This window comes from Opisthorchis viverrini (genome assembly GCF_000715545.1).
Source record: "Opisthorchis viverrini unplaced genomic scaffold opera_v5_318, whole genome shotgun sequence".
In the NCBI taxonomy this organism is placed as follows: Eukaryota; Metazoa; Platyhelminthes; class Trematoda; order Opisthorchiida; family Opisthorchiidae; genus Opisthorchis; species Opisthorchis viverrini.
This window is the reverse complement of record NW_008751974.1, coordinates 495,307-564,873: the sequence shown is the minus strand read 5'-3', so window position 1 is coordinate 564,873 and position 69,567 is coordinate 495,307. Positions and strand designations below refer to the sequence as shown.

The 69,567-nt window shown below is 41.7% G+C and overlaps 2 protein-coding genes across 2 annotated transcripts; one reads left to right on the top strand and one right to left on the bottom strand.

The window, feature by feature from the left end:
• Positions 1-11,989: 11,989 nt before the first annotated feature.
• T265_14997 (hypothetical protein) lies at positions 11,990-12,706 on the top strand (the record flags this gene model as incomplete). The annotated part of the gene is made up of 2 exons (XM_009176144.1): positions 11,990-12,071; positions 12,468-12,706. Coding segments are annotated over 2 exons (321 nt in total), but the record flags the coding sequence as incomplete, so codon positions are not given.
• Positions 12,707-20,706: 8,000 nt separating this feature from the next.
• On the bottom strand, positions 20,707-36,034 carry T265_14996 (hypothetical protein; the record flags this gene model as incomplete). The annotated part of the gene is made up of 2 exons (XM_009176143.1): positions 20,707-20,806; positions 35,955-36,034. Coding segments are annotated over 2 exons (180 nt in total), but the record flags the coding sequence as incomplete, so codon positions are not given.
• Between the last annotated feature and the right edge of the window lie 33,533 nt (positions 36,035-69,567).

Here is a 69,567-nt window from a genome sequence, read left to right as displayed (position 1 = left end):
ACTGGGTTCGGTTTGCCTTTACGTAGGTCCCAGTGCGTGTGTGTGGGCGCGTCGGCACATGAGTGGTTGCTACGCTGACTAGGCGGTGCAGACAATCGATGTCCGATGTGTCAGCTTAATGCGACCTGTTTGTGCGTATGAGAAAATAGGCAAACCTCGCGATCCAGTGAGCGATTGAGTTGAACAGTCAAGTATATGGGTGACTGGGTCGCTACAGAATCACCGTTGAGACCTCGCTGTAGGCGATGTTTCCTCATTCCAGAAATTTTTATTTAGATCCATCTGGTTAATCACAACTTACTTCACACCCTCCTTCATCACTGAAGGATCCAAACTGCCTGATCAGGTGGTTTGTTGTGCTGAAATAGCGAACTTGCACGCTTGATCTCCGCTGCTGATCGCAGAATTCCATGTGATTTCTACGTGTCTTTATTCGTTTTTTTTCAGAAGTGAGTTAACGGGGCATATCTGCACAGTTCTTCATATTGCTAAGCTCATCATCGAAGACTATGTTTCTGTACATTTCGGAGATAGGTCTACTAACACCCACGCAAGTAGAACTAGCTGGAACAGATTACGATTGTTCCCCGATGCAAAAGCTTTCTTCCTTTTCCGGTTTTGTGATCTACCAGTGCTCTCTGCCATACCCCAGGCTCTTCATTATTTGGTTTTCGAGGCAGCTGCGCATATTTTTCTAGGACTCAACCAGAATGTCTGACCATAAAGTGATTTCCGTTCATCGGAGGTTTCAAAACTTGTAGCCACGATTACCCTTATCTTTCTCCAATAGTTATCCAAACCGCCATCACAACCACTGCATTCATTGGGTTCTGAAAGTTCCTCAGTCAGCCCAATATTGTTGAGCTAATGAGACGCTTTGCAAATAGTGGATTGAATGGCTTTGCATTTACTTATATGCTCCAGAAGGAAAGAGAATAGAGCCGGTTGATCGCACAGTGCTGTGGTCGAATTCCACTGGTGTACCCAAAATGAACGATAACCTTTTATGTGAGCTCTTCACACGATCCGATCCAGGATCGTGCAGTTGGCAGCCTCCAAGTCACACAATGTAAGCGTTTGTGCTGGAAATTTGTGCTGTCTAGGAACCAATGATGATTAGCACATCATTGAGGAAGTCGTTCATTATTGTATCTGTGATGATCGTCAACCTTAAATCGGACAACAAGTTGAGCCTTATCAGGATTCACTCGACATCCACATTGCCTGTGTGAACCAGGAAACTGCACTTCTCACCGACTAGATCAATCGTGAAAACAACTGCAGAATCTGTCTTTCTCAGCTTCAGAGCCTGCGTCCGTCACAACGTGTGCTGACACAAAAAACAGTATTCGCTCCATTAATTCGATCAACATAAGACTGCAGAGACTACATCCTACTGAAATACATTCCAGAAGGCGCACTTAGCCCTGGATCTAAGCATAACTCCCACGCCGTAGTTACCACAAACCGTTGCATGAAGATCATTCGACACCCACATAGTTAACAAAGGAAAATCTTGGCTCGTCCCTAGCCGATTGAGGAGTGTGACTGAACTAGGATCCTGTATGCATGTTTTGAAAACACAGGAGACATCGAATGAGAGAGATCAGTTTCTGAGCAACAGCTACCTGCTCTACAATTTGACACACAATACACACATTGAAAGCAGCAATGTGCAACGGATCTTTTGAATTTAATCAGCATTTTTCAATCAATTGGAAAAGGTTTGAAACCGATTGGGAAATCGTTTAAGAAGAGCTTGGAACTCAAATAGGAACTACCGATTGTTTACCGGGCACTTCTGAAGCATCTTTTTTATTACATTTACTAAGCGGAATCTTAAATATGGAGTAATATTAAGGGGACTGGAAGTTAAATAGATCAGAAGGACTCGCTTGAGAGGTATGTGGAGTGGAGCCGGTGAGTGAAGGCCTCTAAGGGCTCCAGTTTCTCCGAGACAAAGAAGTCTTCGACTCAAAAGTCTGACAATGCAAGGATCTACATGGTTGTTTGGGGAGCCTTATTCCAGCCTCTGACTTAACCATGAGACGGCGGTTGACGCGGTCTTCATGAGAGACACTTTCTGGAGCCGATGACCCACCTGACTACATAGATTGGCCTACCTGAAGGTGCAGCGGATGCGCGCAGCGGTAACCTTCTGTAGAGCACCACAGTGTTCCTATTTTAGGGGCAGTTTGACCCTACCAATTGACGCTCTGGCAATCATGGCCAATCACAGAATGACCGAAATGTGCGGCCTTTGGACTCGACCCTTTCTAACTGCTATTTCCTCGGGGAAGGCAACATCAACGCCTCCACAAATATGGACATGCTGATTGCCTGTGAGAAACACCTGACTCCTTTCACACCCCTATCACAGATAACTTTACGTCATAGTGTTATTCATCGCAGTTTGGGGACTCACTGTGCTCTGTCGGGCTGCTCTTCGTTGGCTATTCAGGTATGGCTAGGTCTTAGGGAAATGAGTTCCATCCAGTGTTGCCCGCGGGATCTTTGCAGCACTGAAGCGCGACTACCAGTCAAGATGACAGATTTAGGTTGAAGTTTGGCCGCAGGCTGATGTGAAATATTTATTCAGCTAGTTAAATTTAGTGCCGCACTTTTGAAACCTCCTTGAATTAAAATACGGGACAAAGGTTGTCATTCAGCTGGCGAACTGGTTCCTTTATGATGCTTCAAACAACCAATTTCATGGTCTATCCTTCCGGACATCTGAGACAGGGCAACTTGATTTCCAGTGCTAAACTATTAAATGGCAAAATGTAGCTGCGACGGCGCTGCGATAAATCGCCCAATAATCTTGGTTAGAAGGAATGAATTGAGTACGTAATCAAGCTGTTCTTTGTGTGACGAGTTTCAAAATTTAAGGTGACAGTGTGCCCGGTGCGTCAAGATTGCTGTAAACATTGAACGCAATGGCTACTTAAACTGCACAGCCTGAGGGTGTCTCAAATGCCTGTCAGCTTGCATTCTTTTGCATTCCGTTGTTAACGACTGCCACTTTATGTTAATCATCTTATGCATGCCACCCATCAACTGCATCAGTAAGATTCATTCACTGTCTACCGGATCCTGCTGCTGACAAAATCTCTAATGTTTTCCATCCAAACAATGGAATTCCTCCGTAGTTGTGCGCACCTTGATGAATGGTGAATTCCAGTTACCTTTGAAAAGCATTATCGCCCACAAACTTGTTAAATACCTTTGAAGTAGAGTGCGTTGATCACAGATGATGTGATGTTACTGCCCTCCAATAAAATATGCTATTTCAGTATTTTGAAGTACGCTGAAGCTGAGATCCGTTAATGAATTGGGCTTGTAATAACCCGTTCTTCTATGCCGTTCTGGTAAGTTAGTTGTACAAAAAGTCAATTCGAACTTGAATAGATAGCCGGTGTCAAAAGTGAATGTAATAGGTTGGCTGGCATCAGCAACTCAGAAGAATTTTCTGCACTCTTGTGGAGCTCAGCAAGACGACTTTTAGTTCAGAAAACACTGTAAATCCACCGTATTATTGATTATCAACCGCATGAACTGCCAACTCTGTAAGTCGAGTGTTCTGTAGATTTCGATAGGTGTAATCAGTCTTATTGATCGAGGTTTGTCAATGGCACAAGGTTAACCTGCTACATGTTCATATAACTCGTCTAGTCTATGCTCATTCCACCAAGAAGTGCACGCGGAATTGCTGACTGGCAATGCACAACAAACCCTGGACTCAGCACTCGATTTGAGTTTTTTGTAAATGGTTAGTAGAGAAGTAGACACAGAGCACCTTGCAGTGGACCACGTGACCTGAGCAATGCCATCTGTTGTTTTGTTAGAACTAATGAAAGATGAGCAAGAAAGTTCAGACATAATCAACACTAGCTCCGCTAAACCACTTGATAGGGGTGGCAAGCGATATGTAAATAAAAAGAATATGTATGTACGTGAAGGCCCTTAGCAAAAAGTAATTCAGTACTCGAAAATAGTATGGTTCAATGACTGTTTGGTAGAATATTTTAAAAGACTATTTTTGACGTTTACAATGCCAGTTCTTGACGTCCGCGTAGTCCTTTATAGGACTGAAATCGTTTCCTGAGCGCCGAGTAGTGAACTGAAGCATCTAGTCAAAGCTATAAATATGTGGTTCCATGTGGCAGCCTTACGCCCCGTCCAGTATTCTTTCTTGTTGAGAAAAGTTCATGCGACACTGGTGAACCAAAAACCGTTCAATCAGTCCAAATGAACCGGCGCTGGTCGATTTAGTTTACCGGCTAGAGCATTCACAGGAGCTTTTCAACGGTTATGAACTGTCATTCAGAAAACTTTAGCGAAGAGACACTGAAAAGAAGTGCAAAACCTGTGATAGATCTTATATAAGAGTTACAATATGCAATAAACCTGTATTCCAAGGTCCCGCAGGCAGTGTGCCAATCGCAGCGGTAGTGAATATTCAAAGTTCGTTTGGAGAAGCATTTTTTATCATCAGGCAACGCACGCTGAGCCATTGAATGTGTCTGTGATGATTTCCAGCCATTCTATCCGCGAGTTGGGGGTGAAGCGTGACCGTGAAAATTAAGTCGGTCGGTTGTGTGTCACATCACTATGTCCCAAAACAAGCTAAGAGCAGTTTTTCTGACCTTGTTTATCATTTGATCCTGATTTTCATTTACCTGTCTGAATCACTCAATTCCGCACCTGACGCTTTCCATATTCTATCGTTGTTTCGCACTAAAGTAGGCGCGTCTTGCATAGGATAGAACTAAGCTCCTAACAGTGTAGTTTGTCACGGTTACTTCCCGCAGCCCAGTCAGGAATTCGCTCATTGTCGAATACTAGTTTTATGAACACTTGACGCATGCCATTTTCGGGTGGCCAGTTGGCTCGGATTTCACAATAAACCTACATTTTTGTAAAACATGTTCGCCTTGTGCAAACCTGAATTTACATGCAAACTGGGAGGTTGGGGTAAGGTTACATGATTTATTTGGGTTATTGCTCATTCCCACGCCTTTACTTGCTACAGGAATGGCACAAGCGCAACCGTTGAGTAATTTTTGTGAGGAAGTATCCAATTGTTTCAAAGAAAAGAATGCTGTTTGAAAGACACATTACCGAGGGGCGTACAAATGGGGATTGACTACTACTGCAAAAACTTCAAGTAAAATGGAACAATTGAATTGAACAGAGTTGCTCTTCTGCAAAAAGTGACTTTGTCAAGCAGGTCACTTATGCTTTTAAGGTCCTTACTGATGGATGTCGGATAAGAATGGCATGCACGCGCAATTCTTGAAGAAAATTAACTTATCTGCCTGTAGTTTCTAATGGTTAATAAGTATCCGCGGCCGTCTTCAGTAGAGCCCCCCGCAGCAGATGATAACTATGGAGTATTCTTATATCCTAGAATGCCAAATTTTCATAGCATCTACAGATGGACTTGATCACGTGACTGCGGGCTGATCGCTTAACGTCACGTGACAACACATTGATTATGCCCAAGACAACCTACAACTAGATTGCGGACCAAACAAAATGCGGCTGACTGAAGAGATAATGAGAATATTTTTTACGGGGGCCTCAGCCGAAATCAACTGAAAAATTTGTAATATCTTCTGACTGGATATGCCCCACAAAGTCCAAGTCACAGTTTGGCTGAAGTGATATTCGAGGGATTGAATTAAGTTCCAGTATTATTAACGTGGTCAACACAACCGTTAGAAGTTTTTAAATGCAAAATACGAATAACTAAACGTAGCTACCTAAACAGGACACTCTGAATGGCATGAGAACATTATGTAAAATGCAGAAATTTTGGGGGAATTTAAGAGTTCTTTCACCAGTAGGATTTCGCACAGTCTTACTACTCCAAATATAACAACCTCCTGTGCTCATTAACAAATCAGTCAGCCGTAATACATGAGTCATTCTTTCATGGGTTAACATTACAAGCGGTGCTGCGGCATGTGTATAGAAACATATGTGTCTTTTAAAACTAAGCCCTGGGGAAAAGCTCCATACTCCTTGTGGGAAATTCCTTATCTCCTTTGTTTTCTTCTAAAAAGGGTCAGTTATTTTCACGACCATTTACTAGTGGCCCCCAGAATTACATGTACACGGAACTTCAGTAAAGACTCTTGTTGATGCTATTCCACGAAACCGGTTCTCATTGATTCATAGCTAATTATCACGGTAGAACATTCCGGCTTGCACAACGGGTGCCCACCGGGTGAATCGCTTAGTGCGATGCCATATCAAGTAGTTGACGGACTTCCATTTAGTAGTCCTACAGAGTTACCTTTATGTAACTTCACCCAAAAGACCCCACCTATCAATAAGTCAACGAATGATGAGCATGTTTAAATTACAAACTTATATCCAATGTCCCGTGATAGCTCTGTGCTTGAGGCACGAATTTACTTGCTGGCAATTTTCTAGTTCTGCACCCAGCTCGGAGCATCTCAGTTTCTCCCATCACGGCTGCAACAAACTGGCTTCATTCTAGTGGTATGACAAGTTTGCATGTATCATTAGGGGTGTCCCGTTAGTTTCGGAGCTAGTTGAGTAAAGAATTATGCATGTCCATAGCCTTTTTTCCGGCTCCTGTTTGGTCATAACTTTTATTGCATTGTATTTTGCTAAATATTCCAACATTCAAAGAAATAAAACTGCAAGGCCATAAAAATTTCGGCAGAGTCGAACGTCGTCCTTGAAAGACTAGTTGACTAGTGAAGCCCAGTCATCTGCGCAACGTGCAATAGTATTTCGTTGGATTTATTCTGCATAAAACAAGGTAAAACACAATTTTCAACGTAATGCCTTTTGAAAAATAATTTCAGCTGATTTGTGTGGTATCTGGCGCATCTTTTGACTTTCCAGTTAAACAAGTTCTCTGCATTTGCCGAACGGATCTTCATTTAATGATGACATGTAAACCCCTAATCACACGTAGTCTAGTTATTCATATGCCAAGAGTGAGCGTTGTGGTTTTGTGTCCTAAGTGGGCGCTGTCCTCCACAATGGTGAAAATTAAATTAACATCAAATGAGCACCTGCAAATAAGAGTTGTTGCTAAATAGTATCTGCAACAAAACTGTTGTTATGTTTCTCATTCTAATTAGATGTCAGGGGGCTGTGCACTACTCGTTTGCAATGTAAGGAAGGTTTTTGGAAGTGGTGATTCACTAAGTTCTAGCTCCATCAAATCCGTCGTGAATCTTGATAGCAAAAGCAAACCCATCATTGCGGAATATTTTGGATTATAGGGTCTTGTGATTGTGACACGCTGAACTATCATAGGTAACGTCACGAGACGATTAGTACAGAAAGTCTACCTGCTATTCGGTTCTCGTATTATTTACGTAGCTGGAAATCTGTGGGTGATAAAGTAAATCTTCCTAGTCTTGCAATCAACTCATCGGATTTTCTTTCAAAATTGGAGCTCCGGTCAGGTAACTGCTAACAGTTGACGGGAATGTTGCGTGCCATGCAGTGGATTCGTTGGGTAGGCCACTGAGATTTCAAGAACACTAGTTCTCCACAAAACTTCAGGAGCAATGTTTTTCAAAAATTGCGAAAATCCTTAAATTCCGACTTGGTACAGTCATGGCAAGGTGGATCTTGCGGTCTTTTGAAGTCGTTCACGGTAGGATTTTCAACAAAGTGCACCACGAATTGAGTTGAAGGGACAGAAATCCAGGGTTAACTTTCTCAGCGCATTTTTCTCCATGGAAGTAAGCCCAGTCCTAAGAAAGTCTTAAGCGAACATAGTTGTGCAGAATGTGTTTGGAATTTGTATTTATGCAACCTTAGAAGCATAGTATGCGTACACCGAAATCAGTAGTTAAGTTGAGGAAATGTACCATTTTATTATTCAAATTGTACCTCTCTAGTGAGATGGAACTTGTCCTTTGGGTGATTTAATTGACAAATGTTTCATTTAGTGACCAAGTTATTGGCCGATAATGCCCCGGGCCCCCATCACGTGCGCAAAGACAACCAGTTTTGGTGAAAATTTTACTGGTTTAATGAACTTTATATAATTTGCACCTTTGTGGAAGGGAATAAAACCAAATACAGTAAAGAATACAATACTCAGAATTTATAGAATTCTACAGAATGTTGCTATCATATATGAGCTTGGATCCTAAAATGCTCAGCCTTTTTTTCCCCTGATTCGTCGGACAGATAAATCACGGGGCTGAGGAACCTGAAAACGCCAACAATAAGAGCCTATATCCTTTCAGCTCCAAATAAGGCACAATGGAAGGCTAGGTATCTTAGAACCCAGCAAGATATTCATCATAAACATGCGCCAAAGTTCTCAGTCTGCTTTGGTGATTAGATGGCCATAAGTATAGCTTGATGGCTTTCCAGAGGAAATGAACAGATTCACAACCATTGATCACATTGTATGAATAAGGCGGAATTTGATTGAGCCAAAATTTCAGACTAGCCTAGCAAATCTCATGAGAACCGCAAAATTATTGGACGAAATTTGGATATCATGTTCCTTGGTATAATCCAAAAACTGGGAACAGCTTCAGCCTTAAAATGTTTTGCGTACAAGATTGGTATTGTTTGCATATAACCCTATGCAAACTCAAGAAGAGAGCGGAACGTCTATTGCGATGCCTCAAAATACTGATCTTAGTGGTAGTCTGTGGCCTTTATAAGGCAAGTGCGTCAACGCAATCAGTACTGATTGCCTGATCATATATTTTAGGGCTTGTGAAGATGGGAATTTCTGCGCTGGTCTGACGTCAATGACAATCTGCACCCAAATGACTTTTTTTGGGTGTCGGAAATGGTCAAAAGTTGTGGACCGCACAAAACGTTGTCTGTTGATGGTTTCCCAACAATCAGTCTCTCGAGTTACCTTATGTGTTCGAGTGTCATCTCACTGCTGAAAGCGGGGATGGAAGATAGTTGGTCTTTTTGATGCAGTGCCAGGTGGTCTAAAAGTAGTTATATGTTTGAAGTAGGAGAGCTATTTGTTCGGCTGCTGTCGCGGGTGTATGAAGGTTTTCTCAAGCTACATGCGACTGTGTCAGTGAAAATGTACAAATCTAATTTCCAGATTTCTGGATTAGACCATGCTGCACGTTCAGACAGCGAACAGAGGATTATAATGACTGACTGATACAAATACACTGTACAAATACATCCATACGTGCCCTTCCTCAGCCATCCCATGTCTTTTTATTCAGAGCATGTAAGATGACCACGCAGAGCGATTAAAGCCAATAAGATTTTCCAACAATCTTGAAGAAACCATTTTTCAAACGGCTGGGATCTTTAGACTATTTTACACAGTTGCATATTTGCCAGCGAATCTGAATCATAAAATCACTTTAAAGTGCCGTGAAACCACATATTTGGCAAGAACAAGGCCGTTGGTAAGTGGGAGACAATAACTGCCGTCTGATGGTTTACATCGTTGTTTTCACGGGAAACTGACTGACATTCGAAAAATCAGAAAAATCGTGTAGGCCGCAGCTTCTTTCTGCTCAGCTGATTCAACCAACCCGCCGACAGGGCTTCTTACCGGTTCAACCACCTGTCACTCATTTCTTTGAGAAATAAACAGTTGGTTGTGTCCTATACTTTTGTGCATCGCTTGCAGAGGCAACTCGCCTAAAACTACCGCATGTTCAATAATACTTCGTAAACAGTTCGCTTAGGAGGACTAGATCATATCCACGATCCTTATAGGGACAACATTTTTGGTGAGTCCTTCACTCACACTGACTTTTGAAATCTATTCATTGCAATAAGGGTTCAAAATTACCTGGTACTGCTATGCATTTTGGTTCAAACCTCTTTGTGTATAAGCAAGAAGATGCATTTCAAAGTACACTTTCTTGCAGATGTACTTACAACATAGAGTGTCCTTGCGGATTTGATCAAGTGGCTAGTGCATGGCTCCGCTGATTCCATTTCTGGCTTGATGGAGAATTTTATCACGAAGACTAGGAAATAAATGTTATGGAGACTTTAGATTGACAATTTTTGTGCAGAAGAAAATGTATTAGATGGGAAAATGGTTGTAGCAAAAGGAAATAGGGAGCTCTGAATGTCGTCTTCACCAAAATTCACATGATACCCTATTCCTAATTTTGATAAAGTCAGTTTGAAAATCCACTGTCGTTTTTATTCTTCTTATGGCTCACCAGTTGGGCATATTCCGAGTGAAATCATGTATCCCGGTGACCTGGACAGTCGTTTCGGGTGCAAAAGTACAATGGGCTGCCAAACCCGGATTACCGAAACAGATACTTGTTTCTCAATTAGATTTGGAAATTTCGTCAGAAACTTTGCACCGTCATTCAACAACACTAGTTGAAGCTTTATTGGTACTCTGACTACACAGTGACTAAAGAGAGGATGTCATACGAGTACATACAAGTACTTAAGAGACCAGCGGACGGTCTAACCTTATAGACCATAATTAGACTTGACAAGATCGGATGAAAGACAGGTGCACCGGCCAGATGGCCAGCTAATTCTTGTCGAGAAATTTCCGAGGTTAATCTTGAGAACACTAGCGCAGCCGGCTTTTCCGGTAGCCTTTTGTGTAAACACTATAAAGTTTCAGGACGTTCTCAGTTGGACTAGCTTCCTTCAATTCCAGCGGTCCATCCTCCCATCAGCTTTCCCTATCAACACAAAGACCGCGTACGAGCTGACATCTATGAGCCTTCTTTCATAAATTGTGCTCAGAGTTAGAAAGGATACGATGTCTCGATTTCAGAAGCAATAATTATTGTTCTGAGTTGTCTGTTAGCTTGTTCACCGACTGTGGGAATCCTTTTGCAATTTCGCTGTGACTTTCTAGGCTGAAGATCTGAGAGCCGCCGCACAACTTTTCGACCTTGTTGGAAGCAATGCTAGTGAGCGTCTCAAGAAACCCCGGAGAGTCCTAAGCTCACAAAATGAAAGCATCTGGCTTGAATTCTTCACTAAAATTCCAAAATTTGCTTACTCCAGCAACCATTTTTCACAACATACATACATATCTCTGCAGCATGGCGTTAAAATTCACCATCCAAAACGGTATGACTGAGTGGCTTAAGCAACCCCCTTTGACTCCATCGGATAGTGGTATAATTTCACTTATTGCTTAACTATCCCCATGGTTTGAAAAAGAACCCACTGACAAACATTATTGTTTTCAGGATCTCGTTATCAGGTCAGTACATATCTAATGGTTAAATTAAGAGCGAAAAGTGAAGTACGCTGCAAAGATTGGTTAGTGAAATGCAAAACATGGAGACGCGAACTTTCACTTAAGTTTTAGCGACGCAAAGGTCACCTGACCAACACAGTTGATTAATTACCTCTACAACGAACTAATGTTGTTTGTGAGTAACGTGTAGCCTGTTCTGGGGTCATCACCGTTGTTGTACAGAACCGCGATATGCACAAAAAATGCCAAGGAAGAAAACATCAGCAAACTTTTCATAAAATACGAACACTGAGGACTGTTGCTGGCAAGAAAATGTTCTGTTTCTGCTTCTTAATATTGTCCTATCAAATAGAGTTGTATTTAAATAATGATATGAGGTGGCTGGTTTAGCTGATTCACTGTGAGAACCTTATGCTTATTAAACTGATGATACAGCAAACAGTGAAACGTAGTCGCAACTGACTGTCAGCATTACTTAGCGCCTGTCTGCGTGGCTCAAAAGAAGGACCAGACCACAGCGAACTGTTGGTTGCTCTGGATGACCCTCCTTGAGCATTGATTATACCAAAATAATCATTAGGATTAATTTCGGCATGATTGACGAAAATAAGAATAAAATAAGAAAATAAGAATAAATAATAAGTAAACAACAAGAATAAAACATGATAAAATAAAAATTAACTATGATAACTGTGTTGAAGCCTATGTGCATCTCTCTTTTCTCTTTTTTCTATCACTGAATGCAGTGGTTTTCATTCTCTTATGAAATTTTGATGTTCCATTCTTTTTAGTCTGCAGATCTATAAGGTGATCGTGGACGCCCGGCAATCTATTGACTTATGGACCAGTGAATTCAAGAAATATTTAGATATACTCACGAGTCAGTATGAAAGTGCACCAAAGAGTTTGCATCTGCTGTCATTAACAGACTAGACATCATAGTTTTTGGGTCTGCGGTTTCGTGTGTTTGGCATGCACAATCAAAGCTTAGAGGACAACGAGAGGACACCTGTAAAAGTGCAAGCAAGAATCGATAGCAGATTTTACCTGACAAGTTAGATTATGTGTTTCACGGCAGGGCCGTGGCCTAGGCCTAAGCCGGCTGGACACAACCGACCGTAGTAAATGACTATGAAATGTTATCTGGCCATCAGTGGCGGATAATTAGGACCCAGTTATGCAGTTTCCCCAATCACATAGCAAGCAACAAACATCTTTGTCTTCGCGGTTCGATTGCTTATCGTGATACTAGGTGCTTAATACTCTTTCATATCAGACATAGAAGCAAAGACAGATCGAATTGCATGTATAGTTAATGCTTACGAGCATTCTAAGCTGCTAACTGGTGCACATTTCGAGATTCCACTTGATTGCTTCTCCAGAGCGAGTAGTGATGACAGTCTTCTTGGTGCTGCGGATACATTATCAGGTTCACCAAATAAAGGCGCGCAGTTGCCCTTGCTTCCTGAGGAAATCGGGAGACGGATGGTTACATACACAGCACCAGCAGGCTGACATAAATATTGTGGCTGACAGAGAGTCAGAACATGTTTGTCATAATGAGCTAGAGAGTTTGATTTTTGTTTGATACACTCAGTGTACGCTAACTCAAGCACGTACCTAGGGACCCTACAGGGGAAAATGCTTGTAGCGCGAGTAGTGTGGTATCCGCGCAAAAGTCCCACAGCCAACCTAAGGAAACTAATCTCTAGTCCGAAAGACAACCGAAACAAAACCAAGAGGAACAATGTGTTATACTAAACCAACTTCAACAACTGCAACAAATTCTACGTTGGACAAACTGGGAGGAATAAAGGAATACTGGGCGGCCGTCAGGAGACGTGACCCCCTATCCTTCGTATCCATACAAGAAGACCCAAAAAGTCACAAATTCAATTCGGAAAACACAAAACTTTTGGCAAACGGAAACACGAAAGACGGAGTGGATTTTCTTGAAGCGCGGTACTTCACGGCGGATTCCATCAACCGGTGCATCGAACACGATGAAATTTACGCAGCTCTACGTGTAAAACACTAAGATCTCAGCCGGACCACTCAAAGAGGACCGAATATTCGTTTCTCAGACAAATAAACAAGGAACACTTTGGGTCAAATCAATAAAGTTTACAAGCCGGAACTCACAAGGCTCAAGGACAAGGGTCACTCCGGCATAGACCAGAGTACAGGGCACGGGATGCTCAGGTCAAAGTTTACGTCGGTTTCGACGAATGAGGACGCAGGATAGCAGAGCAACCAGTGGAACCACTCGACCGAACAACTAGTCGCGATCAAAGGTCAGCCCGGGCTAGCTGCACATTTAATAACACACACGTAACACTACTCAGGGCACAACCATCAACTCACCGTCACGCACCACTATGCTTCATAGTAACGCACTGATAATGTCACCTCGATTAGTGATGAAACGGTTGCAATCTAATTGCCCGGCTCAGCGAAAAAGCCAAAGACCATACATAGCGAATCTTACTTACTCCTAAATATTCCTCTGCGCATTACATACGTGCATGTATTATTTGTTTGACATAAATCATCCATCTTATGTAGGGCAAAACAAGGATTTGAAATTACTGTAGTATTACGCCTGTTGTATTTTGTTACGCCATCACAAGATTGCCTCTCCTAAAACCAAAGCATTGAAGTCCCCGTTTTCCCCCCCAGTACGGTGAAGGCAAATAGTATCTCTGATGTGGTTGATCAAATCCACTCCGTTTTCCAAGGATTCATTTCGTGGAACGAGTTCAGTGGAAAGAAGGGGGGAAAAACGTAAAGTTCTAGTGATCCACGCCTCACGGTGTGAACTACTATTGGGTTCCCTAACCTCACAGTGGAGGTTTTCATTGTAACTGTCAACCGTCACACAATTGGCGTACTTCAAGTCAAGAATCACCTCAATCGCTCCAACAAGTTAAGTAAATTGGTGTTAGCCCAGATAACGATAAAAGCAGCTATTATAGAGTTCCAAAATATTGATTATTTCCCTCGTTTGTTTTTTTCATGTTTGCTTCTCAGAAGATGTGGCAGTTAATCTGTACCGAAGCAGTGTAGAGAAGCATTGTAGAACATCCCGTTGGCTTGGAGATTAGCGTCCTGATATTGATTCAAAAAACGAAGGTCTTGGTAGTCTTTCAGTTGCAAAGTTTATGTTGTGGAATATAACATCACTGAGACTACTAAATCTGTTGCTCTCCGCTGGTGCTTATGTCTTCATCGGTAGACTCGCACTAAAATAAAAAATTAGAGATCAAGACCAGCGGGATTTGAGATGGTAACATGTCCAACTTCTATGATGGCAGCATTACACTTGATCAGTCGTCAAGGAAAGTTGTCAAAGCATAGTCAGTAGTTAATTCGCAGGGATTGGAGGAGTAATTTGTGGGAAGCGATCAATATCTGAGATGTTCCACGCCGTAAAACTTCGTTAAAATACCGACTACTTAATGAGTTTTAAGTAGCCAACTGAAACCGCTTTTCCATCGGACTATGGAAATGGAGTTAGTGACGTTTCACGTATGATTCGTTACTGCACAGCTCTCAACTCAGATGTAATGTGGAGTACAGGGGACACGAACATACAGTATTTAGTTTGTTCTGTACGGGACGACGGTTAAAGTATCATAACGTGGCACCATTAAAGTGAGACTTTCACTCGCGTCTTAAAATATTTGGAGAATACAAGGAGGAATAATGTAGCTGGCATTCGTGAGCTCCATTAAGAAAAGGAAATAAGCCCAACTATCCTGTTACTAGTGCATGAGTCACTTAGTGAGAATGATATTTGTGAAAAAATACGAAGTTCGCGGCTGAATTTCTATGGGAAGGAGACAGACCACAACATCACGGAAGAGTGCTTGTGACCGTCATGAAAATGAAGAAATGTTGCATCTCGACAGGGGAATACTGATTCTGGTTCAATAACCATAAAGTGTGCAGGAGTGAGATAAGTGAATTAAACTGCGAATGACGGGTGTCGAAAGTGAAGCCAACTACTTAAAAGAAAGCAATAAATAAAGGTAGCGCGAAATCGGGTGGACGAAGAATTTATCCGCTTGTGCTAAACATTCATCGATTGCCATTTGTGGTCCTTACGACATACTCGGTCGAATAACTTAAAGTGATTGCATAATGATTATTCGGCCCCACTTAGCGGCAAAACAGCTGTGAGTTCAGTTGCGTCTGCATGCGGAGTACCCGGGCGACATTTATACCAGGTATCCTTCAGGTGAGCAGTGACTGACAGAGATACTACTTTAAAATAGGGACCGCACTCGATTTTATTCGGGAGATGGGAACGAAATACGTTTGAGAACACATAAATAGTTGCTGCGTAAATGTTCTGAGTTTTTTAATAGAATGGGTATGACGCAATACCTATCAGATTTTTCTGAAGCGGTTAATTCTGTATATCGTTTGGGAGCCACAGAGAGAAGCGAACTTAAACGAGCTAGTTTCGGTGCATCGGTCCTGAGAAAGAAATGAGATATGATGCATTGTAAGACGAAGAATTCTCACAGCTTGTTGGCAGGCGATCCAAATCCTTGTCAACCACGTGGGAGCAGATCCCCATCAGATGACTCCAAAAAACAGATTTGCACAATTGTGCAATTGTGCCGTGTATGGTCCACGGCAGAACATCGGTACAAAGGGCCGCAGCTGATCGAATAATATCAAACTATGATCGATTAAATGCAGAGATTCGAAGTGGGTGAGCGAGTTAGAAAATGCTTGCGCAGATGAGTGCTTGCGGGTTTCCAGGGGGAGGTGGTTCAGGCGGCCTTGGGAGTATTTTCCTTAAATCAGTCGAGATTCCGTTATCTAGAAGGCATTCTTCACACAGAAAAACCGTCATGCTCTGTAAGTATGTCACTTCTGATAAGTGAGCAACTGATACATCAAGCAGACTTTTGCACTTTCGCGTACAAAATGATACTAACAAACGATGCTACAAAAGTCCCACGATACTGAGGTGATACAGAAAATGGCTCCAAAATAAGCCCATTACCCTTACCGTCGCCTTCCCGTGTTCTACGACTTTTAGCGTATGAGGACGTTGTAGTGCGCACTAGAAAGACATTAAATTGGGTACGCGTCGTCCGTCAGTTTCTTTTCACTTAAGGCATAATACCACACGTGCGTATAATTAAACAGGTCGTACCCCCACTAAAGTCCAAAATGGACCATTATGTGAATCATGAATAAACAGGCAATGCATGAGTGGCAAGGATGCAGAAATGTTCTCAAAAACTGTAGCAAATCCCCCGCAATTTTTACATCGATGCTTTGCTAATAAAAATGGTGGTTTTTCACGCGTCTCATTTCGCTCATCCAAACGTGTTCGCCGACTGCTCAACTGTACTTTTTTTCGTGCGAGTGGTGGAGCTTTCATAGTGCTAAGCACTGATGAACGGATCATTTATCAAGCTTCGAAAATCAGGTGAATGGATAGCATTAACTAAATACCTGCAGGCAAGTGAAACGAGGTGAACACATCATGCAGCGTGCTTAAAACCGCGCTCACAAATAGTTTTTTTGGAAATCCAGATGACGGTCTAGAGTACAACGTCATCATCATCATCATCGACAGCATGACATCAAGTCAAGGCATGCCAAGTCAAGGGTTGGCCACCTCTCTGTTTACACCACTTTGAATTGGGCATGGAAATCAACACTATCTTGAGCAACCCACTATTCAGTTAGCTCAATATATACCCAAAACATTGCAGTTGTAGCTGTTTGACATACCTGTCCTCAATACTGATCTGCTGAAGTCAAGTCTGAAAGAAGAGGGTTTCAGTCATCATAACTGTAGGCGTCACTAAGGCGCACCGGTATGATCGACACTTCAGGACACGATCTTTGAGTTGTATATACCCCCCACTACGAGGGACCGCCGAAAGAGGCCACTCTCTATCGAAGTTTGCTGCAAGCTCCGACGATCGGGCTCAGTGGTCCAATAATTAAATGTAACGTAAAATTAGGTTAACTTCATGTTTAAGCAAAATATGAGATGCCGTAACAGTTACCGTAACAGTTGGGCTGTACTTAGCTATGCTAAACTTGCGCTAGAAGAATTACGAGAGACAAGACGCGAAGGTTGGATCTGTAATCACTAGTTTCTTATCAATTACAAGCGCACTGCGTCTAAAGGAATATAAGCGCAGCAAAAATCTAATTGTGTGCTAAAATGCAAAAAATAGGTCCGGATTACAAAGTCGGAGATCATGGTGGTAGTCAGTAGTATGACCGGACGTAGGGAGCGGGCTTTGTCAACAGGCGGACGAAATGGAGGCTACGAACCGGCGCAAACATGGAGGGGACGATGGGAAGTAATGTCTGGGTTGGCTGTGTGGAACCACAATTTCATGGCATTAGCGCAAACGGACCATGATATTTAGCCAAGAATATCATTTCTGAAGAGTTGCCTAAAACTTGCGTTGTGAATTAATGACTGGGTGACAAATACACCCGGTCACATATCAGTTCGGGTTTCACGGGAGAATCAACTGAACTCCCCATTTAAAAATTAGGCCATTTGGAATGAATTAGGCGGCGGTTAAAGTTAATTACCAAGTGACAGCATTTTTAAAGGGTGACGCTCAAAGGTATTTAAGGAATGTGACACTGACTTCCACCAGTTTGAGGAGAGGACGCGTGCTGCATCGGTTCAAGTATCATTTCAAAACCCTGAAACGAGAAATGACGTTATCATAGACCGCTCCAGCCACCCAGTAATTCATTCAGCTTTCTCCGGAGTGACTAACGAAATTCAATTGCGAAACTATGGCTATTAAGTGTGGGTTGTATCATATACATACCAAGATATAAGCGTAGTCAGTGACGGCTGTTGAAGTTGGTTTTCCGAGAATTCGCTTCACTTACGACTTACCGAAAAGCCTACGCTAGTTGGCTTTACCGCTGAAGCTCACTGGCGTATTCAAACGTACGTTTACTGTAGACCGTCTTCAACACAACTTCATATCCGATCCCCAGGATGACATGAAGAAAGGAAAACCCTATGCCTACCAATATACTTGCTAGTGTGGGTAACATCAAACCGGCTTAACGATGAGAATTACCTACGTGTATGCCTGATCACATCTTCCTCTGTGTTTAGGTATCGGTACATAATGTGGGCCAAGTAAACCAAGTTGAAAAAGTTGATTATACAAGGTTACTCTGAGGTTAGTGAGCGGAACCACATTTAGGATTGGTAAATTACTGAATGATTTCATTTTACACACAGCAGACTCACCAATTGAAAAAATAGGCTGACATCCTGAGTCTGGTAGGCCATCCGGAATTTCCGTCGACCTTGTAAGCGGTATTAGAATACAGTAAACACCTCAGTGGATTTTCCGACCTTCCAAAATTGCGGGAAAGCTCTGCTGGATCGTTGTTGTTTACGACGACTGGGAAATGGGTTTCCGTACGCATCAGTGAAGAAAGCCCTAATCAGTTGAAAAAAGTATTTGCGCCAAATCACTGCAAATGCTAACAAAATCCATTTTAATAGCATGCTGAGCCTATTTGCCTATGTAGGCACCGACCGTGTCATTCATAACCGATGCGTTACGCATTAGAAGTTAGCATCATTTCGGAATCAAGTGCTCCTACACTTTTGGCGATCGGGTAATATTTCTTTCGTGATTACCAATCAGAGTAAAATCAGAGAGTAAAGATGGCAAATGGTTCCATGTTTAGCACAACGAAGGCCCGTCCAGTGTTTCCTAGAAAATGATTCGTTCAGTACGCACGTCCACATTCTTCGAAACGTCTGTGAGGCTGACCGAAAAGGACATTTTGCTTGGGTTTTCATAACATTTTGACTTAATTTTTGGAGGATATCAACCATCTTTATTAAGGATGATTCCTTTCTGGTCAAAGGGATATTTTGAACGACAGTTTTAATTTTGATATGGTACACGTCGTTTGGTTACACATTATCGGAGGCGCTTTCTCGTTCGCAGTGCAAGACGAGGCGGCTGTGGTTGCTGTTCACTCATTAGGCATTTGGCACGTGCAGCCTTGAATCCAAAGGGAAACAAGAGATTTGGTACCAACACCGGTCGCTACGGTACATGCTGTATTAATTATCCCAACTAACGTCAGTCAACCCCCTGCCGGTGGGAGTAATTATCCCAGAATGTGGGCCGTGTACAACCGAGGATTACTGAAGTTCTCAGACAAAATGAACTTACCCGAACATCGTTATGTTCCAAACCAATTCTGTTCTGGTTCGTTCTAAGCAAGAACAAATGATCTATCCTAGCAACATGATAAACATGCATTCACCATGCCTACGACTTATGTGAGAGTCACATATTACTGATTCCAACAGCCAGTAGTACACTGTTTAAAACTAAAGGTACCAACCATCGCATTACGGCATACCGATTGTTTCCGACTCACCTGATTGCACTCTTTTGCAGGCACCAGAAAGATTGCGGAAACGTCTTACAATGCATCTGACTGAGCTGTATCACTCTCAGTACATTTTGAGGAGTCTTATCCACCCAAAGTCTCATCGACCGAACTGACATCATCCAAATAATACGAAAATTGATCTCATAGAGTGCTCAAAAAATAACCGGCAAATGGCAATTTATTTATGTTTTACTGCTACGCTCCGAAGAAAAACAATGTATTTTTATTCTACTCGCAAGAAAAATCAATCACGTGAAAGGTTGTGTTGGATTGCTAACTGGATACCGAAATCGTGAAGATATACCGATATATCACTTGTCAATGTAAATTCGCAATGACTTTGTTTGAATTTAAAATCCTGAGTGACAAAATACGTCCATAAAGATTCAAACAAATTGATTTTAAGTGAAGTGGTCCATCATGACATAGGTAACACGGACAACAAAGTGCAGAGGGGGACCATAGAATCAAGCAAACCTTAGCTTTACGTTTGGTCCCAAGTTTCACTAACATACCGTCCAGTACTGCGGCTCTATGGTTGGAACACTTTGGGGGTAGGGAAACGAATAAGCTTACACCGCAGTTCGATCTTTCAGTGGTCAGCTGATTCTTGAGACAAACGCAACATCCAATTGGATTACGGAGCTAAGTGATCGGAAAACATACACCAGGAATGCGTCAGTGAGGATTGCTAACTGGGTGAGAATTCCGCCTGTATTCAAACGGATTAGTCCGTTGCTTGTTTGACCAATCGTAACCAGGTTTCAGGGTTTCGCACTGTCTTCTCAGTACAATCCAACAACATCTGCTAGTTAGTGGCGATAAGTGCATACAGCGGCTACATGCTTCAGGGCAAAGATCAAACGGAGGCCAATTTTTTCCAATGGTTATCTTACAGATCCAAAAGATGTTATCACACAAAATATCCGGTTGGGAGAATAATAGATATAATGGACGACAGATGCTTTCTTACACCCAAAATAGCAAGAACAGCTTTACTACCTAATATAGTTAGCTCTAGTAAACAGCACAACGGGGACTTAAATCATAAGGGATGGAAATTTGACGCACCATTCCTCATTGGGTGCGGAAAATGACAGCCGAATCAACTCCATGGCAATCCAAACAGTGATCTTATCCAGATTTGCACTATGACCGAAGGTCGCACCAGGGCTGATATGTGAAATATTAAGAAAGCTTTCCAGGCACATTGGTTGCTTGTTCCCCATATCTCTCGCTCTATCGTTTGACCCCTCTTTTTATTAAATGCAATCCAGTAGTGTATGCAAACAGCCTTCAGACTGATTGTTCGGAACTCGTCTTTAGGAAATCCAAATAAGGACTCAACCCATCGTAATTTAGGATAACTTCGTTCATGAATCAGTGTTACCATCAGTGTTTACCATAAACGACTTGGAAAAGTGAGCCAATATTCATCTCAAAATAATCTCGGACAGTATAAAAGGAGTTGTAGGAAAGTTATCACCCTGTCACCTACCACCCTTGGTAGAAACAAGGCATTTTAACGCCAAACCCAAAACCAAATACTGATTCAGGGTCTAAATTTCTGCCTACTGGCCACATAATACACTGAAGCTATCACACAAATGTCGTATCCTTTCCTTATGAAGTTCGCAATATAACAATTTCTTCGGTACAGAGACCACCTTGGAGAGTCATAGACTTCCATTTGCTTAGTGTACATAAAATAGGGATATCGTCCACTATATGCTAAGGGATTATAAGGCAAAACGTTTTAAAATCACTGGAATTTCTTTACAAGTAAAACAAATGTGTTACCTTGCTGATTCTTGGCTATTTCCGTGTTTCTGTGGTTTCTAAAGCTTGACTTCTCGTTAAAACGCACATTTTCTAGTTTCCTCGTCCCAAAATGTTCGTCATAATCTTTGGAAGTTTTAACCAACTGGAAAAGTAGATTATCCTGTATAAGAGAGTCTAAGGCTGGTTTACAACGAAATCCCGTGAGGAAATCCTTCAAGTGTTTGACTTAGAAAACCGATCAGTAGTTTGTACAATTCAAAGAGAAACCTTAGAAGTTCATGAGCGAAATAGCAAATAATGTCTGAGGTTCTATCAGTCGTAAAAGTTATCGGTGAGGGGGAAATCCTAATGCAATTAACTAACCTGTCTTTCGGGGGGGGGGTGGGAGAATTCCGCTAGTAAGTTTTATGACACAGAAATAATGTACACAGTGTTGTGTAGTTCTCATCATTGTTGCCATCAGTTCAATTCAGTTTCTGTTCTGTAGATCAGTTATAAACCAAGAGCCTCAGGTGGTTGGTCCCAGCTCCTACAAATTTGGTCACCAAAATAGGAGTTTTGGGAGATAAAACCAAGCACTGGAGGCAAGAGCGGCATGGGTGAATGCACAGTAACTTGGTCTAGTTGTTTGAAGTTATGGGATACCAGCAGCTACCCTTTCAGATCGATCGCGTTGATGTCGGGTCACCACTGACTATGTGATTGTGTTATGTCTGACAATGTCATCAAGCGTCGATAAGTTGATTTCCGGAGTTCTCATCCTGAGAGGTAGCAGTTTTTTACTCAAATGAATTGCAACGTCATTGACCAGTCGTTTTCACACCTCTCAAAACTGAACAAATGAGCTCCCCAAGACGGATGTCCCTTTTTGGCATGCGCAGTTCATGTTCTAACCAGCGTAACCCACAAAGTGTGAGTAACTCACGCATTGCTGGTAAGTACATTCTTTCTCAACTCATCCAACCTACCTGAGCATTGAAAATCCGGTGTTCAGCCTCAACAAATACTTTGGAGATACCGAGGGTCAAAAGCAGAGATACTTCGTACATCATCTGCGTTTATACGTCAAGTTCCTTACCCACAAACTGCATGAATAGTTTTGCCACATTGTATACGCTGCCCCCCCCCGTGGTCTACAGAGTCGGAAGCAGTTTTTGTCAAGAAAAATGACTAACGTTGGCAAGATAAAAAAATAGGGCCAAACCCAGCTTGGTTCTCTGAAACAAACGGTCAACCCACTCAAATTGATGTCATACGCTAGCTTTGCGTAACGTTCCTGCACCTTTTCTGAAAATAGTGATCACATCTGAAGCGCTTCAGTTTAGCGTCTAATTCTTCCTTTGGAACTTTCATTGGGGTTTCACCACCCAACCAGGCTTTGTCGGGCAGAAGCTGTGATATTTGCTCTGATGGTAAACTGATATTGCTTATTCATTCATACTCGTTGGATGCGTAAAGGCTTTATGTTTAACAAGGTCAGCTGAATGTTGTTTAAAAAGGTGAAACAAAAACTCAAGAAAAATCTTCCGAGATCTTATTGCTGTTGCATCGCTTTTTTAATTTTTTGGCTGATACCTATCATCATTTAGCCGACTGTTCAACTCAGCTGAAGTAGAAGTTAACTGCTGCGTGTGGTGAAGGCTTTCAGTGAACTTTTGCAGTTCACCAGCGTTTTCTGTCATTCTTCATTATCTGTCGTTTGAGAGGTATGCGTGTGTCGTCGTGAAGGTTAGTTGCTGTGATTATTTGCAGTAAAATCAGTAGATCATCACAGTATCCGTGTTCAGTTGTTCTATAGCTTTCAATTTGTTTCCAGTCGGATGACTTGGACGACAGACGTAAGAGCTGAAAACATAACACTTTTCACTTTCTTCCATTAGTCTTTTAAGGAGCCTTTGTCATCAGCGCGACCGTACGGTTCCAAGAGTTTTCTAGCCTGACCTCGATATCCTGGAGCTACAAATGCTAGTCTAAGTTGATGAAGGCAGTTCTTCCGTGCAATACTTCTGGGTGCAAACAAACTGAAATCTAAGTCCAAACCATGGCTTGATAGAAGACGATTTGCTTGCCCCAAAAGGAATGGCATTGTTAAACTGCGACTCTCTATCGGCGATCAGTAGACTCCAAGTGACTCAATGTGAGTGCTTGCACTAAAAGTTTGTACTGGTTAGGGACCGGTGAATTGCAGCACATACCTTAAGGAATGGCACTTTATTTTCTGTAAGCTGAGCACCGACTTAGGACCCAAAACTCAACTGTGCCTTTTCCATAGTGTAGTCGTTCAAATTAAGCAGTCATACCATACGTCAGGTTGAAGTTATCCTCTCTTGGTGGATACTACTGATGAGGCATTCTGCCTCGCATCTAATGGTAGGCGAGGTTTATTACGGAACTTGTGAAAACCGCTTTGCAGCGCTCGTTTACCATTGCTTGATAGCTAATGAACATCATGAATGTTCAAGGAGACGCGTGAGAAGGTTCGGTTTTTAAAAACTGTGTGCATATGAGACCTTTGATTTCCTGTCCAGTCGTTTGTAATTGATTGATGCTTTCTGATGCGGCTTCACGCCGAAAAACTTTCTTCATTCAGTAGTATCCGTCCTCATCACTGAAAGTATGCAGCGATGAGGTTGAAGCCATCAGGAATGACATCATATAGTCCTAATGGGTCCGTCTGATGACACCCGAGAAGGTTGAAACTAGTTAAAGTAAGATGACCTTTGTTTCTGAGTTATTTATTTGAAAATGCCTACTGAACAGTTACGGACTACTGGACAGGAAAGCAAAACTCTTATATACACCTCGTTTTTAAAAACATAATATCCGTCTTATTCTTGGGCCTGGATGTTCTTTGACTATCACGTGACTGTCACATGTTAACGAATGCTACAAGGCAATTTCACAAATTCCTTAACAAATTTTACCCTCCATTAGATCAACGCGGATTTATCAGAAACGCATACTACCCACACGCTTCGTCAGTAGTATTCACCGTTACGTTGTTAGTGAACCAGCAAAGGTTTTGAGCAAAGTTATGTGAGCTGTATTGGATCGTAAAAATGTTGTGATGTCTAAGATGTCACCCTAATCGAAACAAAAGATATCCATCGCGGAGAACATTCAGTTGAAATTATTATGGACGGAGGATATGCTCGACATGACACACCACTTCTGAGCCTGCTGAAACTGCTCGAAGCCCGGCATTCGTTTCATCCTTTTTGAGGCTCTTCACATAGGTCAAGTCCTCATGCTTCTACAAATATTTTGTTTCACATCAATACTACATTTTGAGCGTTTGGAAGAATCCACTTATGTGAAGCGCGTTATGTCACGATAATATATTTGATAATTTAAATAACATGTCAACTGAAGCACCAGGAGCATTTGGTGCAGCACATTCAGTCGAAGAACACAAATGCCGTATTCAGATGCATCTGTCGTTCAAATCCTTTTAATTTACAGATGAAGTCATTTTACAACTGGAACACAATTCAGTTTTTAGTTGAAACGTAAGACTGGTGAAAACTGAAAGATCATGCCTACCTGATGAGTTTAAGAAGGGCGAAAATTTTATTGAGCTGCTGGAGACCTGTCAAAAGACTTATTTGGCCTGCTCAAGTCAGCTCAAGTCATGTATTGTCGGTAATGTGATAATTCGGAAACCTGAAAGCAAGAGGAGTAATGTCTTGTTTCACAAAATTTGACCAGTGTTCCTGGGGGTATCCTAACAACGGTAGACGCGGGCTTACTGAAATGGGTTAATTTTAAGGACAAAGCAAAATAAATAAGCCGACTTCAAATCATTTAGCTTTATTCATCAGAAACTCAATATTTGGCGAAGTATAGTGTGTTTAAGTGCAGAGTTTAGATTGGCAGCAAAGAGTTATTTGGGATTACTAGTATACTAGTTATCTACAGGATGCATATCTTTTAAAAATGCACTAGTTAATTTCTGGGGCACACACGAGCGTTTTCATCTTCAGTATCGAGCCATGAGTTATGCTTAACAAGTTTAACAATCCCTTCGGGGACTTCTAAGCCAGACTTACCTCCACTACGTATGACTCATGAGTTGTATGTCAGCTCATCGACTAGTTAGTCACGTTCAATGTCACGTTCTGGCCACGTATATGCCTACCCCATTCACATAAATGCCATATGCTTGTAAAAAACGATCAAGAAGATATTGTACGTGTTATACAGGCTTTGCAGAACAGCTATGAACCATCAAGAAACAATCGACCAACCAGTCAGTGCTAGAGGACTAAAATAAACGCCCAGTGATTTTGTGAGCTATTCCAAAACTTGTTGAATAACAATCGATCTGTCGCTGACACGATTCTACTAATAATATTCGATATCCCACAGGTTCTGTCTTAGGACGCTGTATTTTCTCCACTTTGAATGCTAAACTGAACGCAAACAAGGTTGAACACGCTGACGAGACTCAAATGATGGCTTCTCAGTGGGTTGGAGTATCGAACAGAAGGAAGGTGCTTTGGTATCTAGAATATTGAAACTGCTAGAACATGGGCAAGCTGTGTGGAGTTCACTCCGCTGTAGGATCATTTCATCGGAATCTGACGAAAGTTCTAAGATTGACGTTCGATTCAACAACTGTCCGGTGCCAGTCTCCTAGCGTCACAACAAGCTAATGGAGTTTCAAAAGGTGAGAACAGTTATACAACTGGCAACATGGTATCAAGGATCAGACTTCAATTATGAAACATATTTCGACTTATGGTTGTTAAGCTGAAACTCTAGGCACCATTTTGCAACCAAATCACTGGAGGTATAAAATAAACAAGTCTGGCTTGTTTTTATTTGGGTAGTTTACACTACAATATGCCTACTGGTTTTAAACTCCACATCTTTGGCTCAACTGTGAATATCTGTTAAGCCACTTTTTGTATCAACTTCAATGGCGGAAAAGTGAAATAAGTTTTCAGCAAAGTAGCACTCCAAAATTCTGCTAATTGTTCAATTTACACTACCAGTGAAAGGAAGAAGGCCTTCGCTGCGGAGTTGTTTATTTAGAAATGCCAAATTAACCGGTTACAGACCACTGAACAGGGCAGCAAAACTCTAATCTGCATCTTAATTACAAAAACTGGACAAAGATCTTCTCCCGAACGAGTCTTCCTAGGGATTCATTGCCACTACTCATTCGTCGGGCAAATCAAAGCAACTGTTACAAAATGGCCCTGCGAATTCCGCAACAGAATTCCCTTTTTCAATTGACGCAAAGCGAAATTCTACGAACAACACATACTATTCGCGTGCCTCTCGATCAGTAGTATTACCGTTACACACCTCCACCTCTTAAAGCTCGTTCGCATGCCATCTATTTTCATTTACCTCCGTCAGGTCGGCTTCGGCAGCGGGTCTATTCGGCCGCACTTCGGGTGTATCATGCCACTTGGGAAGCTGCGTCCCATTCACTAGTTTTGATCCCCGACCATCCTGAATGGTATAGACGTTCCCCCGGCGGTCGGTGACGACAAACGGCTCTTTCAGTGAGATAATGAGTGGTAATGCGGGTAGGCTGTAAACCTCGTGGTTGATTCCGTGCAGAACAAATTAGACCAGATCAAGTAACCAAAACTCAGTAAAAACTTGATTTTGTCTATTAAACAGGACCCCCTTTGGTTTCTAGTCCCAATAAGTTCGCACAAAGGATGGTGGTAAAGAAAGTGAGGCAAGGCTAGACAACTTCCAGGTCGTCTGAGGGTGTGTGCACTCTAGGACAGATGCTGTTTTATTTGTCGTGATTCTGAATCTGATGGAACAGCTAAATCATTGCGCATTAGCTTTTCGTTTTCTATTGGGAAACCTTTTTCAAAGTGAATGCCGTAACGTTATCGTAGAAATCCAACAAAGGCGAATTAGTACTCAGAATGAGTTAAACTTTTATTATGCTCCACTAGCCACTATACTCCCCACTTAACTTTCTCTCTCTGCAGATAGCTATTCTCTCTGATATTCTGCTTGTCCATTATCCCACCTTTGGGAAATTGCACACATGCTGACGCTATCACCATTCGTCAACATAATTCGGATACTCAGTTCCCTAGTGATCTGTTGTGAAGTACCCACACATTTCCTCCGGTTCTATTCGTCAACGTCGTTGCCAGTTCCCCGAGGAGCCTTTCTAGCATTGCGGCTCGCACATCCGGAAATCTCCTTTTATCAAATAGAGAGTTGCTGTTCCTCAGTAAACTCCCTTCATCAATTCACGCTAGGTAAAAGTAACTTTCGTCCAACATTTGCCAGCCTAAAAAAACCCCTTCGTTGTTATGCTGAATTACCAGGCTACAATTCAACGTTGTAGGCAGACTCCAAATCCAGCTAGATTTCTGTACACATGGCTTATCAGCGCACGTCCTATTGACACGCACTGCGTTTATGTGATAACGCGCCCGAAAAATGAGCCTTTCTAGAAACATAGCTCAAATTCAGCTACTCCTCCTCATTTCTTTACTGCTTTGTTACCCTTGCTTCCAGTTTGAACGCTGTAGTTGCACATCTCACGACCGCGTACGATTTGGACCAGATTTTTTCTGAAAATATACTGTTGCACAACGTTTTTTCCTCTGGCGTCACTCAGTGATGCAAGGCCTTAATCCCACTTCATTTACGTCTCCCTTCCTGACCTGAATAAACAAGTGCTTGTTAGCCTTACACCACCATCATTAGGAGTCCCTCCCTGAATATGACTTGCACGGTTCATGGTGACTGACAGGTGTAAGCCAAAATAAAATGAAATGAAAAATACGTTCAAAATTCGACGCAACGGTTACTACGTGGAGTCATAACAAAACCATACGACGATTTCTAGGCGGGGCTATAAAGCCCGGACAGAACAGTGTCCACCCTGCTACGGATAGAAAGACAAGACAAGACAGATCAATCAATCAAGCACAATTTTGTCAGCTCCATCTTATCTCCCTCTGTCTCTCTTGGAAAATGGACACGCCACTCTGAAGTTGGTATGCATACGACTGACGTTTCCTTTTCGTGTGCGTGTGTGTGTATGTGCGTGAGTCTCAAGAAAGCCAACATCCCGCTCCAGAATTCTGCAAGGATTAGGTCCTATCGTCTGCTACACCCTGGTGGACCATAGTTAACACAACTGTCGACGCATTCCTTGTGTGTGCATGTGCGTGTGTCGTTCGTCTCACTGCACTTGCTCATGCTTCAGCAACCATCGAGGTGGGCGTTGCACTGCTGCCTCTGGCCACTGTTTTTGATACAATCTCAAATGGGAGATTAGAACCACCCCTAAACCTGGTAAATCTGACTTGGTCACGCTTTTTGCGTCTATATTCACTGTCACAAAACACACGTATGTACTGGCATGTCAATCATACCATTTGTATAAAAAGACAGCCTATTTGGAATTATCAATTAAGGGTAGGGCTCACTAATAATACGGATCAGCTCAACTTCACCATATCAGGTAGTAGCTGTGTGACAGGTATACCTGGTGATGATCACCAATATCTTTTTCATCTTTCATCGTAAGCAACGCCTTGGCCATTTCTCCCCTTCATCGACATCGCCATTGTTTGCTAGTTGAACGACATCAGATACGAGTTACATTACTCAGTACGATAAAGTAGGTTGGTCAAAGTCTCAGTTGGAACCAGTTTCAGTTGAACAGAGTTAGGATGCAACTCACTAAAGTAAAAGAAACCTATGTTCTCGTGAAATTTTTCCGGCCACGTAAAAAAGAAAGCTCTCCTTAAGCTACACGTACAAGATTCTCTTTGAGACCCTGCGACTACTCCCAACCTCAGCTAACACATCACAAGAATAGTACAAAGGTTCTGTTGACATAACATCGGTCATAGGGTCGGTGGAAAATCCTACTATCAAATTCTCGCTTGTTGGGGCTTATTTGGAGATCCCGGTCGGCAAAATCCCATTAAACTTATTTCCTAATTGAGTAAACACCAGCCTGCACGTTGGGATGACATTAACGGGAAAACTTAATTGAATCACAAGTGGATATTTCTTATTGTCATACAACCGAAGGTTCAGTTAAATTTTACTTTGGCGGTCTTATATATATATATATATCAGGAGAAGTACTTTGAACTCTTGAACGTAGTTTCAACGGAAACAAAGATCTGTCTTTATGTAGCGCCTTATGGAAGAATATGAAAAGTGATGATTTCAGCTGCATCAACATCATCATCGACAGCATGACGTCAGTGTTCAACACCGATGATTCACTGCCGCACAACCATGACTTATTTGAAAGCCTTATTGTAAAGAAAAGAATAAATGTGGACGGGGAAGGGACTTAGTGCTAGCCTATTGAATCTGATGGAACAGCTAAATCATTGCGCATTAGCTTTTCGTTTTCTATTGGGAAACCTTTTTCAAAGTGAATGCCGTAACGTTATCGTAGAAATCCAACAAAGGCGAATTAGTACTCAGAATGAGTTAAACTTTTATTATGCTCCACTAGCCACTATACTCCCCACTTAACTTTCTCTCTCTGCAGATAGCTATTCTCTCTGATATTCTGCTTGTCCATTATCTCACCTTTGGGAAATTGCACACATGCTGACGCTATCACCATTCGTCAACATAATTCGGATACTCAGTTCCCTAGTGATCTGTTGTGAAGTACCCACACATTTCCTCCGGTTCTATTCGTCAACGTCGTTGCCAGTTCCCCGAGTGGCCTTTCTAGCATTGCGGCTCGCACATCCGGAAATCTCCTTTTATCAAATAGAGAGTTGCTGTTCCTCAGTAAACTCCCTTCATCAATTCACGCTAGGTAAAAGTAACTTTCGTCCAACATTTGCCAGCCTAAAAAAACCCCTTCGTTGTTATGCTGAATTACCAGGCTACAATTCAACGTTGTAGGCAGACTCCAAATCCAGCTAGATTTCTGTACACATGGCTTATCAGCGCACGTCCTATTGACACGCACTGCGTTTATGTGATAACGCGCCCGAAAAATGAGCCTTTCTAGAAACATAGCTCAAATTCAGCTACTCCTCCTCATTTCTTTACTGCTTTGTTACCCTTGCTTCCAGTTTGAACGCTGTAGTTGCAATCTCACGACCGCGTACGATTTGGACCAGATTTTTTCTGAAAATATACTGTTGCACAACGTTTTTTCCTCTGGCGTCACTCAGTGATGCAAGGCCTTAATCCCACCTCATTTACGTCTCCCTTCCTGACCTGAATAAACAAGTGCTTGTTAGCCTTACACCACCATCATTAGGAGTCCCTCCCTGAATATGACTTGCACGGTTCATGGTGACTGACAGGTGTAAGCCAAAATAAAATGAAATGAAAAATACGTTCAAAATTCGACGCAACGGTTACTACGTGGAGTCATAACAAAACCATACGACGATTTCTAGGCGGGGCTATAAAGCCCGGACAGAACAGTGTCCACCCTGCTACGGATAGAAAGACAAGACAAGACAGATCAATCAATCAAGCACAATTTTGTCAGCTCCATCTTATCTCCCTCTGTCTCTCTTGGAAAATGGACACGCCACTCTGAAGTTGGTATGCATACGACTGACGTTTCCTTTTCGTGTGTGTGTGTGTATGTGCGTGAGTCTCAAGAAAGCCAACATCCCGCTCCAGAATTCTGCAAGGATTAGGTCCTATCGTCTGCTACACCCTGGTGGACCATAGTTAACACAACTGTCGACGCATTCCTTGTGTGTGCATGTGCGTGTGTCGTTCGTCTCACTGCACTTGCTCATGCTTCAGCAACCATCGAGGTGGGCGTTGCACTGCTGCCTCTGGCCACTGTTTTTGATACAATCTCAAATGGGAGATTAGAACCACCCCTAAACCTGGTAAATCTGACTTGGTCACGCTTTTTGCGTCTATATTCACTGTCACAAAACACACGTATGTACTGGCATGTCAATCATACCATTTGTATAAAAAGACAGCCTATTTGGAATTATCAATTAAGGGTAGGGCTCACTAATAATACGGATCAGCTCAACTTCACCATATCAGGTAGTAGCTGTGTGACAGGTATACCTGGTGATGATCACCAATATCTTTTTCATCTTTCATCGTAAGCAACGCCTTGGCCATTTCTCCCCTTCATCGACATCGCCATTGTTTGCTAGTTGAACGACATCAGATACGAGTTACATTACTCAGTACGATAAAGTAGGTTGGTCAAAGTCTCAGTTGGAACCAGTTTCAGTTGAACAGAGTTAGGATGCAACTCACTAAAGTAAAAGAAACCTATGTTCTCGTGAAATTTTTCCGGCCACGTAAAAAAGAAAGCTCTCCTTAAGCTACACGTACAAGATTCTCTTTGAGACCCTGCGACTACTCCCAACCTCAGCTAACACATCACAAGAATAGTACAAAGGTTCTGTTGACATAACATCGGTCATAGGGTCGGTGGAAAATCCTACTATCAAATTCTCGCTTGTTGGGGCTTATTTGGAGATCCCGGTCGGCAAAATCCCATTAAACTTATTTCCTAATTGAGTAAACACCAGCCTGCACGTTGGGATGACATTAACGGGAAAACTTAATTGAATCACAAGTGGATATTTCTTATTGTCATACAACCGAAGGTTCAGTTAAATTTTACTTTGGCGGTCTTATATATATATATATATATCTCACAGCCATACAACAAAACAGCCCGTACTGTAGCGTGATACACACAACCCTTCAGATTCAAGGATAAACAATTCTGACGCCATGGGTTTCTCGAGTTAGCAAATGCGGCCCCGGCCTTGCAGATTAGTGCATTCATCTCAGCTGTCACACTACAGTCAGAACTAATACAACTTCCGAGATACGTAAAGCGCTCCACAACTTCCAGTACCTCTCCCTGGATTGTAAGTGGCTGTTCAGTAACTGCACGTCCACAAGCATGACCTTACACTTTGTAGGTGCAAAGTGCATACCAAAGGATGCCTATTAATCTACCCGACAAAAGCTTGTTCCTTGTGGTTGTCTTTTGCAGTTTCTTTTCATTGATAAACTCCCGCAATCAGGCGATGATTAGCCATATTGCAGGGTTGGTGATACTCTCGACAACATATCGGTCTCATTGTGACAATTTTCCACCGTTCTTGCATGCGTTTCCTTGTGAGCAAGGTGGAAATACGTTACATTGTATATTGGCATGGTCTTTCATACCCCTAACGGGGATAGTCTTCATATAGAGTACTCTTGGCAATATATCAGAATACTAGCAGTTGGGGTGTCGTCCGACAAGCAACCAACAAACCACTAGATTTGAGACGTTTCGTATCGGGCACCGTTTACTCTTCGACTACCACGAGAGTGAAACGGCTGTTCACGAAAATCTCGATATCGTATTTTCACGTTGGTTAGCTTTAGGTAAAATTTGTGAACAAGAGCATTCTAGCTAAAATGAGTGTTTGGTGTGCTACGAGTGGCTTCTGTCCACCAGAAAGGAGACTGTGATCCCATGCAATTTATCCTGAAATGTAGAAGGTCACGCTGACTTCAATAAAAAGATTTAGTTGAAAACTTGACATATCAAGTTTCAGTGAATATTCACAGTAGGGTTTGACTCTGGCATGTCTGATTCTTGAGGCCAAGGTTCTGCTGCAACATTTGGCTTGTCGGCCTGCAACTATACATATTGTCAACGCACACCATTGTTTTGATGATAAATTCAGGCTAGTTTTCATCCTAACGTGATACAGAACGATTGTAACTGCTCCATTAAGGATTCTTTTAGGTAGACAAACCGAAGGAAGCGGAGAAAACACTGAGCTAAAATACCATCTTTTTCTATTCCGCTTGTGTCAGTACTGTAACTCTATTCTGTGAAACGCCGCATAACTTCCTCCCTCCTGTTGCGGCTCTCCATGGAAGTGCGCCAGATACACACCAATGACGAGTCCTGGAAGTGTTGAAAAACTGCTCGGCGTTTATTTACTTTTCCGCTGAGACCGGCTTCAGTTTAAGGACTAAATCTTGGCCGAAACCTGCAAAACCACTCACTACATACAAACCGTAAAATGCCCACTGAAAAAACGGACTAATCTAATAACAGCAAAAGCCTGTAAACAACCGATGGGTTGTTTCAGGGGCGAGCACATTTCGCTACCTGTTGTATGCACGAATGCTGTGTCTTGGATGGTCATGGAGGAAAAATGGATTCAGCAATGTGAGGAACAAAACAACCGTTGCCAAGTGAACAAAATAACACCCCTGATGGGCAAACGTCTATCATGCCCAATCGCTTGGTCTCGGCGAGCAATAGTGTAGGCCATCCACAGCTTCCCATGGCCTCCTCGAGAAACACGGATCTCCTAATATAGCCACATAATGTAAACTATCCTAGTCATCTACGTCAATGGTCTAGGGGTATTTTACTTACCAACCGTTGTGCGATTTCGGCCTATAGTAAGGATGGGGCGAAAGTGTAAATTTAAAACTCTCCCACGTGACACGAACAACTTTGACTGATCCTGTCAAATCCTCGGTCAGAACACGAAAGAAGTGGTTTTCACCTTTTCAGGTTATTCAGCTTGCACACAGCCACAGTCTTTTCCCCAAAACTTTCAAAATTACTCCATAGTCTCAGGTTTACGTCTGATAAAATTTATGTAAAAGCGCTCAACCACCATGGAGTTCCGAGCCTCAACGCGCCAGAAGTATCTTTCTTCTGCTAGAGTAGTGTATGCTTTGCTTCTGCGGCTGTAAAATTCTTACAAAATTTTGTGGCAGCGAAAAAATCAAACTGAATCACGATCAGGCAGAGGGGAGAAACCGTTTTCCACTAATATTTTTTTCAAAATGGTGGCACTAAATGAAATCAAGAACATCGACGGATTTTGTTGCAGTCGAATCGAATATCTTCTGCAAATTTGTCTTGATGTAAGGGTGCGCTTAACGTGTTACAAACGTGCTTCCATCAGGCGCAGTTATTCTGCCTTCATTAGTTGGTTCAAACGACGCTATAGTTCGTCAAATTTTCTCCCACTTACTTAAAGATGAACTCACGGTTATTGTCATTTCCTTGTCGCGCTCGTTCGGCATAAGTCATAGTGAATTCGTTAAGGTACCAGTGTTTAGATGACTGACTGTTCATCCTATGAACAGCTATCACCAAATACCAAAACCACCCAGAGTAAACACGTGAGCTACGCAGTTCAGCCACATGATAAAAATCAATCGACCAGTAAGGACGTGCAATTATCTCTATACTGTCCGAGTCGTGATTTGCCTGTCACGTGAGTGAATTAATCCCTTTTCCCGAAAAATGAAATTTCAATACCCCAAATAGCGAATGAGTGTACAATATGTCGATTCAAACGACTTGATATCTACTGTGGCTCTGAACGACGTGCAATATCTCTATACTGTCCGAGTCGTGATTTGCCTGTCACGTGAGTGAATTAATCCCTTTTCCCGAAAAATGAAATTTCAATACCCCAAATAGCGAATGAGTGTACAATATGTCGATTCAAACGACTTGATATCTACTGTGGCTCTGAACTAATCCATCAAGTTGGAGAAAGTTGCATCAGCAATTATTCGCTTTATTTTTGGACGGTTTCACTTCATTTCAAGTTATGCACCGCGCAGATAATGATTAAGTTCTCCTCGTCGATTCATATAACTGTTCACTTATGATATAGGAGACCAATCACACTAGGCAAGGTGTTTTATATCTGCTTGAGTAATGCTAACGAAAAGGAAGGCTTCCCTTTTAAGGGCATGGGAGAACTACACAATATAATTTAATAGAAAACTGAGATCAATCAGTCTGGAACTCTTGGCCTCCTTATATTCCAACAACCGTAACATCAATGGACAGAATTTCATTATATTCGGCCACAGCTCAACCCGTAAGATATCAGCTGTCGTACGGACTTATGTTTGGCTAGAAAAGCGCACTTACCTTCTTTCAACTAAACGATTTTTCTTTACCCGTACACTACTGGCAGAGAAAATTTCATAGATTATTCACGGAGCTAGCCTTAATTCACCTAAGTGCTTCTGTTGGATTGGTACGAAATTCGACTGTCATTTAATATTGAGAATTTCGCACTCAGATTAACATGGTCTTTCAATCCATCCATTAGGATTACCTATTTGGAACCATCCGTCACACTTTTTATATCTGGGAACCTCTTGTTGATCTGTACTGGAACATGAAGGCTCATTGTACAGCAACTTCATTACCCCTCTGGATGATACTCTTATTAGAAGCATGACACGGTTGTTAAAAACGGATGTCTCAATAGTGTATAACGATAATTTATTTGGAAGCCTTACTTTGAAAAGACGAGTAGGAGAGTGAAGAAGGGACTCGTTTCCACCACACTTAGTGCCGTCACAATTATCCGGAGGTGACTTCACCTCCAGAAACTCAATCAGACAACCTGGGTGAAAATTAAAAAACAATTGATATCGATTAGCAGCCACATCTTGTGGCGTCTTCAACCTGGCACGGCGGGGACTACGTGGCCCCGCGTGATAAAAGGCGAGTCATATCCACCTCATCTAGATTTTTATGATGAGGCACAGCGGGAATTACGTGGCACCGCGTGATAAAAGGCGAGTCATATCCACCTCATCTAGATTTTTATGATGCTCTCTTTCATTCTCCTCTTCCATCTCTCTGTTTGTGCCACTCAGAACTGAGCATGGCAACTATGATTCGGCATGCGTAATGCACATCCTATTAGCCATAGCTTTCGTTGCTGCATACATTTTTCAATACAAGACTCTGTTACACAACAGAACACTTGCTTTGTAAATTTCTAGTTAACGCTTTGCTGACAACAGCCTACACTAGCTGCGTTTCCGAGACAACTGTGTTCTAAGACCTGATGACATCTCATTTCCGTTGCCTGAAGAGGATACCTTTTACAGCCATACCACATGTTCATTAAATAGATGCTCAGAAGCACGACCTTGCACTTTGTAGGTGCGTGCCAAAGGACAGGTTGACTCTGGTCAGCTCATCGGGAAACACCCGTAACAGAACTTGGTGACAGCTCTGAAGAGAAAATATGCAGTCATAAAAGTCCGAGGTTGAAGGGGGTTCCAGATTCACCCTCCAGGGTTCTACTCCAGACGCAGTATCCAAATGAATGGTATTAGTTGTCCACATGATTGTTTGTTCAAGGTGTTTGGCTCACCTGTCGAGGCTTCCTCCTTTATTGAAAATGTTCGTGCTACGTTTACTTCTGATGATTATGCTCACAGACGGTTTCCAGGGGCCATTTGCATAGATCAAATAAAATGATCGTTGGGTATTCCTGCATTCTGGACCACTTCCATTTTCTAGACATCCCATGTCCACCACTCTTCCAAGTCTGTGCGCGCGCTTACTTTCACAAGATGTCCGACAATTCTTCAGGCCAATTTATGTTTAGTACTGACAGACAAGATTCAAGCAGTGTCGCTGTTCTCTTTGGTATCCAGTGTTCAAGCGGTCCTCGTAGAGCAATGCCGCGGACAAAACTGCAGGAACTGTTCAAGGAAGTGGTGACGTTGCTCCAGCACAAATTCACACCCAGTGGTGGAGCAGCTGGAAGGGCATCCACAAGACGATTCTGGTAATTTCGTGTAACTCCCTGATCTGCCTGCCTGTCAGTTGTCCGCACCTTATGCGACCCTGAAAGGCAAACGAGAAGGTACACGAAACAAACGCGTTGTTGGCAACCACAATCTTTAACAAAAATAGCTGTATTCGGTTACTGATCCGCGCTGTTGATAAATGAGGCCGATATGATCATTTCGAATTCGCGATTTGTAGACTTTTCAAAGACACCGTTTGCCAGACGACATCTTTTATTCGGAAGATATTGATGCAAAAAAGCCAGCTGTCTGAATAAAGCTGAAACATTGTTGGCTGTTGCCGGTGTTGACTGCCTAAGTGAGTTTCGGATGCACCAACTCTGCCCATTTGCGCACTCAGATTACCTGCGACCAAAATGACATCTGAGTTTTATTTTCAACATAACAGGGCATTCAAGGTCTAATAAAATTTGTCTTCTATGGTATCACAGTTATAGTTTGTTGGAACGTAAGCAATCACAACAAACTGACAGTGCTCAACTTCTCGCTTGTGAGACTAATTCACAGATGTTGCCTGACGTACCACTATCAACGAGAATCAACGGGTATCCAGTTAAGGTCGGACCTATGCCTGCATATCCTGCTGCAATGAACTCTGAATCATCAGAGGTGCGCAGCTGGTAGCAGCTGGAGAGTGATTCGACGGCTAGATCATCCACTGCGCTTGCATCTTGAACTCTCTCTCCTGATACACGGTGCACATCACCGTCAAGAGATTCCAGTGTGAGAAGGAGAGCAGGTTGTTGATCAGCTGTGGACATTGAAGGTGGCCAGATAAACTAGGTGTGGAGATACAGAGATTTATTTCAAGGTGGTTGAGTCAGCGGCGATGATGGAGGCGCAGATGTTGCGTCTAAAACCGTTGCAAGACGGACGCGCTTGTAAGTACTAAACAAATGGGATTACAAGAAGACTACAAGAACGTGCTGGGTTGGGGGAAGAGAAAGAAATTTTATGTAAAACAGAAAGAACGGAAACGTTAGCAGTAACGTATTTTCCTTTAGCCGCCATTTCATGCAGCAAGTGAAGCAACCAGGCTGATGACACCACTTGATGATCGACGTTTCATTATTTTATTTGTAAGTGTACAGTGCATGGTTTTATTTTGAGCTGAAAAACTTCTAGGGGATCCAGATCCAGACGGGAGAACGATTAGGATCCTCAGACAAAGCCATTCGCTCAACAGCTTGACCGTAAAACCGCGGCGTAGAATGAGAAACGCAAGTGAAACAATATTTTTAAAGAAAAGTTTGCTCAATCTGGATGGCCAGACCTCCAACCAATAACCAACATTGTATGAAAAATTCTGAAAGCGTCTCATGGACAGCTCCTTTCCAGTATAGTTCATTGGGTCATGGGTGGCACATACGCCACACCGCACCACTGTACAGTCCGGTCTGCTTTTGATGAACAATGCACTGTAGGTTGCTGTGTTACATCTCAATAGTACATTCGCCCGTTAAATCATTCTGCATTCGTTCACTGTCCCTTAATTATCATCCCCTGAAAAAACTCTTTTCTTATTACATACGTCCATCTTTGTGGTAAGCTGCACCATCACCAAACACACAATTGAACCCAAACCAAAAACGGTCCTCTGTGCGTGAATGACTGCATCAGTTCACCTGATGTTTACACAACCGTTAAATTGGAAGACACTGGTTCCCTTATTACATCTCATGCGATCCCCTGAGCAACCTTGTTCGCCGGTCTCACAAGTGGGTGTAGGCCTAGAAAAATGTCTTGTGTCAGAATGAACCTATTTATTTTTCTCTGACCTCAAAGCCATTCTGTCGTCTGACCGTCATCTTTGCTAAGCTGTACAGCTCAAAAGACAAAATAACTGTTCTATTTGCTTTAGTCGAATGACTCACCTGTCGAGAATTCCCGACCAAATGACGGTCATCAATCGAAGAGTATTTGATAGCTTCGTTTGTGAGCCGTTGCCAGATTTGTCGACTTCTGTTACCACATCCCATGCTCTTGAAATGTAATTTTGTGGTCCATATTGGATCAACCCGCCCAATTCATCTCATCCAAACACTAATGACTATTTTATCTACAAAACCTCTATTCGCGTAATAGAGACCAATTTTATTAACGTTGTCTACAGCTCCGTCTATCTCATTGAGAATCAGTTATCAGCGAGTATTGCAGGAACACGTATTTTTACGGGGAAAATTGATTTGACTTACTTTCGCACATTCCCCTCAAACCAGTATCCTCCTGGGAACACAGTGTCACCTTTTTTGGCAGGTGAGCAAGACAAGTGGGGTAATGAACCATCGAAATTAATAACACACTAGATGCTAATTTGCATGTCAATTTTTAAAGACAGGTCGATATAAACTGTCAGTGTTTAGTTGCTTTTGCTCTTCGGTCTTTGACTTTGTCTATGTTCGGCTCTCTCTTTGAGTGGCATGAAGATGTACAGTAATCCTGATTGAATTTGATCAGTCGTTAAGATGGTACAAACAAGCATTAAATAAAATTTATAGAAGCTGTTCAGTGGTAACACTGTTTTGGTGTCTATCTGCCATGCAACCTGTAGGAAGAACGAGGGCTGAAATACTTTCAGTCGAGAGGCTAGGGTTGTGCTTCGACCACGGACCTTCCTGGCAATAAGTTCACTGCTTAACTCTTGAGCCACCTCGAGACCGTGAGTATTCTGGTAAGTAATCAGCCCCCCCTGAATTAAACTTTATACACTGAAAGATGCTTATGGATTGATCTGAGCCCAGACGGGATGGTCCGAAAATAACTCTGAGAGATGGTAGTCCCATTGATGGAAATTTATCACAGGTAAAATTTTACACCAGTACAGAATAAGATGAACAAAACTCAAACATTTGTTTACACGAGTAGCCAGTTTTTGTTAGTGAATATCAAGTTGTTGAGGCGTCCATATCCATACAAATATGATCCATTCCGAAATCCCGACGTTTTCATTCGTATTGAAAAGTATTTGGTAACAAAGAGGAATGGAATACGTTGCTTACCTTAAATTGCAGACTACATGTCTGTCTACTAGTTTGTGTTATCAATAAATTTCATTTGGGAGTGAGGTTTGATCCTAATAAAATGTTGGCCTATCCAAAGCAGATTAGTCAAACTCAAATTGTCGATTGGCGTGTCCTCTGCGGGGTTGGGTGCCTTTTCAGATGAGCGCCAAGAGTGAAAATGATGATTAGCCGTCCAATATTTTCGTCGACCTTATGAACGGCATGAGGAACTGCCATTTACTTTTTGTAATCAAACCGGATAGAAGAAATGGCTTTCGATCTACTGACACAGCAGTGGAAAAATACTTGAGGTCTTGGATAAAGTGAGATTCGAGTTTGTCTTCTATATGGAAGACTGACATTCATAAGAATGCATCGAAAGCCCACTACCAATTCCGATCTGTTTCCGGCCTTATTCTACATCATAATCAGCAGCAGCAGCATCTGTACGAATCGCGTACTTGTCATACAGTGGTAGTGCCACAATTTCGTTCATCGATGACTTGGTGCGTAAACACAGGATTATCAGTAGTAGTTAAATGAGACTACTAGGGGTGCCATGCATTAAAGCCAATAACTTGGATCACGAGCAAAAGTAATGGCACGACTGGGCAATGTTCCACAATGTTTCTAACTATTGATGTGTCCCGTCTCAAGGTCCCCATCCAGAAGGCCGACAACGACCAGTGCATCTGGGTTTGCTGATAATGGCTTTCATACTTTGCGGACAAGTCAATCTTTGGCCTCCCTGATTCGGTTCAACCCTTCGCGTAGCGTTAAAAACAACCGTTTATTGAGGACAGCCGAATGTCCTACGTCAACACGTGACCAATTCGGTACAACCTATGAAATATGGTCAGTTCATCTACCATGGATGGATTATTTCTTCCGAAAACCATTCAACGCACTTCAGCATTACTGTCTCGGTTTTTCTGCTAGACTCGGCCAATGCTCCGAAGATATCGAAGGCCAGACAATGAAAGTCTTTTGACGTTCTGGGGTAGCGTAGGCCAGGTTTCTGACCTGTTTAATGATATGGAGCACACCTCAGCATTGTAAACTCAACCGTCATTAGACAGGTAAGTTTTTCGACTGTAATTATTCCTTCATCTAAAAGTGATGCATTCTTTCTTTCATTTTTCCAGCGACAACGAAAATATCTTTCGATAATAATCGTCGGTTGTTTACAATGTCACGAATAATCCAGTCTATGTCGTTTCCTTATACCGCTGCGGAACAACAAATTATATTGAGCAACATTATCGACTGGACCTTGAGTAAGCATATTGCAATCTAGGATGTGTGCCAGAAATGTATCACAAAACCCGCTGTATCGCTCAGCTAGCTCAAAATTTATGATCACAAGGCAGTGGGACAAAGGTTTTAAAATCATCTGCACGTTAAGTGGTTTTACTTGCTTTCTGTGTCCTCAGTTCCAGGTAGAGACCCGTGGATTTTTGTAGTTCAGTTTGTCTATCTATCTATTTTATACAAAGTCGACTCTGTATCAACCGTTTTCACGACTCGATTTATTCAATTTATTTCTGGGTTTGTTGTTGAAAATTTCGTGTGACTTTGAACTGCACGACATTTTTGCCGTTTAATTTGTTAGATAGCACACGCCCCTTCTGTGCCATCCTGTGTTCTTGATTGCCCAAGGCTCAATCCAGCCGTAATCTTTAGCTTCATTCTACTCATTACTTACTGTTAGCTTCTTGCAGCACCACGGTTTACCTATTTATATTTTATGCCCAAGTATTATTCAATATATTGTTTGCTGCCTAATTGGGAGCACTGAATAAAAGCATGTGAAGTTAGTAGTATACGGTTTCGCCATAATTACTGCTGACTGTTCGTCGCTGAACTACATATTGCCTGTCGGATACCTAAATCGTGCGTTTAGGCTAATTAACCAACTCCTTGCTTTGAGATACATGGCCTTATCACAGGAAAGCACAGTGGATTTTTAAATATCTTAGCCGTACTTTACATCGTTACTTCTATGAGTAGACAAATAACGTAGGGCATAAGAGATTGCGCTGACATTCTGATGAGCCCCGAGAAGGTCGGGACTGTCCAGTAACCTTATGAGTAGCGTTTAACCAGAGAGAGAAAAAAATTCTAAAACCATGAATTTATTCAGTAGAGGTCGCATTAAGGTGAAAGTTTGTTTGAAGCGTCCACAACTCTGTTGTGAAAGTATCCGCCGGTTCCATTAGCGATCCCGTTTAAACTGAGCCACTTTTGGGAAAGCTACTGCAAAATTAAACAAGTGCTTTATTGTTTGCCCTAACAACAAAACCGCTTCTTTCAGAACTTTGAAAAAAATTTCTTGTTAATATCCACGTAAAATGCGCCCCACCGCCTGCTCGAAAATGCATGAGCAATACTTTGACACTTCCCTCAGCCAGACTACTACCCTTTCTGATAACTTGGACATAACCAATTTTCGAGACAATGGGATTCAAATAGATGATGAAGAGTGGTCTGAAAATCTGCCAGCTTACTTCAGCGATTTTTTAAACTGTTAAACAACCGGGACAAAAAGAAATCAGGTAAGCCAATTCAAAAAATCTCTCCACCCAGCTAAGATAAGGTTGTTTTCATTCGATTACTGACACACCGCCTTGACCGTTCTGCATTTCAGAATATTCGCAAACGTCCCGCTGTGAAAATCTCTTTTAACATGATTGACGTGTCTTAATTAAGCGCTAACGTCGGAAGACCTCTACAACAAACTGCACACACTCTCTCTCCGACAGATAACGTAACCAACGCTTCCTCAATAAGCTAGATACAGTGGCCTTCTAGACTGATAATTCGGTATGAAACAGCGGTGCCAGTGAGGAAATCAGCACGACGTGCGATGGAATCTCCATGATCAACCACATGAAATCAGCCACGTAGTCGAAATCGCAACGATCTGTCCATTATGTGAAAACATTTGATGAACCGGTGGGTCCTTTGATGTTCTCGCCTGTTGCGCCACATCTGCAAAGGGAGTAATGCCGTTCTGTGTGTTTAATCTATAGACGAGTGATTGGCACCTAACTTGACAGGCGCCTGCAGCATTGGACGATGGTTTGGTTCACAACGATCACTTCACATCTAATACTTTTTCGTGCCGCAACTTTCTCTCAAGCGAGTTGTCTACTCTCCTGGGGAAATGGCCTCGTTATAATTTTTTTTCCAAACATGGTGGTTTACCACGGTGGCTAGATTGTCTAAGGAGCTCAGACTTGAGACAACGTCTGACCGCGGTCCTATTTTATTATTGCGAAAATATTTGGTGGCCTCGTAGCTGGAAGGTTAGGATATGCATGTTGAATCTGTAAACAGGAAGCCTATTTTTCGCTGCCAGTCTAGTCAAAGCGCGAAGAATTCACGTACAGGCACTCGGTGCCTAGCAGTGTCGCCATTAGTTCATTACCATGCCTTCGAAGCGAAAATTTGGATGAATGTTTACAGAATATAATAGCTTTATTGTACGAGTTTTTGGCCTGTATGATTCAACGACATTCTCCCATTCACAGATCGGCAAAGTGCCCATTCTCGACCTGAGCATCAGAAAGGATGTAAGTTACCGATTCAATTGAATAAGTGACCCTATATTTCCAATTTTCTTGGAGAGTGATAGAGAGTTTTGTGAAAAAAAATTAACACCACCAGGCAAGAATCCTTTGAAACGTGAGTTACGTCCCGAAAGTGGCATAAACTGTGAGATTTGTCGGTCAAAACTAGTTGGGGGAGTTTTTTCATCAGAATCTCTTGATATACCTAAGAACTATTCGGATTCGATTGCTTCCTTTATCCAATGGTTTGATAACATTGTGTTATGACTGCTCATTGTGGAATCTGTAAACTGGTTCAATAACACAAGTGTGTTTATTATTGCAACTTTCTTCTGGAGTTGTGTCGAATTCTCCTCACAGCTTGTCCATTGAAATTATCTAATCGTCCTATAAAGTCCCTCTAAGAAAGCTGGTGTTTCCCAATAGGATATTTAAACTGTCTATGCTTCTGCTGTTAGTATGTTGATGATATCTCCACCTCCATTTTATCATCCAATCAAAATGTGTTGGTGTTATTGTGTTTGGTCGTGTTTGCTCGCCTCTCAGCAAACAGAACCAGAGATTGTCCAAAAAATTAAGTGTAACGACTATACTGAGGTCTACATAGGACAGACGGCCAGGGAACTTCACACCAGAACTGGGGAGCATAAGAAAAAAATGAATCAGTCGCCGAGAAACGTCGATATAATTTGAGCGTTACTGAAAGACTCGGCAATTGAGGAACACGCACTGGACACGGGACACAAAATAGATTTGGAAATCTTTGAAGTTTTTATTCACGGACCACGGTCCACACTACAGAGACTGATGCCGAAGCGGTAGAAATCGCCAAACATCCCAGTGTCAACAGAGTAGAAAGCGCGGGACTGGTAAGCGTGTGGAGAATGGTTATGGATCAGCCGAGCTGACAGGTGTTGGTATGCAGTTGTGAGAATGAGGAGCAGTCGTCACTCAAATTGCAATTAACTTCACTCACCTTTCCTCCCGCGACTAAATTATCGTAGCACACAGCGTAAACTTTTGAAAAACAAGTAAGCAAGCTACAGTGGTTGACGCGACAGACGAGNACGGCCAGGAAACTTCACACCAGAACTGGGGAGCATAAGAGAAAAATGAATCAGTCGCCGAGAAACGTCGATATAATTTGAGCGTTAGTGAAAGACTCGGCAATTGAGGAACACGCACTGGACACGGGACACAAAATAGATTTGGAAATCTTTGAAGTTTTTATTCACGGACCACGGTCCACACTACAGAGACTGATGCCGAAGCGGTAGAAATCGCCAAACATCCCAGTGTCAACAGAGTAGAAAGCGCGGGACTGGTAAGCGTGTGGAGAATGGTTATGGATCAGCCGAGCTGACAGGTGTTGGTATGCAGTTGTGAGAATGAGGAGCAGTCGTCACTCGAATTGCAATTAACCTCACTCACCTTTCCTCCCGAGACTAAATTATCGTAGCACACAGTGTAAACTTCTGAAAAGCAAGTTGACGCGACAGACAAGCGGTTGAATTTTACGAAAAGTCATTCTATGTAATTGTGCGTGGCACATTCTTTATTAGATATAGGTCTCACAAACACATCTAAGGGTGAAGAAAACGCCACTTCCCGTATCACTTTGTCAAGTAACCAAATATCCACGTTGTACCGGACTAAGAAAACCATTAAAAGTGGCCTAAACCGCGTCCAAACCCATCAAAACACTAGGAAAAAATTGCGCAACTAAATCTTTTATTCGTACTGACGTGTGTATGGATGGATGGATGTCAACGTCGAAATCCGATTACTCTAGGTTTGCATGACGGAAGGCAATGACTTAAGTTTCCAATGTTTCCAGAAGCTGCACCGGTAAGCCACTGGAAGACTTCTCCGACTAATATGCGTTATAATTACTATTCGATAACCACACCATCAAAAGTCGACTTAATCTGTCAGAAAATCTATGTTGGTAAGGCCTTGGTAAATTCATGCCCTGCAGTTAGAGGCGGCTAAATTATCAGATCTGTGGGTCAGAACTGTAAATGACATGAATTTACGGCGATGCCAAGAAAAGTCGGTACACTGAAAGAAGAATTTAAATCAAATGACAAACCATTAGGAGGCTTCTCAGCCTTGTCATCCGCTCTTTGGGGCACCATAAGTTTTTTATGAGATTAACCTTGAAAGTCGGAATAATTTTTGCACATGAGAAAAGATCCGCTATTTGGAAAGGCATTGATCACTTAAAGGAAAAAAGCTATAACAGTAGGTTCGGTCAGTCATTGGAGTGACATCACCTTGATTTTGTCAGCATTAAACCACGAGCAAGAGGAGCATCTCTGTGAGAGCCTTTTAATCGAAAGGGTTACTTAAAGAACTTGCCGGCAACGAACCAATCAAATGCTCGTGAAAAGTTACAATTATGTCAAGTCAAGTTAAACAAAATCCCATATGCCATGCAGAACAAATTGCCGGAAATATCCTTGTTTCAAAAGCGAACCGATTTTCTCTCCTAAGATCTGAGTGATAAAGAGCCACTAATGATGTAGCTGATATCATTCCATCACGATAGTATAAGGTGCATTTTCATCGTTTGTTAGCAATATCAGTCCAACCATGAACACTGTATACTGACAGAAGCGGTAGAAATCCGCTAGCCTGTTATATAATCTTCTCTCTAAATGTGATCATACATGTTTTTGTTGGCAAAATATTTGCTGGGATATATGGCGGCGAGTTAGTTTTCATGTTCAATTTATTTGGTGCAATGAAAGTCATAGATAGCCTACCACTCTGCCAGCTTAAATAAGGCACCGATCGACATATCCAACGCACTGGAATAGCCAGTCGATTAGCGACCAGATGATGTAGTGTCTGTGACTGAAGGGTGAGTGGTGCCTTACCCTGTCTCAGTGAGAGGTAATCACACTGTTGAACCACTTGTGGCTGAAAGATTAGGTATTGAACCACTTGCCGGAAGGTCACTTTCCAACTTTTGATGCTTTATTCCATGATGGGATTGCAAAATGTTGGCATGTTCGAAGACGACATCATCATGTACAGCGACTTAGTTTACATGGAAACTGCATTGAAAAGTTTCCGGGAAACCGGTCTGCGGATCAATCAACCCAAGCCACAAATCCGCTCCAGTGGACGATCTTCTCTTCACAAAACTCCATGAGTTTTGTGAGACGTGCATTGTGGATGATTCCCCACAAGGACGAAGCGGCTTCCCAGCACACATCTGCCAAGGCAACCAGTTTGCTTTGGTCTCATTAGAATAACTTTTTAACCAACGAGCAAATCTCCAGCGCCGCACTCGGCGAATACCTCATTGCCGAGAGTAGGGTACACTAATGCCGCTTGGCGGACCAGCAACCGCCTGTCTAGACAAGATATTCGTACGCCAAATTTACTTATATTGGTCACGAGTTGCGCGTGTTCCTTGCGCTAATTAGTCAGATCGGCAACTGTGGTAATTTTTATTGGCCTGCATTGTAGCAAGCCAGGAGCCCAACCGCGCTAGATGCGTGCTCAATGGCATTCTACTTAGTTTTTCTTGTCAATGTTGGTAACACGATGGATCACTTGCGCTTTGCACCAACCTAATTCGGAAGAAGACCGAATGATGGTAATCGAGAAAAATGTGTTCGATAGTAGGTAGGATACAGATAATTGAGCTCTATCAGAAATAAAGCCTTCGTAGCTTATCATAGGGTAGCTTACGCCTAAAAACACCTGCAATATAAGGCCACATCAAATTCGGTCTACTGACATTAAACTAAAATGTTTGGTCCCGCCAAGACATTTCTTGAATTTAGCGAAAAAAGCCGCTCCAAAAAGTACCTTAATAAGTTTGTCACTCTAATTTCTAATTGAATAATTGTTGCACATTTTGAACTAGAGACGATTCAGTAAAGTGGACCAAGTCAAATCAGTATGATGCTAAATTTGCACATGTGTACGCAGTTGAAAGCAATAAAGGCAAGAAAGTTTCCTTTTGGATTTAGAGTAGAGAATGCTAGGAAGCCGTTTCTTTACATCGCATGAGTGTAAACCACGCACCTTACTTGCGTTGCACTAAATAGTGACTCTTACCTAGGGTCGGAACACGCTAACCAAAAAGACTGCTAAGTGTGTTTATTAACAGTAAAGGCATAGAAGAATTCTGAAAAGCAGTATTTTAAATTGCAATTCTATAATTGAAGGCAAACTAATGCAGGAAACTGCAGTTGACCAACTACTGACCAAATATGGGAGTGGATATTTTTGGACCGTCATTACATATCCCGTCACTGGTGAACAGGAGTTTTTTTAAATGTATATCTAGCTTTTTAAACGAACGTTGTTATGTGAATATGAACCAAGTAAACTAGCACAATTAAGTCTTAAAAAGTAAACATTTGATTCGGCTTCCCGGTTGAATACATAATTAGCCTGGTGTAGCCTTTGTTACTCATTTGTTTAATGAGGATGAAGTAGGATGCATGTCAGTTTGGCTAAAACTACCATATCAGTCTAGCAGCAATCGGGCCCTTGTAAATTTTTCTAAGTGCCCGCAAATTGCATCCTGAAAGCCGGGTGTCGAAAGTGTATATCTTACAGCTACCCTTCTACTGGGCCAAAGCAATTTATCTGTATGTGGTGGTAGCGCAGGCATTTGTTCAAAACCTCATTTCATGTTAAGGGGCCTGGAGGCAACCAGCCGACCCGGTTATTCAGTCAATTATTCATCAACTAACAGGGCATAATTAGTTTGACAAACTTTTCATAGTCTTTAAACACAGGCTGATTGGTTTTAGTATGCTTTAGGCGTTTTTATGATCAGAGGAGTTGTAGCCTTCCAGATTACACAAACGAGATAATAGCACTGTCTTACTATAACTTCATTAGGAGAATCTCCTATGGTAACCAAATCAAAGGTTTGTGATCAAAATACGTCAGCGCACAACAAAAGCCCATAGTCTTTCAAAAGTGACTGACCAATCTCTTCCATGTACAAAACACTTATTTAGTCGACCGATTACTACGAAGAACGCCATACTATAGGATCATCAGATTTGCAAACGAGATATCCTGAAACCACATCCTAACCAGTCTGACTTGCCTTATCCTCACGTTTGGCGCAAGCAATTGTTCAGTTGACCACAGTTTACTTCCTGTTATAGTGTATATTTTACCATATTATGATGGTCGAAATCAGCGACAAGTTAGATTTGAACTGCAACGCTCGCATCAGGTATGACAACCAACAAATACGTCACTGTGTGCACAGAGGTTTCAACGCATAGTTTCCGTCACAAAGATGATCGGTAATCGGCGCAACTGCGAGAACAAATGCATTCGATACCCTGTGATGTATATACCCCGAAGTTGATTTGGAATAACTTCGTTCAGTGAAGTTTATTCATCCTGAACAGCCCTGATAACACTAGCCGTGTGCGAACCGGAGCTAAGGTTAAACTGCAAAAAGTGCTGAAAAACTTTCTTCAGCTGCAGGACTCACAAGCTGAAAGGAGCACTACTGCCATTTTTGTTTCGAAATTCCTGAGGACCTTCAACTGCAACACTCCCAATCGACAGGTCAAAGGTAATGCCACAGCCTGTAGAACAGTAAGGGAATCTCTGTCTTTCAAGTGTCATGTCCTGAATATCATCCAAGGTATAACTTTGAAGAAGTAGTTAATGATAATGTACTACAGAAGCACCGAAGAGTTCTAAAATTGTTGAATAAATCTTAAATCGGGTGTTACAAACAAAATGGTGTCACCCATTGGCGCATAATATAATACATTTCCAATAGGGAAAATGAAGATGGAACTGAGTGTCTATGAAGTAGTATTGACGTAAAAACTATTGGCTCGTAAAATACACCAAAATCGTCTCCAATGAGAGGCCCACCTGGATTACAAAAGTGCAAACAACGTGGGCGAAGCAGGTTCAAAATCTTGGGGTAGCCACGTTTGCACAGCGCGTTCAAGAAACAAACATCGCTTCATGTGAACGCACTGGAAGAAGTGGAACGTAAGTTACAAGTAGAGACGGAAATATTTGTAGAGTTTACAGCACCTGAACAGAGGATTATTAGAATGAACTGGACTATCCAGAAAACCGTGTAGTACACTGAGACAACCGGGACAAGGTCTGTTTCGGGTAGTAAATTTGGTTAAAAAAAACATACACAGTAGATTCATCGGTGTTTTTCACAAAGCTCACAATTGAACGCATTTTGTCGTATTTGTTCTGTTCAAAGACGTGTCAGTGAACTTGTTTTTCCCGTAACGGGAATTTTGGAGAAAACCGTAGCAAAGGCTTCAAAATTAAATTTACTGGAAATGAAGAGTAAGAGAGTAACGCCGAAACGTTGAAAAACGACTATCTAAAAAAACTTTCTGTGATAGACTAGGCGTTCTTTAATTAAACAGCATTCAAACGCATGCTAAGAAAAGCCTCGTTGTACAAATCGTTACCAAAGAAGAGAATTGCGTTCATTCAAATACTTCCCCTGGTTACATGAAATTGAAGACCCGATGAACAATAACTCACCTCATGAGTGAAAAATTTCAAAACCGTATCAAAGAAAAATACTCCACTTGTAAGCAACGAGAATTAAGTAAGTGTACAGATCAAAGGTTTTGAACACTACTTTAAAAGCGTCGGATTGTTTTAAGTCTTCGAAAAGACAAAAGAAACGCGCGACGCAGCAGATCAAAAGATGAAAATAGTTTCGCACCACTGTTAATGCTTTCAGTCGGATGTGCGTAAAAGTGCTGGGAACCGAATTTTGCACCCATTAGAACAACTGTCGGATTCAAAACTCGGTAAACCCCGGAAATATTAGGACGTGGAGTGTTCACCTCAGAGTGAACAAATCACAGAGTCTAAATGCGAATGATGACACAATTGAGACCTTACAATACTCATCTCCTCTTTGCTACCTATCGTTTAGCCCTCAAATCTAGTACGATTCGGAAAATATTTGGACCTTGGTTCAAGAAAACACAATGTCTGACTCTGAAAAGCAGACGGTGGTGATCGTGATGAAATGTTAGATTTGCCATGGTGACGGATTGAGCGATTTGATTGTTCTTACATTCAGTGGCTACTGCCCAGCTGACCAGGGAAATAAGAGTTGAATGTACTAAAGCTCAATAAATGGATTTCCAAATATGTAAAATCGTTATGCACGCTGGCAACTGAAACAAGATGTAAAGACAGAAAACGGCCTAAACCAGTGGACACTAAATCGAAAAAACATTTTGTGGATCTGAGAAAGCATGAATGATTTTCCATGATTGCTAACTGTCACATTTTGTTCTTTCATGGCACTTCGTCCTAATTTGTTTTCTGATTTATCCACTCTTATGCCTAATTTTTGATAACTACGGCAACCACCAAGTTTTACTTTACAAACACCAGATGACACTCAACTACGAATCCACTTTATCATCATACGACTGCTCATATCTGACGATCTGGATACATTTTTACGATTTTGTCCGGAAGTTTTTGAGGTCGACCCCTATAAATACTGGGTTTTGTAAACAAAAACTGGATCAACATACCCGGTCGAATGACTTTTAGATCGATCCCCACTTCCGTAAAATTACAACCCTCCTGAAACGATGGATACAAATTTTTCTTGTTAATATCTGTCAAAGAAGTGGGTAACCATCCTATCAGGAATGTGACGGGACTATGGCACCATAACTTATGAAGAATGCTCAGGTGAGTTTTTTCGCACTACCTTGGCGAATTAGGAATCAATGTGTTGCAACAAAATCAATGCCGGAATTATTAGCTGGTAATTTCCATTGCATTATTGACTGTTCATGTATAGTGAAAAATATGGTACCTGTGCCTTTTACCCTATTGCAAGAGCAACGTATGACATATCACAAAGAGTCTTGGCTACCAACTCAAGGGTATGCAGAAAGCCGACTAACCGCGAGCTCTGGCTATCATACACTTGAGGTTTAGTTCTGGTTATAAGTTCTCATCTGAAAATCGCATCCTAAAGTAGGCTTCACCTATAGTAAAAAATCGTTAAGTAATGTTGGGTTCCACTAGCCACACATAGCTCGTGAGTCGCCAGGGAGACTTGAGACCAGCAACCTCCCGGTTTGTATTCAGCTAGAAAACCTTTCACCGGTGTGACTAAGTTCAAATTCTGACCCTGTGAGTGGCGCAAGCTGAAAGATAGCCAACATCCGACATTGCAGTGGCATGTCGAAGAAATGTGGAAACATCTGAGCGTCATCGGGGAGAACCTCCTTTCAGCATGGCGTCTGTGTTAGCTCCCGTATGCCTGGTTGGAGACAGTGCAAGGCATGCTTTTATTAGATGGGGTTGCTACAATCGGTTTCTGTACAACTTGCCTAAATAGGTTGACGGATATATAGGCCGATCGAAATGATTGTGATAGTCATTGAGATTCCTGCGAGTCCACATTTCTTCTTTTATTGGAGATGGGCTTCCTAATGAAATATGGTTGACGGCAGCAAAGCATCAGAGTTGAACACGTGTTATGCATTCGATGATGATGATGATGATGGTGACGAAACTCAAAACAGTCTGAAAACCGTCTGTCAAGGAATGAGTTTTTAACAGTTTTGGCATACATGCAAACAAACTTTCAAGCATAGTACCAAAAACTAGCGTGCCGCTTATTGCAACTGACATATCACAAAGAGTCTTGGCTACCAACTCAAGGGTATGCAGAAAGCCGACTAACCGCGAGCTCTGGCTATCATACACTTGAGGTTTGGTTCTGGTTATAAGTTCTCATCTAAAAATCGCATCCTAAAGTAGGCTTCACCTATAGTAAAAAATCGTTAAGTAATGTTGGGTTCCACTAGCCACACATAGCTCGTGAGTCGCCAGGGAGACTTGAGACCAGCAACCTCCCGGTTTGTATTCAGCTAGAAAACCTTTCACCGGTGTGACTAAGTTCAAATTCTGACCCTGTGAGTGGCGCAAGCTGAAAGATAGCCAACATCCGACATTGCAGTGGCATGTCGAAGAAATGTGGAAACATCTGAGCGTCATCGGGGAGAACCTCCTTTCAGCATGGCGTCTGTGTTAGCTCCCGTATGCCTGGTTGGAGACAGTGCAAGGCATGCTTTTATTAGATGGGGTTGCTACAATCGGTTTCTGTACAACTTGCCTAAATAGGTTGACGGATATATAGGCCGATCGAAATGATTGTGATAGTCATTGAGATTCCTGCGAGTCCACATTTCTTCTTTTATTGGAGATGGGCTTCCTAATGAAATATGGTTGACGGCAGCAAAGCATCAGAGTTGAACACGTGTTATGCATTCGATGATGATGATGATGATGACGAAACTCAAAACAGTCTGAAAACCGTCTGTCAAGGAATGAGTTTTTAACAGTTTTGGCATACATGCAAACAAACTTTCAAGCATAGTACCAAAAACTAGCGTGCCGCTTATTGCAACGGTATTGTGGATTCCAAAGTTGGTAACCCAATTAAATAATAACCAATCAGCCACTTTAACGAATTTTGTGACCGCTCGAGAAATCACATTGAATATGCATATGTATTCATAAGTCCGTCGGAGATCAAAAACACATGAGTACGACCTTCTCAAAATACGTCAGATCAGTGGGCCTGTCGGTAATCCAAACCGCTGATGTGCTTTCCATTCTGACTGCCTACTTTTTACGGATCAATGATGGTGCCACACACTGTGCTACTTATATCACTCTAATTACGGGATACGAATGACACAATTAAACGAGTTGGATTGCTAGAAGTATCAACCCAAAACCACTGCAATTTCATCCCACTACGAATCTGATTATGGTCTTTAGAGGATGCATTCAAAGCGTATTTTTCTGTGCGTAATTTTTAGAACATCCGAACTTCTCCATAGCATGGTTCCACTCAACGTACAAGTTATTTCAAGCAGTTAGAGTTTGAGCGACGATCATGTTTAACTTATATCTAACGCTTCATGAACATGCACATACTGTTCGAAGCCCATGAGCCAAAATGTCAAAGGAAGCCGATCTGGAGTCCAGTAAAATGAGGGAAAATTTTAGTCATCACTGCAAACTTTTGGCCAACTTGGTGAACTTTGATGCAATATCTTTATATATGTTACCTCCTCAAACGTAATGTTTAAAAAGGTGGAACTTCCACATGGACAAATAGCTGTCTAAGCACAAAGATTCCAAAAACGTTCTTATTTCAAAAAGACGGAGGTGCCGCGGGTTCACATTTGGTACATCGTATTCAAAGACAAGTGGAGCGGTTTAAAACCACACAGAAGATTGTTCCCTCAAAAGTTTCACTATCTCAAATGGAGGCGATGACCGCTTTTAGGGTGACCCTTATACCTACAATATAACACATACAGTGAACGTTAAAATCCCGAAAAATGCCTCTGAAATATTACGAATTCGAAAAATTGATTGCACGAATTTACCAGAAATGTCTTTCAAGAAAAGACAAAAGTACAGTACATACGACGAGTGCAAAAAATGCACCTGTAAAATATACTGTTGGACATTCACGCACAATTTTTGTCGAACTATCATTTTGGGAATCTTACTGAGGTTTCTTGACGGGTTGCGAAATTCATGTCACTTTTCCTTCGAACTGTACACTGAGTAGCGACTTCTGGACACTGTGGAATCCACAAATTATTTCAAAGTCGATCACGAAGTTTTACACAACTTGGTTGGCACTAAATTATTGTGATTTTCCGGACGAAAGATCGTGTGACTTGGTCAGTCTGACGGATTATTCCGTACCTCGTATCATGGGAAATGTCAATTGGCAAATTTTTTTCTCACCTCTTAACTTACCATCAGTTGGCAAAACTTACCAAATTTCTCTTCATACTTGCTTGTAGTTTAAAGTTTCAGGATTGCTGAACAGCAAAATGGAAAGCGTTTGAATGAATCTGGTAACTGAGTGAATAGGATAGAATCCGTGATCATTCCAGATTGTGCGTGTATGCGCTTGACAATTATGTGTGATTGACAAGTCAGCCGTGTGGACGCCACTTTAGCAGTATCCCATCTGGGCATGATGACTCTCCGATTGGCACCTAGTTCCCCATACTCCATTCCACCATCTCTCCAAATTGTTTAATGGCCGGCTACCTAGGTTTGGTTTGCAACTGGATATCTTGTAGCCAAGGTGCTGACGAATTGGACAGTTACTATTACACTTTCAACCCCAGTTACCATCCTTCACGGTAAACTCCAGGCGGGATGTTTCGAGATGATTGCGGTAGACTGTCAATCAGCCTTATCAAGATTATTGTTTATATCCACTGTATATGCATGTCTCCATTTTCCTGTCTACAGAAAAAACAAATGATTGACTTATAGTAATGCGGAGCAGAGTGCGACGATAGGGAAATGACACACCACAAACCATTAAAGGGTAAACTATTCTTGTTTCAACTCTTTATTGCTGCTGATTCTGTTTATAATTCACATCCTGATGCCAGCTGTCTGCTGTTTTGGATCTGCCAAATGGCAACTATAATTTTGTGAGAAACCAGGATATTTGACGTTTCAACTCAAGTCAGCCTGCAGTGAAAGACCGTCCTTGCAAGGACTCACTAGCAGTGAACATCTCACGGATTTGTACGTAGATGTGAGCCCCGGGCGTAATTCATCCGCAAATCGACAGATAAATAAAACGGAAATTTGCGGTGCACTTCATGTGCTAGGTCACTGGTGTGTTGATTGGCTTCTTTGACAGCTAAGATGGAAAGTGGGTGTGGAATATAACGTAACTTTACAGATTTCCTATAGTGATTGAAAGGTCACGGAGTTAAAACTTCGTACGGTACGCAGCACCACTTATCCACAACAAGGACGGAACAGCTGTATATTGTTTCGTGGCCCTTCAGAAGACATCATATCTTCAAAATTAAACTCATCTAAAAGTCGATGTGCCATAGCCTAGGTTCGTTTAGTTGTCACGTTCCAGAAGACCAAGAAACTGAAGCATTTATTCCAGTGTTTGGTTTTGTGGATATGTGCACCAGAACTATGTCCTAGCCTCAAAGAAATTAAAATTCGTCCTGCAGGTGTTCAGCGTTCATGACGCTATCTAACTAGGGTTACAGATAGGCATGTCAACTGGCTGAAAACAGAACATGTACGAGGGCGTCGCTTGTATCGCTAGTTAAACTACCCCTATTGGTCCAGTCGAAGGAACCCCGTCCATGGGGCTTATGCTGGTTATGCGCTCACGTCCCACGTTAGACGTCAGAGGTTCGTATTTCGGCAAATTCAAGTCACTTATCGTTGACGAACTCTAACAAAAGCAAGGGCTGAACACGCTGCCTTCACGCTTCGACGTAGGCTCAGAAGGATAACTGTGCCTGTAAAGAAGAAAGACGGTTCGAAGTAGTGCATTTTGACCACAAAATAACCTATGACAAAGAAATTATACCTATGTACCGTCCTAAACCAATTTTTTTCCGTCTATAGTCGTGTAAACGGGACCTCTACAAGTAAAGGATACCAAAGTTAGCATCAGGAAATGTTATATACTAACTGCTACCCTGTTAATCAAATGCTTCGTCAGCCGAATTAAGAAGGCAGTCTGCAAACTGATCGTATGTTGTCGTTTTGGAGAGAACCCTTCTTTGATGATTGTGTCCTACTTAGAGGTCAAAATGTGCAAAACACCGTTCGGTAGAATAAATTTATTTCATAATTTTACTCAAAACTTAACGCTTTTATTAAATTAATTGACTAGGTGTAATCCGTGACTTGGCTTCTAGTGTAGGTCAGTCTATTGGGTGATTTCGATTTTATTAATTGTTAAACCTGGTCTGATGAGAATTAGGTTGTCCGCGAGGCTTGATGACCACACATGCAAAAACATTTTGACCGTAAATTCGTAGTCACTTGATTGTCTGAACAAACAAACAGCTGATTCGGACCGTGTTTCACAAACATTTGAAGTGTAACAGCCTCATAAAATTGTTGATATCCACCTGGTCCGAGAGCCATCATTTTGAAAGCTATAGCCCTTATTCCTGTATCCTTCAGGTGAATGATCACAAAGCTTGACCGCCTGGTATACTCTACTATCTAGGCACTTACTTGTATGTAGATATAACTACATGCATATATTCATGCATATATATGTGTATATATGTTTTGTAAGCTATCCTAATATTTTGTATTGTTGTGCTTAGAATATTTATTTATTCATCTGAGCTGAAATAAAAATCAAATTGTTCTGCCCAGATTTGATTTGTAACCACAATTCTTTTCTAGAACAAGGTGAGAAAGTTTGTCTTTAATTATTTCTCTCAAGGTTGATTAAACCACATTCCAACATTTGAAATGTCAGCGATGTGAACTACTGTGGCTCCCAAAGTCTATGTTAATGCAAGTAAACTGTTCTTTATGAAAATTTGAATATTACCAAGCCTGAACTATGCATGTGACAACTGCAACATCTCAGTAGCGCTCAAGCGCCCTCCCTGAGCACGTTGGCTGATTTTATGGCTCAATGACTCTCTGTGTATTGCCTTTGAGTTGTTTGCCTCCGCTGGAAGAGGATGAGTGCATAGACATCAAAAAACCTAACAGATCGTGTAATTCCTCATCCTTACTCGGATCTAAACCCTTCTAATCTTATGTGGGATACTATTTTATCAACACTATATTGGCAAATAAAACGCATCTACAGACAATAAGAATTGGCCCTTAGTGAATGCTCATGGTGTTGTCTAACATGAGCGCTAATCTTCACTGGATTTTACGGTTCACGGATCCGATCGACAGGTCATTTTGAAAAAGTTGACATTTTGTTAAACATGAAGCCATGATAAAGTTCAAAACGTTGGAAATCATGGCTTAACAAACTGTTGACGGCAGCATGTCCGTGTTTGTGGTGATCCATGAGCTTAGTCCCTTGCAGAATCCAGAGAATACCGAAAGTCCTTCAAGGACACACGCGGCCCCCCTCCCTGAATTGGGACTCTGATATTTTTACGTCTTTGTAATGGGACATATTCGAAAGTACTACATTTCACAATGCATCAGTCTTAAATTGGTTCCCACTGTTTTCGACACCTTCCTTAAATGTATTCTCCTATGCAATACGCTCTGCGTTCTCCATCGCAGGTTGTTCCCCTCTGATGGACATTACACATAAGTCCTTCAATGCACTTATTTCATTAGTCATGAAATTTTTTTAGCAAATAGACCTCGAATATGCGGTGTCCAACCTCTGGTCTTTTGGACTAGAGAAAAAAGTTCAATTGTTGGAGTTTTTTGTAAATGTCTAATCCGGTGAATTACCACACTATTGTTCGACAGCTGACAATGTATCAGACACATGACAGTACTTGGAAGACATGCTGGTCATATTTGACTGCGCGCCCTCACTCTCTCTCTCTCACACCTTCTCCACAGAAACTTTATGGAGACACACAAACAGAGGGTCTCGTGGGTTATAGACACTAAATCTTTTAAGTCATCAAATCCAACGTTTATTTGTAAAGTTGACAACGTCACAGTTGCCAGGGCAGCAAGTTGACTGATCAGAAGATCGTACACACTTTTGATTGAATTGTCACTTGTATCAGACTGCCTGCCTCGTACAACTTTGAACACATTTGGGCTGTCTAGAATTCACTCTACTTCAAACTTCATAAACCAGCAGGTGGAAAATTTAGGAGCATGTCACCTAAAACGCCCGTAAGAACGGATATTTTTAACTTCTCTCATTCTGCTCAACGTGTAGCTGTCAGAGTTTGAAGATTTATAATCCAATTTGCACCCCTGTTGAGTTTATTATCAGTCTGAGTTTCGAAACCTCCACATCCTGCTGCTCGTTGAAACAATAAAAAGACATCAATGAAACCACTTAATCGACCGAAGTGATAAGTGCTCGTGAGCTACAACTGATGCATGGAGTTCGATGATTCCCTAGTGGATGTGCAAGTGTTCTCATTGGTACATAGTGATCACAGGTGATTTAGGAGTAAAAGAAGGGTTCATTAGATGTGATTAAAAGAAAGAACTCTAATCCTAGTTATGAGAGTGGAGGCGCTCCGCATGCAATCCTGCATCCCGCAGTTATCACAGCAAACCCTGAAACAAAATTTACCGGACGGGTGTTCCTGGTGAAAAACATTTCGGCTCATTTCTCCAAGGCCCTACTGCAAACTCCATTGCAAATTTCAGTGCAAAATGGAAGTTATTTACGGCTGTACCTCACTAAATGATGAAATAATTGAACGTAGGTAAGTAATCAAGAGTCAGAAGTGTATGGAAGTAAAAGTCAGTTATAAGCATTTGAAACATCTAGATTGAAGAAGCCGAATAGGCTGAATAAACTGCACATAATGCACAGCAGGATGTCAACTTTTATGGAATCAGGTGCGGAAGAAAAGTGAGTTTAGAGATCATGCGCAGTGTGATCTGAGTGATTTGGTAGGCACTTTGCAAATTATTTGGGAATAACAAATACTCAGCATCCGGAGATACTGTGGATGGATTCAGATCCCATTTCTGTTACACATAAATATCACGTGAACAGTGTAGATGTCAGGTTAGTTATTAACATCAAAATACCCACAGATCATCTCCTTCAGCCCTTTTGTGAAGGACGGCTGTTAAAAGGGTAATTTTTTATGATAGCACGGGACCAATTTTCCTATTCTTATTAGAATGATCGCCCTATTTCTCACAAATATGAGACTGCAAGTTCTTATCTGTCGAAGAACCTTGTCAAAATCAAAATAAGCATTACGTTTTTTTCTATATATATACTTTATGTAAAAGAAATGACGCCATCCTTAACTTCAGGTGGCTGTGGAAAAAGTCTCATTGACATGATATAAATTAAGGTAGATACAGTGAGCGGTTTCACAAGAGGCATTTAAAAACTCTGTCAGTGATGTGTCAGCAGAGGCATCCCGAAAGGTTATGATTTTCCAACAGAGCAAGGACTGGCCAATCGGTGTCACGTGTTTTTAATGTGCATTTTGATGTTTTAACAGTGATCTGCACACCAAAGCGAAGCAGATTATAAGTTGCACACCAAATTGAAGCAGACTATAAGTTCAGTGAACAGCATCTCTGATTGGTTCGCTGTAAAAGTGTGTATATTAGAAATTAGCAAAATATCGAGAAAAAATAGACTTTTTATACTATGCATTTTACAAACAGGGCAGAGGTAAAGATAAACAGGTACCGGAAGGAGATGATTTGCTAATAAATTGGGCCCTTTCTTGATAGTGAGCAGGCACGTGCGCGTCAAACAACGGTTACAGTAATCATTTATCCGCCAAACACACAAGTTGAATGCTGATGGCCAGTAGCTTTCAATAAAGCTAGCTATTTGTATCAGCCTAATAGTGCGCTCCACCCTAGGAACTACGTCATTCCGTAACGTATCCCGTCGAATAAAATTTCATTTTGATAAGGCCTATATAGCCCTAAGCCAAACTGTCGGTTCAGGAACAGGACAGCGCTGAAGGACGGCGGTAGTTAAATATACACGTAAGAATGACCAAGAGCATCGTTTTTACGTAGAGACGTTTAGTGTTCCAAAAGCCGTAGGTTGGATCAAGATAAGTTGAAAAACCGAAAATGTGCAGAGAGTTCACCCAATCTCTCAGAATACAAACTCGGATGACGAATCAGGGCACCAGGCGACCCAGCTTTCTTGGTGACAGTGTGCCACCGCAGGACAAAATGTCACTTATTTTCATTGCCATAGTGAAATGCATAACAAAAGATTAAAAACATTAGGAGAATTTCCTCTATGTCACTCATCAGAAACTCTTTTACGGTCCACCAATGTTTTCGCTCTTTTTTCGACTGACTTGATGGGCTTGGTGCCCACCAACTTCGGTGCGTTACTTCAAAAACAAATGGTACGCACACGGGGACAAAAAGCTTTTGTGAAGTAAAATAATTTTAATCGAAATCTCAACATATTTCGGCATCCACCGTTAATCAGACAAAACTGAGAGCAGTTCACACCTTAGCTATTCGCTTACATCTACCGACCACGTAACGTCAACGCAAAGTATTTTTTGTTGCCACATTTGTCCGTTGGCGAGACTTACTTTCGCAACACTTGTCTAGTTCCACCTGGTGTGCCCACAACATTTGCCTACTGACAACCGTGGCTGATAGATAAACATACCCACCAGCTTTTGGGACTTGTGAAACTCGACGCCCAGACAACTGTTCGAAGAACTGGTGACACTTTGGCAAACAAAGAAACCGGTATAGCTCTTTTCCTGCTCAGTAAATCAACCTTGCTGGCCGTCTAAAAATGAAGGAATTAAATGGCTAGCTGTGATCAATGCTTTCTTAGGTTCTTCCCAGATGTTTGTCTTCTATGGAGCTTGGTCGGATGTTAATAACATCTTCAGTACGCGTAAGAATGCCTTGGAGGAGCATACAAAAACAATGGTTGGTTTGTTATCCCGGCATTCACCACTGACTTGCGTTACTCCGTCTTAATAAGTCATGTAAACATAGGAAGTAGCAGGTTCATATTAGCAAAGTCATGAAGTGCGATTTTTTCATAATATTTTAAATCTTTTTGAACTAACCTGATAGTTCAAGAGAAATCTCCTCGCCTATTTTGTACTGGCGGGCTATTTTGTCATAGAATGATTACTTCGTTTACCGGTGACGAACACCTCTGAGGAAGGTTTGTTGAAGCTCTCCGCATGAATGGTTGGTAAAGTTGTTTTACTCACGGATATTTAACACTGCTTGAAGTGCACGTCCGTAACGGTTAATCCTAATTGACCCAAGACAATTACGATTAACAAGGTAGACTGGGGGGGATGTAAAACAAAACAGAAATCCTAGGGCTTTGATCTACAAGCTACAATCTGCGTTCAGACATTTGCGATCTTTGTTCATTCACGGAAGAAAGTAAACAAAAGCTACACTAATTAAACCGCCCATTAGTCGAGTTCCACATGTTGTATAACGTGCCTCAATGCACCTCTGGCCTTTTTTCAGGACAGATGCAAACCTCATTTCTCCACACAGGTTAAAGTCTTTCTATTCAAGTGAATTTTATGCACCAATTCCTTCTCGGGTGAGAACAGACGCGCTTGAACTATCGTCTCTTGTTCCCTTGTGGACTTGAACCGTCATGAATGCAAAAACATCCTGCGTAAAAACGGGACATCAGTATTGAACAAATGAATTTTTGTGTAAAGAAGGATGGTTTTTTCAAGATTGGGGTTTAAAACTCGATTTTTAATAAATCCGCGTTTAGTAATCCGGACGGCGATTGCTTTTTTACGAGTTGGTGTTTTGCTTATGTTATAATAGTGGTGCAATTATCAATTGCCTTGTTGTTCGACCTATTCAAATTACGCATTTCTTATAGTCATCACCTCCCTTTATTCCACATTTATTCCACCGGATTATTTTCCGCCATTTATGACGTTTATATAAACACCGCTTGTTACCCGTCCCACATCTGTTGACCACTTATTGATTATCGAGTGTTTTTTCTTTGCCATGTTTATTGTTTACGTATATATTGGCATCTTTTGAGAAGCAAATGTTATGAAACTGACAAATTGATAAAAGGCACATGTTTAAATTGAGAAATGTTTAGTTGAAAAAATCACTGTACTTTACGTTGCTGAATTTCAGAGATGTTCTCCTGACTATTTGTTTCACGCCCTCATATCACACTGGATAAAGGATCCAGGCGAAAGTTTCGATCGAAACAAAGGTTTGGTGTTCGCGATTGAAATGGCACTTAATCAAAAAGAAACAGCAACTATCGATTTTGACCCAAAACAACAAGCAGGACATGACTGAGAACATTTACTCGGTTAGGAGGAAGCTGTAAAAAATTTCTCCAAAAGTTTCAAGTCGTGTACTTTTTGGGATGGCGGTCAAGTAAAAGAAATCAAGGTCGGATCAGTCCATTAATTCCACAGAAAATATCCATGGCAAGGTAGACAGGAGGAATAAGTCTCTGTACCTAGTCGTTTGTTTGGTTTACGACCAGAAAGTACATCGAGGTTTCACATTACACTAGAGGCCCTACTGATTCTTCCTGCATTCAAATACACCTTCTCCCTGGGGAGTAGTCTTGAACTGGCATCCACAGCAAGTGCAAGCGTAAGCCAACAATGAGAGCTTATTCCTTTGACCAAGCAGTGAACAAGCCCTAGGATCAAAGCAGTACGGCTTTGGATGTCTTCACAGAGCTCTAACAGGAAAGCGCTGGTCGCTTTGGTTAAATTTTTCAAATAAGTAAGTATAAACCTCAATCTGATGTTCTATATGACCGGGTCAAATAAAGGGGCGAAATGAGAGATATTGAAAAGGAAGGAAGGACACTAGATTTCTGACACAAAAAAGAGATCTGGACTGTAAACTAATAAGAATGGGTGCAATACTAGGCCGATCTGTAAGAAGATCATTTACAACAAAGTTGCGAATGACTTATCCTAATTCGCAGGTCTATTGTGGTTTTAAAAAGTTATTCAAGAGGATTTCGCTTGAGAGCAAATAGCTGAATTGACGGCAGCACTGGCCTGTCAGAGATCAACAGCAAATCAGTTCCATACTGAAAAGATTAAAAAATGCCTTATTGGTGCTCACATACGAATTATTTGATGTTGACCGAAGAAGCAACTACCATCCACTTGAGATTTTAACTGATTTTGCAGATTAGTGCCATCCGCTAATTGCTAGTAAGTTGTTCAGGTGGAGAATAAGGTGGAAAAAATGTTACTGACACCCCCGGCTGATAATCCGGAAAGGGGAGCGACCGTTGGTGCGTTGCAGAGGGAATTTCAGCGACCCCATAAGTAGTGCGTCATTTTGTAGGTTTTCGCCGGTTCCAATTACCTAAACTTACAAAAGTGCAGTCTGGTCAGCAGATAACTAGAAGAGCTAGTAAGATTTCTGGTCTCTGCAGATCACTGCCGAAAGTTTGCTCTCTTGTGGAAAGCGCACTAGAGAGTACGCTTGTCCGTAGCTTAGCTGCACTACAGGGGTCGAGATGGCTCAACTGGTTGGAGCGCGAAGTTACTGACCAGAACATCCGTGGTTCGTTCCCGGCCTCTACCTTTCGACTTCCCTGTTTAGGCTTTGGCAACAGGGCAGTATCCCAGCACTCGTGCTTCCTTTGGGTGGCATGGCAGCTAGGCACCGGAAGGGTGGTACAGCTGAACGATTTATTTATTTATTTTAAATAGCTGTACTACAGCAATCGAAGACAACCGTGCCTCAGTTGTGGTTGTTGCGGGATATGCACAGTGTGTCTTCATCAATCCCCGCCAGAATGGTCACCGGGGACTGCGCCTACCTGAGGAGCCCCAAGGAGGGTAAAACCGGTCGTGGGCTGTCGGAGAGTTTTCAGTAACCTTGTGAGTGATTCCTTTATGGAAATTACTGCGATATCTCGAATATCGTGTCAACTAAATGATGAGGCCGCCTGCGTGCAGCACATTCAATTGTAGAATATAATAAATGAGAGAATAAGCTGAGATTTTTGTCAAAACCAAATTGATTTGCACATGAGTGGGCTTCTCGAAAATGGAATTAAATTTTTACTTATTCTAGGTTGACCCATGGCATCCAACAAGAAAGCAGGACCCTAGTGAGATCCATCCTTAAGGCTAGCTCTTGCGTTTCCAGTGCATCGAATTTGCCGGAAAGCAAATCATACTCGCATGCATTCTTGGAGGCCATGAGAAAAAATGAGTAATATTTCCAAGAAGTTTGTAATTCTTTCAAAGCGCTGTCAAAAAATATATCATACATTATTGTTAGCATCAGCAAACTTTTTCATGCCGTTGTAAATCCTTTGAATAAACTCAGATACAACAAAGTACCATCACTGCTTCACACTGATATTATCCCGGCGATAGTGTTTGAATAAAATTAGACTGGGAAACACGCCTAAAATTCACCCTGCGTCATCGATGAGCCAATTGCAGTCGCTAAAGTTACTCAAGTCTTTCTTCTTCCATTGTGTTTGATAGATTCATTTAATTTCTTTCAAAAATGCTGGACTAGGTGGCTGCACTTTATGAAGAAAACTATTATGTCCTCTGGAAGTTGGTTCATTTACAATCAAAACAGGAAGGAGGGAAAGTCAAATCTAGTTGAGCCACGACTGTCAGTCAGGTTATTATAGTAGTACTATTGTTCTTACCCACTATGGCACCAACCCTGACTTCTTTGTCCAAATATTTGCTGAAAATGCTTTTTCGCAGAACCCACTCAGCTGACTCTTGCTTCTCTGGTAAGCATCATCCAAAACCCCAGTTAAGTCCCTCTGTCCACACCAAGAGCATTCGCAATGGTGCGCTGGCAATGTGGAGGATGATTGATTTTATCTGCTACATTGATTCGCCTCATTTCGTTAGCTCAGACCTCCTTTTTCGTGAGATGAGTAAAACTACTTTATCAAAATTTATGTCAACAAAGTCTCCCGTGTCTGTACAAAAAGGGAAATGCAAGGTCCTAGGAAACCAAAGAGGTCGGGAAGTGGACATACTATGTAAACAAATGATGTTAAATATGCACTCATTTGGGAAACCAAAGGGGTCGGGAAGTGGACATACAAACAAATGATGTTAAATATGCACTCATTTGCAAACCAATTTGGTTCTCAGGCAACTGAGAACATCTCAGGCCTGAGAACATCAAAAACACGAGATTCAGTGGGTTCCAGGTGAGTCTCTCGAAAGCACCAAATTGGTTTGCAAATGAGTGTATATTCGCTAATTTCGTGCAATTCGGTTTCACGTAGAACACAAGGTTGACGGAAACCCGGGGCTTTGCCTACTTGATGAGCCCCAAGAAGGGCGAAACCGGTCGTGGGCTGTCGATGGATTTTCAGCAACCTTATGAGTAGTACATTACAAATGATTTTGAAGCTTCGTGAAGAAAGACGCGAACATCATAATACGAAAGAAATGTTTTGACTAAAATCTACGCAGCATTGAAAACCAAACAAAATGATAGAGAAAAACGTTTGCAGCATCGGAGTTGGTGTTAATCAAACAGAAAATTAGCAAAATAAAAATATATCCGACAGGTCACAACCGTTGACACGCAGCTGGATAAAACACTTATCCGTTTGGACGATGAAATGGTACGGTGAAATGCGAGTTTCACTCCTCAAAATATGCTGTACCCACATTCTATTAAGCAAGCGCACCTTCTCGTTGTATTGTTCGACTGAGCCGTTGCTTGAATGAGCACACTGCTTTTTCTCACAATATTACTGGAGATTGGAGGGACAAAGTCAGCAGAGCAGAAAATAGTTATGCGATATAATTCCTGTTCATTAGAAACAATCCGTCTGTGTGGAAGCAAAACAGAAACGAGGTTTTCCTTGACACATCTTACCATCAATCATTTAGTGATACGCTTCAAAAAGGCCCATAATAGTTACAGATCATTTCTCTTTTTTTCGTTAATTTCCTCAGGAGATGATGAGTGATGAGATGAACAACGGTAAGATTTTACGTTCACAATAAACTTGTTGCATGTCTGTAATAAACTTTACTCATCAGTCTGAAAACTAGGGTTTCTGGACTAAACTGTTTTGGCATCACCTACGCACCTTATCGGCGTTGGCTTTTATGTTCTGGCCCATGTTAGACCCCAGCTCCATGAAGCTGTTCTAAATGCTTTGTTCATTTTCCGCTTATACCTCCAGGAACCTAACCCGCAGAGGCAACCAATAAATCCAAATAAGCAACAGACTACTGACGGCAAATGCCGGTAAAACGAGTAATTCTATGGGAATTATTTATTGGAGTTACAACAGCACAAGCAGAACCATTTATTGGGGATAAGCTTTGGACAATTTAAAAATGTTCCTCGTGAAACCCGAGGATAGTATGTGGTCGCACGTTTTTGATGGTCAATGGTTTGAAAAGTTGTTCTTCCACGGCTCTATCTAAACTCCTAAACTAAGGCAAAACTGTACTTTTCAGTCGACAGACGGCACCAAGTGAAACGACTGGTTTCAGGTTGAAGTAGCTGGTCGAACCAACTTGTAAACCGACATTCGATACGTTCGCGTCTTACATCGCGTGTGCAAAAGCAAACACGTTAATCAACCCAAAACCCCGCCCTCAATAAAAGGTGGTACGCCATTCCGTTCACACATGGTATGCATGCTAGAAACCCGACCAGTAGAACGTGGATGGGAAGCCCACCACGTGAAAAAATTACGGTACCACTCTTTAGGAAAACATTTACGGAAAGTCAAACAATGAATTCACAAAAACGGCACGGTGACCGAGGGCGAAAACTGCCTGTAAAGGTCTTGTAAATCCATTCATGATACGCACTGGTGACCAAACGTTTTGATCATATATTTTGAAATTAACCACCTTGTTATCCCTCTAATGAATGTTCCAAGGACATTTCCGTGTCGTAAAGGCTTAAAACCCTGTTAATTCACCATGGTAGCAGTTTAAGCCGATTAGAAAAAGAGGACTGAACGCTTTCCAGTCGAACATTTCCATGTGAGAGGGAAACAATGTGTTCTCGTCACTAATATAAGCATGGAACTCCGCAACTTTTTTATTCAGATATTCCTTCATTGTTACGACGCCTGATGACAACTCATTACTTCACTGCCTGATTGCACGCGCCTGTCGCCTTATAGCCATTACGTATTGTTAGTTCGCTGAAAAGGTAGACTGAGGGTGACCTCTTCAGTGATTGAATCAAGTGTTTATTTTGCCCAAAGTCTGTTTCTTGTTAATAATACTGATGGCTGCTTTCTCCGCTAACCTCAAGAGGCAGGAGAACCGGTTCCAGTTAAAAGCTACTGAAAGCAAGGGATTCAGGTGAATCCTTCACGAAAAGCAGTAAGGTGAAGGAATGAGTTTAGTTGTGAAATTTATTACACTTTGGATTCAAGAAGCACATAAGACTAAAGAATAATCGTCGACTGCACTATCTGATGTGCTCCGACAGAGACAAAACCGATCGTGTGTTGCCAAAAACTTTTCAGTAAACTTATGAGTAGTTTCTTCATCATACCTACTGCTAGGTTACAATGGCCTGTATTCCTTATGTGTACACCCATGGCTATCCAGCTTAGCGAATCCAGCGCCTAAGTTTACGATCTTGCGCAAAAATTCTTGGCTCTGTTAGTTTATGATTTGAAAAAATTGGCAGCACTAAATGTACTACTGCTTACAGCCCTTGTTTTCATGGTTAAGCGGAAAGATCAGACAGATAAAAGAAACAAAACAACGGCTAACACTCCTCATCTCTTTGGAATCTCAACGAAGGTTCCTTCGTAAAGTTGCTGGACTGGTCCGCTGTCTACCTGACCGATGCCCCTTAAGTAGAACACTATCACAAGTTTACACAAAGATGCATAAGTTTCCGCTCTTTAACTGGCTGGCAACTGCTCCAATATATGGGAGCGGAAACCTCATCAAAAGCAACCCTCACCCATCGGTTAGGCGTCACTTGTACGGACTCTGGGGCAAAAGATACAGAAAAATATCATGAATAATGAGCTTATCATGCATTGTATGGTATTATCAAGCCAAACATTTGGAGTTGTTTCCTTATAAATTTCGAACCTAATAACCGAAGCTCGAAAATCGTGTTATTGCATCTATTTTAATGGAATGAGTATGGAGAACAGTAGTGAAATTTTGACTGAATAATTGATTGATTGAATGATTGAGCCATAATAGAAGAAATACGGCTCAAAGTAGAATGATGTTCACTTGCGTTCTCCTAATCCCACAAAAACTAACAACTAATCAAAAGTCATCCAGCAGGTTTCAAGCATCCATGGAGCTATCTGACTAGAAATTCAGACAGGTGGGTCAATCGATCGACGAAACAGGACTGCTACTGGATCGTCGTGGGAGGATCGCGCAAATCGCTCACACCACTCTGACACGAATAAGTTCACTTGTTCAGACATTAGAAATTGGGATGCATCCAGCGTACGCTGGATACTACTCAAACGTTGACAGTGATCACCCAAATTTCATTGAGGTCAATTTTTAAATTGGACGTTAAATAGCATATATGCAAAAATGAATGCTTCATCTCAGACTCAGGAAATGCTAACCAGACACTTCAACCAATGTATTGTCGTCACATTAAACTTCGTTGAACCTTGATCAGACCCCAACAAAACTCACTGGCAAGGGGGAAATTTTTGACTCATCAAATGTTCTCCTGGAAAACATAAACCTAGGTACGGCCTTGTTTTATAATTTGTCTTGAAAGGACAACCCTGACCTTCTGGAAATTGGTATCCATTTTTAACCAGAAAATATTTTGATATTTCGAAAGTCCTGGAGGGAGCTTCATAAAAATATCATAAAATGAAGACAATTTCAAGGTCCCTCCAAGTTTCTGTTGCTGTGTTCCTGGGATCATCAGTATATTACCATTAAAAATAGATTTTTTACACTAGTCGTCTCGGAAGAGTATAACATGCGAGATGCGCAAGCAAAAATAACTTACATTTCCGGATTCCAATCCGAGCTCAATCACTAGGCTCCCGCCGACATGGGCTCAAATACCACGGTGAGCCACTAAAACTTCAAACAGTTGATTACCCATCATGTTTAGCGTTTTTCGGACTGAGTTGTAAAGGCTGGTTATCATGAGACCCGTCGTGGCAAGAACGTGTAGGAAACCTGCGTTTTAAAGACGTGATGACTGGTTTTCATCGGACTTTGGTTACCTATCTCATTAGACATCTCTCACCTTTCTCATCTCCCACTATGCTGCCGCTTTACCAATGAGTTTTTGCTAATCACTCGCAGGGCTTTGCGCAGTATCCAAATTTAACTTTATCAAAAGCAAGTAATGTAATGAAATGCCGTCTTTATTCGTACGTTGCTCGCAGAAGCTTCAATGGTATAAGTCTTCTAACCCTTGAAATAAGATACTCAGATACACAGTCCACCAAATTAGTGAATCTGCTTTTACACATTCGTGACCATTTGTGTTTCTTTCAAATCCGTCATGAATTTTA